General features: G+C 38.4%; 6 protein-coding genes and 1 long non-coding RNA gene across 18 annotated transcripts in view; 3 read left to right on the plus strand and 4 right to left on the minus strand.

Annotated features, from left to right (window-relative positions):
* The window catches only part of LOC110926350 (protein DJ-1 homolog B), a 3562-nt gene extending 2404 nt beyond the window's left edge, over positions 1–1158 (plus strand). Inside the window, exons 6-8 of the mRNA XM_022170100.2 lie at positions 218–418; positions 508–648; positions 721–1158. Coding sequence (XP_022025792.1) covers positions 218–418; positions 508–648; positions 721–921 — 543 coding nt within the window. The 3' untranslated portion in view covers positions 922–1158. The remainder of the gene's footprint in view (positions 1–217; positions 419–507; positions 649–720) is intronic.
* A 1399-nt stretch (positions 1159–2557) lies between these two features.
* Positions 2558–5368, plus strand: LOC110922936. Of its 3 annotated transcripts, none has more exons than XM_022167128.2 (5): positions 2558–2704; positions 3412–3549; positions 3645–4596; positions 4802–4926; positions 5014–5368. In XM_022167128.2, the coding sequence occupies exons 2-5, from the start codon at positions 3463–3465 to the stop codon at positions 5173–5175; spliced, it is 1326 nt and encodes a 441-aa protein (XP_022022820.1). In that variant the 5' UTR covers positions 2558–2704; positions 3412–3462; the 3' UTR covers positions 5176–5368. The 3 variants fall into 3 exon arrangements, with proteins under 3 accessions (XP_022022820.1, XP_035844341.1, XP_022022821.1); XM_035988448.1 differs by having other exon boundaries at positions 2560–2704; positions 3409–3549; XM_022167129.2 differs by lacking the exon at positions 2558–2704 and adding an exon at positions 3147–3322.
* A 7281-nt stretch (positions 5369–12649) lies between these two features.
* On the minus strand, positions 12650–15878 carry LOC110921739. 2 transcript variants are annotated; one of them, XM_022166087.2, is made up of 5 exons: positions 15708–15878; positions 14462–14540; positions 13430–14360; positions 13100–13224; positions 12650–13012 (listed from the first exon to the last, which is right to left on the minus strand). In XM_022166087.2, the coding sequence occupies exons 2-5, from the start codon at positions 14513–14515 to the stop codon at positions 12851–12853; spliced, it is 1272 nt and encodes a 423-aa protein (XP_022021779.1). In that variant the 5' UTR covers positions 14516–14540; positions 15708–15878; the 3' UTR covers positions 12650–12850. The 2 variants fall into 2 exon arrangements, with proteins under 2 accessions (XP_022021779.1, XP_035844342.1); XM_035988449.1 differs by having other exon boundaries at positions 14462–14596.
* Positions 15879–21407: 5529 nt separating this feature from the next.
* Positions 21408–25125, minus strand: LOC110923585 (transcription factor GTE4). Of its 4 annotated transcripts, none has more exons than XM_022167657.2 (5): positions 22910–25124; positions 22786–22831; positions 22590–22688; positions 22424–22497; positions 21408–21894 (listed from the first exon to the last, which is right to left on the minus strand). In XM_022167657.2, exons 1-4 carry the CDS (start codon positions 24656–24658, stop codon positions 22454–22456), a joined length of 1938 nt encoding a protein of 645 aa, XP_022023349.1. In that variant the 5' UTR covers positions 24659–25124; the 3' UTR covers positions 21408–21894; positions 22424–22453. The 4 variants fall into 4 exon arrangements, with proteins under 4 accessions (XP_022023349.1, XP_022023351.1, XP_022023350.1 ...); XM_022167659.2 differs by having other exon boundaries at positions 22590–22685; positions 22910–25123; XM_022167658.2 differs by having other exon boundaries at positions 21415–22311; positions 22910–25125.
* Positions 25126–28684: 3559 nt separating this feature from the next.
* Positions 28685–55202, minus strand: LOC110927812. Of its 3 annotated transcripts, none has more exons than XR_004889830.1 (8): positions 54800–55202; positions 54198–54292; positions 53465–53536; positions 52948–53029; positions 52792–52861; positions 52303–52372; positions 29186–29351; positions 28685–28769 (listed from the first exon to the last, which is right to left on the minus strand). It is a non-coding gene; the product is annotated as an uncharacterized LOC110927812 (long non-coding RNA). The 3 variants fall into 3 exon arrangements; XR_004889828.1 differs by having other exon boundaries at positions 54198–54278; positions 54800–55197; XR_004889829.1 differs by having other exon boundaries at positions 28687–28787; positions 54198–54278; positions 54800–55197.
* Positions 55203–56885: 1683 nt separating this feature from the next.
* LOC110931725 (chitinase CLP-like) lies at positions 56886–57452 on the plus strand. Its single transcript, XM_022175108.1, has one exon. It carries the CDS (start codon positions 56886–56888, stop codon positions 57450–57452), a length of 567 nt encoding a protein of 188 aa, XP_022030800.1.
* A 4645-nt stretch (positions 57453–62097) lies between these two features.
* Positions 62098–66079, minus strand: LOC110929289 (protein IQ-DOMAIN 1). 4 transcript variants are annotated; one of them, XM_035988451.1, is made up of 7 exons: positions 65726–66079; positions 65330–65427; positions 63625–63725; positions 63355–63486; positions 62983–63213; positions 62675–62785; positions 62098–62552 (listed from the first exon to the last, which is right to left on the minus strand). In XM_035988451.1, exons 3-7 carry the CDS (start codon positions 63697–63699, stop codon positions 62337–62339), a joined length of 765 nt encoding a protein of 254 aa, XP_035844344.1. In that variant the 5' UTR covers positions 63700–63725; positions 65330–65427; positions 65726–66079; the 3' UTR covers positions 62098–62336. The 4 variants fall into 4 exon arrangements, with proteins under 4 accessions (XP_035844344.1, XP_035844345.1, XP_022028110.1 ...); XM_035988452.1 differs by having other exon boundaries at positions 63355–63474; positions 65726–66076; XM_022172418.2 differs by lacking the exon at positions 65330–65427 and having other exon boundaries at positions 65726–66076.
* Positions 66080–70652: the final 4573 nt, after the last annotated feature.

The raw sequence follows: 70652 nt of genomic DNA on the forward strand, positions 1-70652 counted from the left end.
TGGGTTCAATTCCGTTTCTTTTCTTTTGTAACCGCTATGCTTTAGATCGGATTCATCGAAACACACGTTTTCATATGATTAACGCATTACATAACGTGCTGCCAGCTATAAACAACTAAGATGTCGACGTCGCCGCCGCCACAACGCGCAACCTATTACAACAATCTAGTTTTCATGAAAATATATTATTGATATATTTGCTTCCACATCCTTTTAGATTCTAGTACCTGTTGCTGATGGATCGGAAGAAATGGAAGCTATTATAATAATCGATGTTCTTCGACGTGCCAAAGCCAACGTAGTGGTTGCATCAGTTGGTGATAAGCTCGAAATTTTGGCGTCTCGTAAAGTAAAGTTAGTTGCAGACATGCTTCTTGATGAGGCTGCTAAACAATCATATGATCTAATTGTGTTGCCGGTGAGTTCTAATTTTAATTAGTTTATTTAAACTGTTAGGTTAGCGGACTACTTTATCGTTGGATTAATGTCTTTAAAACGTACTTTTAGGGTGGACTTGGTGGGGCCCAGGCATTTACAAACTCGGAAACGATCGTAAATTTGCTTAAGAAACAGAGCGAGTCTGACAGATACTACGGAGCAATATGTGCATCCCCTGCTCTTGTACTGGAGCCCCATGGATTACTCAAGGTAATTCATCTTTATAAGTGATTTAACTTTGTTCGTTTGGATTTACGCTCTTTTTTTTATCTATGTAATTAGGGGAAAAAGGCGACTGCTTTCCCAGCAATGTGCGAAAAACTGTCGGATCGAAGTGAAGCTGAAAGCAGAGTGGTGGTTGATGGTAAACTTATCACTAGCAGAGGCCCAGGGACTACCTTTGAATTTTCATTGGCCATTGTAGAGAAGTTTCTGGGTCACGAGAAAGCGCTAGAGATTGCAAAGGCGATGCTTGTCGTTTAAAGTTGCGAAGTATCTTGCTAAGTATAGGCTAGTTGCGTGTTCTCTTTATGATAAACATGAAGTCTTGCTAATAAATGTTCCCATGGGATAGGATTGGCTCGGCTGGCATAGTCTATATACCCGTTGCCCGTCTGCTTTTGCAATGCAATTACAATCAGTGTAGTATGTATGAGTTTCCATTTTCGTTTCTAGAGTCGTTCTAGCTTCGATTGCAATGAATAAAGTTACCATTATATCGGAGCGCACAAAATTATCAACTGATATATGTAGTCTCATGCCACGCCTTCCTCATGTTTATAACAAAAGGTGAATGGCCGGTTCATTTGCTTGGAAATTGCAATGGCTGTTACGGTATGTTTATGATATGGATGCAACAAGACGAACAGAAAGACATATTTGACTGCATAAAGAGACTAACCAATGACGAACACAACGATGGTTAAATACCCAACAAAAAGGACAAAAATTATAATTCCACTAAAAAACACATTTATCCCTAAAATTTGTTCATCTTTTAAAAACTATATATGCAGCTAACCCTCAAATTCATCTCTATTTATTTAAATAGTATTTCTTTATAACTTTTTTACTTTCACTCACAAAATATATAAAATATATATTTATTTCTAAATATTAAATAAAAGACTCCAATTAATATCACATGACAATCTCTCTTTCAAACTCACAATTTTACTTTTAATTTATTTAAAAATAATTTTGTTATTATCATTATTTACAATAAGTTATCTCAATTTTAGTTTTTATGATCTCTCCCTCTAACTTTAACCAATATAATATATTAAAGCATCTTCCTAATAATATAAAATGATATTATGAAATTATGGTTTATTTAACCTCTTATAAATAAAACTACTAAAGCTTTTCACTAATTCATTGAAAGTCCTTTTGATGAATGGTGAATTTTGATTATATATGCTTACTCATGGTCAAGTATGGTTATGTTTGACAAATTTAAACTGTGTCTAATAAATTGAGACTATTACTGATCAAGTATCGTAACGTAACCAATTATAATTATTCAATAATATATAAAGATTAAGAAACAAGAAATCTTTATAAATATGTTACGTGAAGTATACATAATATATATTCTTTGCATAAAAAACAAAAGATGATATCATAGTGAAACTCATTAATGAAATATGTGCTCTAGCAAATATTAAGATTTAGACGTGCTAGTAGATTTATCATGTGTAGCTTTCCATTTCAGTTATTCACAATTCAAGTTGTCTAAATTGTAAGTTTTAACTTTTCCATATGTTGTTAAACAACAATAATTATCCATGATATATTAGCATCTTAAATTGTGTTAATTTATTTTGATTTTCTTCAAATTTCAAATAACTGACATTTTTCTGATTATGGGTGATCTTAAGCAATTTTTTACGATATTTATCATCTTTATTTCGTAAGATATCTTTTTTATTCAATCTGTATAACACACACAAGATCCACAACCTAGTGAATGAATAATATAATAATAATTCCATATATAAGATTCGCTATTAAATCTACATATCTTTATTTTAGGTAGGGAATTCGAAAGAACTCCAAAAATTAATGAAAACATTAACTTTAGGAATTGGGATTAAATAAGTTGTAACTATAGCTTATTTATACACATAAGCCATCATAGTCGCCTCAATTAAACCCAGTTGCCGCGGAGAGCTAACCACCGGGAGTTTCTTTACCTCCACCATCACATCACCCGATCACCACCTCACTTCACCGGTTTCTTCTTCTTCCTCTGTCATTCATTCCGGTAACTGTCCACCGCTACTTTTTTTTATTACTTCTTCCCCAATCAATCAAACTAACTACCTTTTTCCAGCCAAATTTTCCGGTTCCTGTTTTCAACTTGCTCTTGTTTAATAGTTAGCCTCGGTTTTAATTCTGTTAATATGTGTTGAATTTCGAACAAGAACAGCGAGTGATCGACTTGATTATTGAAGTTTCGAGAGTTGAGATTCCAGTTATTCGTAAATTGTATCGTATGCGTATAATCGGTTTGTACAGGATAACGAACTATCGTATTATATAAAGTTTGACTAGAAAAAGTACTTTTGACTGAACAACTTTATTCAGCAAAACCTGATGATTTTCAGATTATTCTGTGATTGATTAATGCTTATATCATATGAAAAGTATATAATTATATGAATCTGCTCAACTGTGGTTGAGAGTTTTGATTAAACTTTTAAACCTATGAGAGCGAATACAAAATTAGGTTGTAGATGATATTTGTAACAAGTTAAAACTCAAACGATTAATTAATTTAATTTGGAGATTGAATGTTTCTAGAAGATCATATCTACTGTTCTAATGCCTACATATGCCATTAGATATATGTATGTAATATGGAATGTGATTTTTGGTTTAGGTACATAGATTTTTCTATTAAATATGATGTATTTTTTGTTGACACGAATTTGTATAACTGGAACCTATGTTTTCGTTCTTTTGAAGCAGATTACAAGCTTTCGTGATTTCCATTCCAGCTGTAAGTAGTTAACATTCACAATGAATAGGAGCAGTAAAGCTTGGGTTACGAACATGTGCCAGAAGTTAGAAGATATACGTACGGATATTGATAAACTTGTATGCAAGGTATGCTTCTTGATGCTTTTATGTAATAGTTTTAGTTTCTTTTTCCAGTTGGTCTTCAAGATTATCATGTAATTTTCATGATTTGTTTTCTTCAGGAACCCGTTTCATTTGTGGGGAAACAAATGGAAACTGTAGGGAAACAAATGGAAACTGTGGGGAACCAAATGGAAACTGTCGGTGCGAACGTGAAGAACTTTTTCTCTGGTATTGTGGATGAGTTTGGTCTTACTCGCGTGGTGGAACCTGGACATGTAGCAAAAGTAATACCTTCAAAAGGTATTAATTTGGCTGAAACTTCTACAAATTCAGTTGCCGAAGTCAAAGACACTACTGTTGATAGTAACACAAATAACCCGAAAGAAGCTCCTTTGACTCATGAAGAGTTATGTCACAAACCATCATCTACTGGTTTGCCCCATTCAGAGCAAATCATCTCTGAAATCAGTCAACATCTTAATGGTGAACCGGACAGTCTACCAATAAACGAGACTTCGGATAACGGCACTCAAGTTAATCTAGACTCTTCTTCTACCAATAGTCAAAATCCTGAAAACAGATTTGAAGAGGAAGTAGTTTATGATGAAAGTTCACATAGTGATGCTCTAGCATTTGAGTATTCAGATTGGGGTCTAGAAAATATTATCGATCTGAATTTGGAAACCGACGATATTATTGAAGGGGATCAATTGATGAATTTGGAAGAAAAGAAAACACTTCTGAACAGCCCCGTCGATGAACTTGAATGCGATTTAAATACTTTAACCACTCATGAATCATCTGAACCGGAAAGTTCAGTTACTTGCAATGAGAATCAAGAAGAGAATTCTAAGCATATTATTGCTGGCGGGTTATCATCCAAAAGTTTATGCGAGTCGTTAAACTCATCAGTCGGAAACTTCATTGTAGAACCATATACAATTGACTGCAAGCCAATGGAAACCATGGATTATCTCTCTGTGTCATCAGATATTCTCTCATCTTGTGGATCTTTCGCAACTGTTGACTATGATACCAATGATGATGCTTATGCGTCTTGCTCTGGAACCGGTATGCTTCTCTTTTACATTATTAAAAAGAATTTTACTTTAATTTTTACTTCATTTTCTTTCTAACCTTGTTATGGAAAACCATTTAATCCGTTTCATTATTATTAAAAAAATCTTATTTTGGCTATAAGTCCTAATTGCTGATGTCAGAATATATGAATTTAAAGCTCTGTTAGGCTAATTTCTGATAAAGGAAACTTTAACAGGATTAACAGATTTCTCAACCGTTGACTTTGAAGACGTTAAATACGAAAAGTTTGAAAGTGGTGCCGTTTACAAAGGTGGAACACTGTCTTTGTTTCCCAAGACGTCGAGAAGCAAGTCTTACAAGGTAAAACCCGTCTCGTTAAACCAAAAGTTATTCTTAGTCTTTGTTTTCGGTTATCTGTTTCTAACAGTTAATAATTGTATCTGGCAGAAAATGATAAAAGATGCTTTCATGTCAAGAAAAAGGATAACAAAGGAGTACAAGCAGCTGGCGATTCGGTATGCAGATATTGACAAAGAACTATGCCAACCGATACAGAGCAGCAAACCACCGGCCCAAGATCTACCGGACTCTGAATGGGAGCTCTTGTAGATGATAATTTTGGTACCTCTGAAATATTATCCTTGCAAACAAGTAATGCACAATTCTGCAGATGTAGGTGAGATAAATTGTGTTTATGATGCTTCGCCTAAAAATACAAAACTCTTATTACTTTTCAAGCTTTCATTTTGACTTTTAGGAGTAAATTTTTTTAATTTGAGTGAAAAAGTGTATAGATTCTTTCTTTTTTGGTGCATATTTTCTTACTAGCGAAAGCCGTCTAAAATTTATATTCGATTAAGTTTGTCGAAACCGACATCATTAAAAGTTATATTGGTGTACATGAATGAAACAAAAATTCACTTTGACATGGTGTATACACAACTTATAGCGATCTGAATGTTATTATATCATTATAGAATAATTTTGAAACTGAAAATTAAAATATCGGAGTAACAAAATTTGTAAATAAATAACAACATAAATGAGTTTTAAATATATTGAAATTAGGGCTGTAATCGTATCGTTAAAGAAATTAACATGTTCATGAACGCATACCGAACATAAGTTTATGTCCGTGTTCATTCGTTAAGGAAATTCAGTTGTTTGTGAACATTGGTCTCGAACGCAAACGGATAAAAATGAACATTTAACTTGAAAATAAAAAATAAAAACATTGTTAACCTTAAACATTGGACACACGTAGTTAAATAAAACCATCAAATGAAAAATCAAAACACAAAAGTCTACTACAACCATCAAACGATAAATCAAGTTTAACTAACTCAGATGTAATTATCCAGAATTACTTTAGACATAATTATTCAAAGTTTAACAAACTTAGACATAATTATCTCAAAAAATGTATTGAATGTCAAATTTTAGCCAACTTAGAAAAAATAGGGTTTCAAGTAAACTTTAGGATTTTCAATTTTTTTTAACAAAACTTTGATTTTTTGCACCCCCTTGTGCATTAGATTAAAGACAAATGCAAGCTTCTTCTTCATGCTTGGTATTTTGACGATGGGACTGTCATTGGAGATTCAGAAGAGGTGGCTAAAGTGTTGGACATCATTAAGGTGACAGGTCCAACATTGGGTCTTGAACTAAATATTAAGAAAACTGCACTCTTTTGGCCTTCTTGTGATTGTAGCAAGTTTCGTGAGGGGTTATTTCTTACATCGGGAGGCCATTAGTGGGGGTGAAGCTTCTGGGGGGGGGGGCTGTTAGTAGAGACACAAGCTTTATTAGTAGGTTGGCAAAGAAAAGAGCTGGTAAGGCGGTAGATTTGATGCCTCTTCTACCCAAACTAGGTGACCCGTAGAGTGAACTACTCTTGCTTCGATCATGTATGGGCATTGCAAACTTTTCTTCGGCTTAAGGACATGCCAACCTGTACACAGGGAAGATGTAGCGTTGGTCTTTAACAAAGGTTTGTGTGAGGCGATTGAGGAATTGGTGGTTTGTGGAGGTCCTTTCTTTGGAGACTTTCAGTGGCGACTTGCTTGCTTACGTATTATAAAATATTCCGGATATTACAATAACTTTATTTTAAAAGAATTTGTGTTTTAGTTATACTTTATATAAAAAGTAATTTATCTTGTCATTATTATTTACTTTATAAAAATACTAAAATCAGATTTTTATAAAATAATTTAAAGCTAACTTTTTATATATATAAATATTTAATTACTAACAAATAATAATTTTTTTTTCGAAAAAAAATTATTTTACTATATATATAATAACATTTTGCACAAATCAACCTTTATGTTATAAATAATCTTTTTGCACCAATCAACCTTTATGTTATATAAGAGAGTAAAATGCACGGATAGTCCCTGTGGTTTTGCAAAGTTTCAGCTATAGTCCCCAGATTTTGAAAATTACACTCATAGTCCCTGTGGTTTGACAGTTTGTTACGCTGATAGTCCCTGGAGTGGATGTGGGTTAGTTTTCTCAGTTAAGTCCATATGAAATTACAAAATTACCCTTGCTTTTATTATATTCATCAACATCATCATCATTCAACAGACTCATTCATCAGTTCACCCATCTTAGCAAGAACACATTAATCATTCATCCAAAAATCCAATTCTAAGAACACATCTTCAAAATTCACCAACCGTATATCGAAACAACAATCTGAATCAAAACAACAAATCACTCCTTCGAGCAAAAACAAACGTATATCGATTCAGATACAACCTCATCGATCAAACAACAACATTCAGATCTGTTTACAAATCCAAACAAATCCATCGCACAAATCCATTTGTACAAATCCAAACAAAATTCCAGATCTGTTTATGATCATGTGTTGCTTTAGGCCACTCCGGTACAAACTCCAGATCTGTGTTGTTTGATTCATGCCCAAAACAACAACCGTAACTTCGGCACCACCCCCACCACAGTCGCACCATGTAACGAAGACGACAGGGGTGGGAGGCGGCTGTAGAGGGTGACGGTGTAGAGAAGATGACAGGGTGGTGGGGTTGGTGAAGGCGACAGGGTGAGGTGGATAGGGGTGGTGGGGTTGGTGAAGGCGACATGGTGATGTGGATAGGGGTGGTTGACCTGGGATGGGTGGTTGATGGTGGAGGCGGGTATGGGTTTAGGAGGCGGAGGTGTAGTGGTGGAAGGGGATGGCGGTGGTGGGGAGTGGTGATGGCGGCAGGGGAGGTGACGGTGGTGGTGGTTTTTAGTGAGAGAGAGTAGAAAGAGAGATACATATTGTTCAGTAAGTGTGTGTATATACATACATAGGGGGCTGCTAGAATGAGAACCACCTCGAGTTGTAAGAACCGCGAGAACTACACCCCACGGAGCGCCGTTCGCCATGATTTTTTTTTTTACAAGTAGATGTGTATATTATAAACACAGCCGTAAAAAAATCATGGCGAACGGCGCTCCGTGGGGTGTAGTTTTTTACACCACAAGTTTGGTGTTTTTAATTTTTTTTTCTTTTTTCTTTTTTTTTTTCACCAAACTTGTGGTGTAAAAAACTACACCCCACGGAGCGCCGTTCGCCATGATTTTTTACGGCTGTGTTTATAATATACACATCTACTTGTAAAAAAAAATCATGGCGAACGGCGCTCCGTGGGGTGTAGTTCTCGCGGTTCTTACAACTCGAGGTGGTTCTCATTCTAGCGGCTCCCTACATACATATATGTTTTATATATTTAAATACTTGATTTGTTTATTTTATTTTATATTAAGGGTATTATAGTCATTTCACATGGACTTAACTGAGAAAACTAACCCACATCCACTCCAGGGACTATCAGCGTAATAAACTGTCAAACCACAGGGACTATGAGTGTAATTTCCAATATCTGGGGACTATAGCTGAAACTTTGCAAAACCACAGGGATTATCCGTGCATTTTACTCTATATAAGACCATAGTACTCTCACATGCAAAGCATGTGAGGTAACTTAACTGAGTTTTTGGACGACGTTAGTTGTAAAGGTTATAGAGTGTTACAAAACATGAACATAAAGGTTGGGTTTTATCGATTTCATAGTGAAAGGTATGAAGTGCAGTTTAACTATAACATAAAGGTTGATTTATGCAATTTTATCTATATTTTATGACTGATTATTGTTTTCGTATTGGTTTGTTATCCGGTTCTAAGGAGAGGGACTTTTCCGATGGATTCTCCAATGTAAGTTTTGTAAAAAGCTCTCGACTTTGTTTTCTTGAATTCTCTCGGTTATTATTCATGTGATTGAATGTTATCAGCATGTGTTAAACTAATGCTTCAACTTACTAAGGCCCTGTCTGTTTGCATCTTAATAGCCTCTTAATACCCCATGTCTGACTATGTCAGATTTCAGATTGTTTGTTTCATCCCTCTTAAAACTTACTCAGCCTCTTATTTTTCTCTGACCGAGTCATACATGGTAAGGAGTCTGACTAAAAACTTTCCACCAAATACCCTAAAAACCCCATGCCACTTTTTCTCCCCTCTTCTACTCATAAGGAAATGGAATATTCATGATCAGTTGTTTGTGGAGTACAATGAGAACACTTTTTTTTTTGGAGAAATACAACAGGAGGAAAGTGATGGCCAGTCTATTCACGCCATGGAATGGGGCTCACAAGGCATTGAATATATGACTACTTTGCGTGACGAGATAGCTACTCAATTAATGTCAAATGCTTAAAACCAAAATTGTACGCGAGCTATTAATTTCTGCTTGGATTAGTATGTTTTCATGAAGGATTTATGTGTAATTTGGATTTTCTATGATGGTTTGTATTTTTTTCTTCAATAATTATTCATTATTAGGAGTTATGACCAAACAGATACATTATACTCAACAAGAAATAATTCAGAAGGGTAAAATCGTCATTGTACACAGTCATTCAGAGATCCAACCAAACAGACTTAAACTGGTTCAGCACTTACTGGTTCAGACCTCTTACTGGTTCAGACCTCTTATTCTTTCAGCACTTATTCATTCAGAAGTTGTCAAACAGCCCCTAACACAATCCACATTAACGTTATAAATGAGCCGCCGGCGCTGCTGGATCGCGGAACAGCACAGAATTTATTAAACAAACTCCGTAATTTCGCAAGTGGCAAAATGTGGAGCTTTTTGCTTCATTATTGTTGAATAGGGAAATACTGGAGGGTTATCAACAACTTGATCAAGCACATGCACACGCCCTGAAGGAGTTAAACTTATAATGACGTGTTAGATTTCGTGATGTTAGATTTCCACCCCAGTCTCACTAAGGAGTAAGGAACTGATTTAACCAGTGATAGGGTGCTATTCGCTATCGAATATCGATAACTATGGTTTTTGGTTTTTTAGCATCGTTGAGTTGGATTGTGTGGTGTTTGGGATGTTAAGCTAGGTTTCTAAATTTCAATCGTTTAAATAGTTTACCCGGGGTTAGAATCCGAAGATTGTTCCTATTCCTACTTCTCGCTAACTACCCGTCTGAGTGGACGCAGGGGCGCGGGATTGAAGGGGTGGGGAGGGGCACCCGACCCCCCGAACTTTTCGCGCAGTAGTGTTACGTATGTAATTTTCGTATAAATTTTTTTAGGTGTATACGTTTTCGACCCCCCGGTTTTAAAAAAGGATTTAGGTATGTTTTCGACCCCCGGTTTTATAAAAAAAAATTATTTATATAGGCCAAATAAAATATTTAATAAAAAAACCCCAATATCATTAGGAGTGTATCAAATAAAGTTTGATTAGTATAAGCCTCGAGGTCCAAAGAACAATCTTCGTAGATTTAAATATGCTTAGTTAAACAATGTTTACGTTTTAATGTTTGAGAACGTTTTTTATTTGATATTAATGTTTGACCCGACCTGAATCGAATCACCGACGTCCGACCCGAACATACACCTTGAAACTACGCGATAGAAATTTTTTTTAGGTCCGTTACCTTCCGACCGACCGAACTTTTTTTCAAGCTTCGCCACTGATAAGTATTTTGTTGTTTGTAGTATAAACAAAAACATTATTTGTTTAAACCAACCAAAATGTGCAGAATGCCCCAAACACATTTGGGCTCACATCTACGGATGGCAATGGGTCGGGTTTGGGACGGGTTTAGGTAATCCCAAACCCAAACCCGGTTAGATAAGCTTGTCCCAAACCCGTCCCGAAACCCGTCGGGTTTTCTAGCGGGTAAATACCCATCGGGTATACCCACGGGTTTCGGGTAAACCCGTTAATTTAAAAAGATCACTTGTTGTGTATACTCATCTCAAAACCCATTGGGTATCTTTTGAGTAACTACTAACCGGTTACATTTTGTATTGCCATTATAAAAATATATATCAAATAACTACAACGTATACAGAATAGAATACCCATATGTGTAAAAAATGGATGTATCATATATATATACATATTTAATAATATAAAAGAAATTATATCGGGTATACAATCGGGTAAACGGGTATACAATCGGGTAAATGGGTACACTTTATCGGGTAATTGGGTCGGGTAAATGGGTATATCACTAAATCCCAAACCCGTCCCAAACCCGCGAAAAAAATAAAAACTATTTGTCCCAAACCCAATTAACCGACCCCAAACCCGTCCCAAATGTGTCGGGTTTCGGGTTTACCCAGCGGGTTCGGATTTACCCAGCGGGTTCGGGTTTGATTGCCATCCCTACTCACATCCCCATCCACAAGTGGATTGACAAAATGCAGATACAAAACTTGACCTTTCTGCAGTCCTAAGAGAACTTCTTACACATCTTGCGATGTTCAAGTATTTGGTTACTGGGTTACCTTAAACAGACTGGAAGTTCCAGAAATCTATGGTCTGCATGAAAACACCATAGAAACTTTACTAACATTCTAAATAATTCTGGTGTTAAGAGGTGGAAACTTACCATTTATAGACGAATGGGTTAGTTTCAGGTTATGTTCTATCTCTAACGGGTAAAACCTATAACGTTAGCTAGAAAGGAAACAATCCAAAGATGCCCGCCCAAAGTGAGTTTTCAGTGAATCATTTTAGTCAACAAAGTTGGATTATTATAGAAATAATTATAATTTGGTTATCGTATATGACATACTAATTATTTATCCAAACGCTCTTTCTACCTTTGGTTTGGCTTGGTACCATTAACTATTAGTAAGTTCATACAGTGGCATTTCTTTTAAAAAGTAATTAAAAGAAAATAAAAAACAAAGATGTCTTTCTATGTATTTCTTGTGGTTTATGATGACAAGCCATTAACAAAGGTTTTGCTCATGATAATATGCAGCAACGGACATAATGTCAACAATTACAATAGTTTTCAACTAAAATGTCTATATGCTTAGCAATAAGGGTATACGGGGTGGGTACGGTGAATGATGCGGTGAGTGTATTTACCGACGTGGAACACCACCGCCAATGATGAGTTTACCGCGCGGTGAGTTAGAAATCGGTGATCACCGCTCATGAGAATATGACCGTTGTCTTCTTTTTGGACCGTTGGAGGAGGCAACGGCTCCTTTATAGCCGTTACTAATATTTAAAAAAAAATAATTTACATATTTACACTATAGAGTAAACTTCAATTTTCGTCCCCGTGGCTTGTTGATTTTAACACTTTCAGTCCAATAGTTTATAAATTCATTTATCATCCATTAGTTTCCTGATTTTAACAGTTTCAGTCCATTAGTTTCCTGATTTTAACAGTTTCAGTCCATTAGTAAACTAATGGATGATAAATGTAATTTATAAACTATTGGACTGGAACTGTTAAAATCAGCAAACCACAGGGACGAAAATTGAAGTTTACTCTACACTATATAAACCCAACCCAACCCAAATCACGAGAAATGTGTTTTTTTGCCCCAGTGGTTGATAAGGCGGGAAGAAATTTCTTTATAACACTCAATAACACTGTTATCTAATTATCTACAAGTTCCGTAACTCCATTTTTTTGTTTCATACTTGAATAATTACTCTACAATGGTATGATACTATTTAGATCGCTATATGTTTCATTCATGTTCATGGTACACCAAGTTAAACTTTTCAAGATAAACTTTAATCGAATTTAAATTTTAAAGAGCTTTCGATAGTGGGAAAATATGCACCAACAAGGAAGAATCTGTATACAATTTTTACTCAAGTTAGAAACTTTTTACTTGAAAAAAATCGAAATGAAGAAGCATCATAACCACAATTTATCTCAACTATGTGCAGAATTGTGCATTATTTGTTTGCATGGATAACGTTTCAGAGGTCTACACGAGCTCCCATTCAGAGTCCGGTAGATCTTGGGCCGGCGGTTTGTAGCTCTGTGTCGGTTGGCATAGTTCTTTGTCAATATCTGCATACTGAATCGCCAGCTGCTTGTACTCCTTCGTTATCCTTTTTCTTGACATGAAAGCATCTTTTATCATTTTCTGCCAGATATAATTATTAACTGTTAGAAACAGATAACCGAAAACAAAGACTAAGAATAACTTTTGGTTTAAAGAGACGGGTTTTACCTTGTAAGACTTGCTTCTCGACGTCTTGGGAAACAAAGAAAGTTTTCCACCTTCGTAAACGGCACCGCTTTCAACCTTGTCGTATTTAACGTCTTCAAAGTCAACGGTTGAGAAATCTGTTAATCCTGTTAAAGTTTCCTTCATCAGAAATTAGCCTAACAGAGCTTTAAATTCATATATTCTGACATCAGCAATTAGGACTTCTAGCCAAAATAGGAATTTTTTAACAATTATGAAACGGATTAAATGGTTTTTCATTACAAGGTTAGAAAGAAAATGAACTAAAAATTAAAGTAAAATTCTTTTTAATAATGTAAAAGAGAAGCATACCGGTTCCAGAGCAAGACGCATAAGCATCATTATTGGGATCATAGTCAACAGTTGCGAAAGACCCACAAGATGAGAGAATATCTGATGACACAGAGAGATAATCCATGGTTTCCATTGGCTTGCAGTCAATTGTATCTGGTTCTACAATGAAGTTTCCGAATGATGAGTTTAACGACTCGCATAAGCTTTCGGACGATAACCCGCCAGCAATAATATGCTTAGAATTCTCTTCTTGATTCTCACTGCAAGTAACTTGACTTTCCGGTTCAGATGATTCATGAGTGGTTAAAGTATTTAAATCGCATTCAAGTTCATCGACGTGGTTGTTCAGAAGTGTTTTCTTTTCTTCCAAATTCATCAATTGATCCCCTTCAATAATATTGTCGGTTTCCAAATTCAGATCGATAATATTTTCTAGACCCCAATCTGAATACTCAAATGCTAGAGCATCACTATGTGAACTTCCATCATAAACTACTTCCTCTTCAAATCTGTTATCAGGATTTTGACTATTGGTAGAAGAAGAGTCTAGATTAATTTGAGTGGCGTTATCCGAAGTCTCGTTTATTGGTAGACTGTCCGTTTCACCAATAAGATGTTGACTGATTTCAGAGATGATTCGCTCTGAATGGGGCAAACCAGTAGATGATGGTTTGTGACATAATTCTTCATGAGTCGAAGGAGCTTCTTTCGGGTTATTCGTGTTACTATCAACAGTAGTTTCTTTGACTTCGGCAACTGAATTTGTGGAAGTTTCAGCCAAATTAATACCTTTTGAAGGTATTACTTTTACTACATGTCCAGGTTCCACCATGTGAGTAAGACCAAAGTCATCCACAATACCAGAGAAAAAGTTCTTCACGTTCGCACCGACACTTTCCATTTGGTTCCCCACAGTTTCCATTTGTTTCCCCACAAATGAAACGGGTTCCTGAAAAAAAAAAAACAAAAACATGAAAATTACATGATAATCTTGAAGACCAAGTGGAAAAAGAAACTAAAACTATTACATAGAAGCATGAAAAGGCATACCTTGCCTACAAATTTATCAATATCGGTGCATATATCTTCTAGCGTCTGGCACATGTTGGTAACCCAAGTTGTATTGCTCCTGTTCATCATGAATGTTAACTACTTACAGGAATGGAAATCAAGAAAGCTTGTAATCTGCTTCAAAAGAAGGAAAACACAGGATTCAGTTGTGGTAACAAAAAATCATATCGAGACGAAATTTCATAGAAAAATCTATATACCACATGTATTCAAAGGTATATGCATGCATTAGAAGATGACTATACATAAAACATGTTTCCTTACAATTCCACTACTTTATAGAAGAGATATATACATAAGGCCATCCGTAGTCATAAAGCCCCTTGTGGGGCGTTATGCGACACGTGTCGTGCCACGTCACACAAGGGCTTTATGGGGCGTTATAACACTAGAGCCCGTAGTCATAAAGCCCTCGCCTAATCATTACCTATTTAATAATTTTCTATTTTATTAATTAATATAAAAAAACATTGCTTAAATTTGATTGGGGGAAAACCAGAAAAAAAAAAAAAAAAATTCAAACAAACCACACATCACGCCGCTATCCATATCGCGCCGGATCTTCTTTTTTGGCCCATAACGCCGTGCGTTTCGGTGTTCACCGGCGCTATGCGGCGCTATGGAGCATACCGCCCTCACATGCCGCCCCATAACGTTTGCTCTAAACACACACCATTCAGTCAACACATAATAATAATAATATTATTATCAATGGTGATTAAAGAAAAACCAAAACAGCAGATATGATCTTCTAGAAACATCTCATAGGTTTAACCAAAATTCAGCACATTCATATAATTATATAAACATTAATCACAGAATAATCTTCAGTCAAACGTACTTTTTCTAGTCAAACTTCACATAGGTTATCCTATACAAACCGATTATACGCATCCGTTAGTGATAATAAACAAAATTATTAGGTTTTAGTGGATGAACATCAAGTGCGTGAATTATAAGCGATGTAATTTACGAAAAACTGGATTCTCAACTCTGGAAACATGTTCCGATTTCAACACAGGCTATTGCTAACTAATAATTATTCAAGTCGATCACTCACTTCTCGTGTTCCGATTTCAACACAGGCTAACTAATAATTATTTATATGGAAAAATACAAAAGTTGAAAACAGGAAGCGGAAAATTCGGTTAAATAAAAGTAGTTAGTTTGATTGTTTGGGGAAGAAGTAATTAAAAAAGTAGCGATGCGCAGTTAGAAACCCTACCGGAATGAGAGACGAAGAAGAAGAAGCAGTAACACCGGTGAAGTGAGGTGGTGATCGGGTAAGAAACTCTCGGTCGTTAGCTCTCCTCCCCGGCAAGTGGGTTTAATTAAGGCGACTATGATGGCTATGTATACAAGTTGGATTTCCTTGTATAATCCCAATTCCTATTCCTAACCATATAATTTATCAAAAAAATTAAGGTATTTATTAATTTTTGGACTTCATCCTATTAGGCTATTACCTAAAATAAAGGATACATATAGATTTATTTATTATTATTATTTTTTTAAATGGTGAACATCATATTTTAGGTTACCACACTCTTTAAATAGGAGATTTTTATTTTGCCGGTTGACTTTAGAGTTTGGCTTTTACGGGCGTTCCTTTGAGAAACCATACCATTGATAGTCGTTGTGCCACCACAAGAGCAAAACTCTCTGGTGTAACACACCGTGGGACAAAAACGCAGGTGGGTTCGGGAATCGAACTGACAACCTTGCATAAGGCCTAGTTCAAATCCTTCATTGTCTATATACATCGTAAAATGACATAAGTGAGATTTGAACTTGAGTCTCCATTAGAAAACTCAAACCTCCTACCACTAGGCCACAAGTGAGGGGACAAGATTTTTTTATTTGTATTATTTATATCTTTTTAGTGAACTATATATTTTATTTATATTTTTTAGTGAACTATTGAAATTATATCTGTATATTTTATATATTTTTAGTGAAAGAAAGAAAATAAAAAAAAGTTATTTATAAATAAATAAAGACAAGTTTGAGGAATTAAATATATGTGGCTTTTAAAAGATGAATAAGTTTAGGGATAAAGGATTTCAATATAAGTAATCTTGTTACCCACAAATTCCTTAATTATCATTTTTTAGGTTATTGAATTTTAATAATTCTAAGTTTGAACAGTTGGCCAATAATAATTCTAATTTTAGAAATTCCCTGTAATGATCCTAATTTGTAAGAATTTGGCTTCATTGATCCTTTATAACATATAAGATTTTGGTCTCCTCAATAGATTCATGTGCACTTGCAGCCTCCTTAATTGAATTAAGTGCACCTGTAGTTTGAAAAGGATCGATGTGGGCCAAATTCTTACAAGTTGCGATCGTTGGAGGGAATTTTTAGAGTTGGGATTATTATCAGCCAACAGATGAAACTTAGGATTATTAAAAGGGGGAGACTATTTGCACACTTGGTGTGTAGATAGTCAGCCCAAAAAGGACTTTTTTGTCCTATATGCACACCCTGCAGTGTCGAGCTGTGGCCAAAGCGTGGCGTTTTGGTCCCGTTAACTAGACAAAGACTGACGGGTGTCTGACGAGTCTGTTGACCGGACCAAAAAGCCGAGCTTTGGCCGCGTTTTGGTCTTGTCAACCAGACACCCGGTCAGTCTTTTGTCTGGTTGACAGGCCTAAAACGCGGCCAAAGCTCGGTGTTTTGATCTGGTCAACAGACCCGTCAGTCTTTTGTCTGGTTGACTGGACCAAAACGCCGCGCTTTGGCCACAGCTCGACACTGTAGGGTGTGCATATAGGACAAAAAAGCTCTTTTTGGTGTGCATATAGGCATTTGGGTGTACCAATAGGTACACCCTATTAAAATCCAATAACCAGTTTTTTAACATTCAACTAAACAAAAGCTCGGTTACCTAGAGTAACCCAATGACAAAAGGAGCCCCTATATGCATGCGACCACAGACAGTGTTGGGTAACTCAAGCACACCATCTCCAATTCTGAGGAAAACCCTCGCCCAACAGCCCACTACGTTAAAACCCGATTGGGATCAGATTCAAATTTGAGACGTATGCCCTCAAAATCAAATTTTCACTTCCCCTCAAATACCAATTGAGATGTATAGCTCATTGGCTTATTATCATATGGCCACCGGTATTTTGCATAACATATATTTTGGTACCATCTCACTTTTTAACTTTATTTTTAATTTACGAATAAATTGTTTCTTTACTTTATAATTACTTTAGTATGCTAGATTCACTCAGCTCGACTCAGTCGGTTTGACCCATTATTATATACTGAATTTGGTAATAGACCAAATGGATGGGTTTGGTGGCTAAATCTACACGGAGTGTCCACCAACTGAATCTTTGCTGGTGAACACAATTTAATCTGTTGAAAAATCATCCTTCGAAGTCTATATACATTGCATTGTTGTTTATTATAGATACGTTGTTATAGCCCTCTAGTGAGCTCAAGTTCGGCTAAACTCTTGTACTAACATTGTTAAAGTGAAGAAAATGATAAGATGACACCCGACACCGTATTAGCAATATATTTAACTAGCACAAAGTTAAAATATTAAAAATATTTTATCTATGATATTAGATTTCGATCATTGTGTTTAAAAGTAAAGTGACCAGCCTCTACTACTTCAAATTGAAATGTGCTGACCAGGCCCAAATTTCAAAAACTCCATTTCACCAAAACAAGAGTATGAGTTTAGGGGTGAAAATCAAAAGCTCATGGGTTTCATGGTTCATACTCATAGCTTCCTGTTTTCCAACACTGGCTTCCCTTATGTTGACTCCATTCATCGTATACAAGATATTCCCACCTGAGATCAAGCACACTGCGGATGCTCCCGTCTTGGAGAAAAACAAACTCAAGGAAATGGGTCATGTAATCCCGTCTTGGAGAAAAACAAACTCAAGGAAATGGGTCATGTAAAGAGGGACGAGAGTATCATGTTGGGAACTATGCTTGTCACTGTTGTGTTATGGATTGCCGGGTAATTTAACCACCTTGAATGATTGGTATTCTGTTCTTATAAGTTTACAAATTTTAGCAAAGATTTATGATCATTCCTTATAATTGATTCAACTTGACTTTTGATAAACAATTAGCTTATATATACTATAATCTGAGGACCTTAAGTGGATATGCATTCTACCAATACATACAAGTAACACACTTATAGTTAACTAATATCATTTGAGTTTGTTAACTTTAGTAAACTGACATAATTGAGGTATACTTTTTGTTGTAGTACTGTTGACCGGAATTTTGAACAATTGGCAACAAAATAAGTATTTTAGACTTAAGTTGTATTTAGTGTAAATATGATATATTTTGTTTTCATTAGTTATTTTAAACGGTTTTTGATGACATGTTATGTCATGGTGTCAAGTTTAGTGTAAATATGATATATATTGTTTCGGTTTTTTATGCCATGTTATGTCATGGTGATTCGTTGTTTAATAAAATTTAGTATGTAAATTTTCTAAAGACTACTCGTGTTTTTACACGGGTTTTACATCTAGATGAGATATATAGCTCATTGGCTTATTATCATATGGCCACCTGTATTTTGCAAAACATATATTTTGTTACCATCTAGATGAGATATATAGCTCCTTGGCTTATTATCATTGGCTTATTATCTAGATGAGATATATAGCTCATTCTTGGGCCGCTTTTAGACCGAGAAACAAGAACCGGAAGCCATTGTGTACTTTAGAGATGGGCATAAAAACCGGTTCCTACCCGATTCCAGTAGACCCGACCCGGACCCGGTTCCGGTTCCTACCCGATGCTCAGAGGAACCGGTCCCAGGTTTAAAAAACCCGACGGGTATTACTCGGTTCCCATTTTTCCTAAAAAAAGTCAACCGTACCCGGTTCCTACCAGTACTCGGTTCCTACCCGTAACCGGTTCCTATCTGTACCCGGTATGTTACCGTTGGAACCGATTCTTATATGGATCTGACCGTTGGAACCGAATCTTGCTATATGGTAACTCATTAAATGCAAAATCTGACCGTTGGAACCGGTTCCTTTATGACCGTTGGAACCGGTTATACTATAAATATCACAATTTTTTTTATTTTTTTTCACAACTCATCTTCTTCTGGTATCTATTTCTTCAACTTCTTTACATATTTCTAATGGCTTCCAAGAACTCTAAAAGCAGAAACTCCCCATCCGTCAATAATGTTCCAAAAGGTTCAAATGCTCCATTTGTGGTGGGAACATTATCGCATAGCCGCAATATGGATGTATGGTGCAATTGGGATTTAGTCGAGATGAGCGATGGTTCGCAAAAGGCTCAATGCAAGCATTGTGGCTCCTTGTTAAGCAAGGATTCTAATTCTACTCTAACGGTACGATTTAAAAAAAAAACAGCTTTTCTGATCGGAACCGATTCCAAACAATAGTCGTCAGCCTTTTTCTGAAATACGCAGTGGAACCGGTTCCAAACAGTACCCGGACCCGGTTCCACACAGTACCCGGACCCGGTTCCACACAGTACCCGGACCCGGTTCTCTTGAACCCGAAACCGGTTCCACCGGTTATAAAATAAAGGATGTGTACCCGGGTTATACCCGGACCCGGTTCCACTAACAACCCGGTTCCATTCACTTGTATCCATACCCGGTTCCGGTTTGGAACCGGTTCCGGGTTTTAAAAATAACCGATTCTGCCCATCTCTAGTGTACTTGGTTTTAAAAAGTACCCAAATGAATGAAGAAATTATGAATCATCATATCAGTATATCTCACCAATAGCAAAGCAAAGGTAGGGTCTGAGGAGGGTAAAATGTAGACAGCCTTACCTCTCTACCCCGTAGGAATAGAGAGGCTGCTTCAAGTGAGATCCCCCTGCTTGATAGTAGTTTTGCATCAAGCCTTGGACATAAGGCACATAACACTCAGCAATCGGGACAAAGACCGATTAGTGCATGTACCCTTTTGTCTTTCAGCTATCAACGCCACCACATGATGCATGATTAACCGTCCTCCGCTTTTAACGTTATTTTTCACGAAATTAGTAAAATAACGTTAAAATTAGTGCACTTTCACTTTTGCCCCCCGATGAAGAAATTATGAAGGTTGATGTATATAACATATGAGAGATATGCAGAAGCCGTTGTGGCCTTGGTTTCATAAAGCAGCACCTTACGTATATGAAACTCCTGCTTCACATCTCGACTTATGTTGTGTTTCAGAGATCTACTTAACAAGGGGAGGGGAGGGGAGGGAAAATGAGGTTTTTTTTGCCTGATAATAGTCTTTCCAATTTGGAAAGACATGGAGGGGAGGGGAGGGATGGGGAGGGATTTTTAACTTGGGAACACACCCTTAGAGACGTAAACACCGCAAATCATCAAGTCTTGCGCATTTCAAAATTAAGTTCTTGAATAGGGATGGTAATGGGACGGATACTAGTATAATCATGTCTCATGCCCAACACGATACATATTGCATACCCATTAGTTTGCTAAAATTATTCATTAGTTTTCAAATACACATTTTAATTTTTACATACTTTTGTTACCCAAAAAATTAAAAAAAAAAACTATATATTAGTAGATTTTTCTTTCTCAAAAGAAAAAAAAAATATAATTTTCAAGTAATCGGGTAAAGTAGCACCTAGTACTGTACTCAGAGAAAAAAAAACTAAATACTTATGAGACAGTTTTGCATAGTCTTTTAAGGTTTTTGTACCTAAATTTTTATGAGGCAATAGTCTTGGTTTACAAAATACACATTGCATTTTGTACTCCGCGATGTAATTAGCAACTTTAGTGCTGAAACAAGTTTCTTAAATGTTATTTAAGAAATTAGATAACTAATTAGAATCCATAACATACAGAACATTTTACATGTTAACCTGCCCATTTTGGCACATTAAGATGAAGCATAAAGTTGCCAGAATGAAAACAAACAAGCACAATAACAAGAACTGGCAAAACAGATGAATAATCCAACATGCAATAACTGTACATGCTACCTATGTTTATCATCATGGGGCATGTGACATAAGCGTTACAAAGAATGGAACGACTTATAATGTTGGGCGAAAGAAACATCACCCATCCATCCAACTTATGAAAATAATCCTGCGTCGGGTCAAAACACAATTCAAAACCTAACATGGGTTCCTCATATCTAAAACAGGTAGCAAATTCTTGGCAACCGACATTCGCCACACCAAGGAAGGAGTCCCATATTCCTAAAAAAATTCTAATTCATACATCCTAATTTCTAACAGAAGCCATCACCTCAACATATACCAACCAACCAACATGTTCAACCAAAATTTCCAGATCAATACACATCTCAACAGTTTTGTGGTTTAGTCATCATGCATCTTATATGCCCTTTCACAAGCATTTTACGACTTTCACGGGATAGCATCGGTTTCTGCCAAAATCTGCAAATTATAAGACCATCATGCAATCAAATTAACTGTCAACAATTAGCAGAATATACAGATTGTATTCGACTTATATAACAATGAATATAATTGACTAACAAATGTCACTCAAAACCATCATATATTAAGAAATATAAAAAGATAAGTGATGTGCCAAACATATCTGGCAGAAGAAAAAAAAACTGAAGAAAAAAGAGAACATATGCCAAAGAGAATAATCGACCCTCTAAAGTCATCGAGCAAAAACGAGCATTGAACTTATCTTAGTTTCTTTATATCATTATTTTAATACCGAAATTCAAAATCTTCTTTAAAAACAAACTATACCAAAGGCGGTCGAAAAAGATGTACTATATAAAGGCAAAAGTTCTGCATACTATTTCATCAACTTGACCCCTTAAGATTCGTCCCATGCTATGCAAATACAATAAACACAATTTGTTTAGTTTCTCACTTAGATACATGCACACATTTTTACATAATATATTCACTTTTAAATGTAGATATCAGAAACTTTGTAAGTTACCTTAATCTGCTGCTCTTTTTAAGTCCTAGGTTATTGCCCGCCATCTGAACCAGAGGAACTGTCACTGTCTGAATCTGCAAGAAAAACAAAACAAAACCCTGAACATTTCAATCGATTTAACTAACAAAACACAAGCAAGTCTATTGGAAAAAAAAAAACAATTTACCACTTGAAGAGCTTCCGGAATCACTGCTTGAACTGCTTGAACTGCTGGCATTATCCCCACCTTGGTTCGGTGGACTAGCAGCACGATTCTGCTCATCTGCTTTACACGACACAAGCATTTGCATTATATTAGCACAATCGATCATATTCCTTCAAAAATCAAGCATGTGAAAAGTATAAAACTGTTGTAAAGTTACCAGCTCTCGTTTCCGGTGGTGCCACTGGAACAGATGCTGCCGGGTTCTGCAATAATAATCAAAATCATGAATCTTGATTGAAAACTTTTGACAAAAAGAAAAAAAAACTGTATGTGGTTCATACTTGTAGCATGGCTTGATTAGTATTTCCAGCTAACGCTCTTGCCTTTTCGGCTTTCCTTCTGTGCTTGCTCAAATTCTTCCTATAATTCATGACAAATCTATCGAGTTCCCATAGAGTTTCAGCATCAACACTATCGATATCAACTTCGATCTCATCGTCATTTTGAGAAAGCGAAGTATTACTCCTGTTTATGATCTGCACAATGCTGTCGAGTTTTTCAGACGGTAAACTCTGAAGATTTGCACTAAGCTTTTGCTTTTCTTCGAACGTCATGTCCCGCTTATTCGGATCCTTGGCTTTGGGTTTCTTCGGGGCCGGTGTTCGACTCACCGGTGCAAAGCTTGGCGGTTTCGGCCTAGCCATGAACGGCAAACCCATCGATTGAGACCTATCGAGAGTTCTAGGATTATTAACCTTTCTTGCAACTGGTGAATCATTAATGGGTCCGTACCTCCAGTCAGACTCAATCACCACCCATTTTTCTTCGAATATGTCCGACAACTGTTCAGCCATAACATGCACATCTTGACCTTTGGGATTATAAGTCATCGCGTTGTGAAACGTGAGCCGAACATCCTCTGCGAATTCGCCAGGTGTCTTGTAGAAATTCTGGGCTAACCGACTCTTAATTGTGCCCAAATCCATCGGATGTTTAATAATATCATGATAATCATGAAGCCCAAGAAGTTTCGCATTAACCGGTTCGTTAAACACCCAACCATGCTTGTGCTTCATTAACCTCTGCAGCAAACTACTACAGCTTCTAAACACCTGGTTCTTGTGCCTTTCAAGACCAACCGAATAATCCGACTTTCTACCACCATTCGATTTCAGTTTCTTGTTACTTTCAAGAGGCAACCGATCTTTTCCAAGAAGGAAATCTGAACCCCGATAATACTGATTCGCTTTCGGCGTCCGCTTCTCTTTCTCAACATACTCACCAACCGATACACTCAACTGTCTAAACCTCGACATATCATGATTCTCAAACGGACTCACTTCCGAACCAACTCTCATCAACGCTCTCCTATCAACCATATCCGAACCTATCTCCGAATAAACTCGCGTTAAGCCTCTCCTATCCATATAATCTGTTCCCATTCCCATTCCCATTCCCATTTCTGAATTAACCCTAACCAGTGACCTCCTATCTACCGTAACATTACCCGAATGATACTGCAACTGATCATAACCTCCATCGTTATCGTTATCGTTATCCGCGATTTCAATCGCGTTGGAATAATGACTAATTTCGGTTTCTTTATCTTCAAGCCTCTGAACTAAACTCCTAACTTGATCCAGCTCCAGTTCTAGCTTCTCCCTAAGCTCTTTAATGTCATCCTTAGACGTGGAAGCTTCCAGACGTATCCGAACCCGATCATCCACCAACGTAGCAATCGGTCCCGGTCTCACCACACCGTTTCCGGCAACCACCGGAACCATCGGTTCCTGCCGTGGGCTTTGACCGGAAAAATCATTTGACACATCGTTCGCTAGGGTTAGGGTTTGGTCGTTATTGGTGGTGTTAACTGGAGAACCTACGGCGGCTTCGGTGACCGGAGAAGCGACGGCTACGGTGGCTGGAGAAACGGTGGCTGGAGAAACGGTGACCGGAGCTACAGCGGCGGAAACGGCGGCGGAAGCGTGATTAATAACTCTTTTACGTCTTCTTGTATAAACTTTATTGTAGTCTCCCCACTTACTCTTCTCTTTTCTTATCTTATCAGCATCTAATGTTCCAGAATCCATACATGAACAAAGACGAACACTCAATTTCGAACAAACAATCAACAAAATCGATAAATTAGAAACCCTAATTTCACCGTTTCAAAGAAGAAACGAAACCCTAAGTGTACCAGAACAACAAAAAGCACTCCGATTTCTTCGAATTGAACGAAGAAATCGAATTGGTTAGGGTTTGGAAGGAGTGCGAAAATTGAAGAAATTAAACCCTAGAAAAGGTGTGAAATTGAGGGGTGGATTGAAATAGAGCCGTAGGATTGGAGGAATCGAACGGTTGGGATCAGATCTGGTGAGGAGAAAGGGTTAATTTGGGGGAAAATAGAGATCGAAATTGAGAGGGAACTAGGGTTTTGCAGGTTGTAACATGATCTTGATGAGTAACGAAAGAGGGAAAAAATGTAAAAATATAAAATAAAAAATAAAATAAAGAGGAGAAGAAGAAAAATAAAATGTAAAATTACTTTGGTGATGTGGTGGTCGAAAGGTTGAAATCAATAAAGGGGGTGTAATGAATCATCCCACTGAGATATAAATTGGTTTTTTTTAATTGATTGTTTACAAGAAAAAATATAATTAATTTATAATTGTCGTTATTATTTCACTTGATTTGTTACGACTAATACGATTTCAACAATCTTGGTTTAGTTAGATTGTATTTTATGGATGATCTTATCACCATAATTTCAAATCCATCTTAAAAACTCGCTTGAAGTTGAATATAAAGCGTTTCAAAATTCGAATTGAATTCGAAAAATTCGAAGTTTAACTCAATTTGAATTCGATTATCAAGGTTCGAATTTGATTATTAAAAATTCAAATTCGAGTCTAGTCATTCAAATCAAGTATCAATTCTGTGATTTTCAATTTGATTCAAATTCAGCTTACATATATGTATAAAGGTTAAAATACAAAGGATTTTTAATGTTACGAAGAATCAATATAAGATGCGTAATTATATTTACTTCATGTGTAATTAAATTAAGAAACTTCATGCGTAATTATATTTACTTCATCGCCACACCATGACACCATTTTCACAATTCACAGTTTATGTTTTGAATGCTAGACTATCTTTACTTTATTAACTTTCAATGTGAACTTGGCGGGCGGATTTGGACATAATTCAATGGTGCAATTGGGTTCCGCTTAAATGTAATATTTTTGCTTGGTGGGCGGATTTGGACAGAATTCCGACCGTGGAGGCCTTAGCTAGGAGGGGTGTTTCAGTTGAAGATGGTGACTGCAGTTTCTGTAATGATGGCCCCGATTCGGTATCGCACATCTTCACGGCTTGTCCTTTGGCGTTGGGGTTATGGGAAAAGATCAGTTTTTGGTGTCGTGTGATGAATTTCTTTGTGTTTTCTTTTAGAGACTTACTTGAGATCCATTTACTCGGAAGTAGAAGGAAGTCGGAGAAAGTGGCGCTACAAGGGATCATCCTCACCGCTTGTTGGCTTTTATGGAGGCTAGAAATAACCTTCGTTACAACGGGAAGCAGTGCAACGTGGAAGACATTTTCAGCGAAGTTAGGGCTCTCAGTTTTCTTTGGTTCAAACATAGAGCTAAAAACGGTTTGTTAGTATGGGTTGATTGGTGTAAATTTGTTAATATGTAGTTATTTGCGTTTGTTGTATGTCCCGGTTTTCGGGTTCGGCGTTTTCTAATGAAGTTCTCCTTTCAAAAAAAAAAAAAAAAGTTTCGATGTGGACTTCCTCGTTTTGAATATAATGTTACTAGGTTAGAACCTCGTGTATTACACAGGTTGAATAAATGTAATTTTATATACTAAACTAGATTATGGTCCCGTGTATTACACGATTTTATATAACAGACTGTGTTTAGAATTATATTATAACTTACAATATTTAAAAATTTACATTTAAAAATTTACATGACATACAACAATAAAAAAATGAAATTACAATTACAATGTACAAATCTTTAAACACTTCTTTATACATGACATTTGTTTTTTTTTTTTAATTTGACCATCTTTACTTACATTATAGACAATGATCTATGGTAAGTGGTAACTATATGTATTTTTTAAATTATTTTGAAAATATTAGAGTTACCAAACATAGCGGTTTTATATTTGATGTGAAAGTTTTAAAACTCAAATTAAAAAAAAAAATCTAAATTAGCGGGACTTTAATAGTGAGATTAAAATAGAATATGTCCCGTTATAATAATTGTAATCGTTTATTAGAAGTATGATACTGTTTAAAAAAGGAACAACAATTATCATTATATAATATTGTTTAAATAAAAAAATAACAATTATTATTATATACTTAATAATTTAATTGAATAACGTAAATAATACAAAATTTAATATTTATTTAATCTAAGTGATCAAATAAAGTGACATTAAAATTTATATATATACCAAGGTCAAAACTTTTAAAAGATTTTTTAAATACAATTCATTTTCTAATCAATACGTGAAGAAATTAGAAATCTTATAGTTATCTTCAAGAAAAGTATAACATTTTCCCCAATGTTAGTTTGGATAAACAGAATAAAAGATAAACTTTTAAGAATTGAGTATTTCTTTTTTAAATTATTTTTTTTAAAATTATAGTTTGAATGAGAGAATGCCACGTGACATTCTTTGTAGTCTTTTATTATAATAGAGATTAAAACAATTATAACAATTATTCTTTAAAAATCTCGTTTATTACAAGGGTTGAACAAATGTAATTTTATATATTAAATAATAAAAAATTATATTTCTAAGAACCCCATGTATTGTACTGAATAAATGTAATTTTATATAACAAATAATAAAAACTCGTGTATTGTACAGGTTGGATAAATCTAATTATATATACTACATGATAAAACAGTTATATTTTTAAAAACACTGTGTATTACACGTGTTAAATAAATGTAATTTTGTTACCTTGTATATTACACGGGTTGGATAAATGTAATTTTATAAACTAAATAATAAAAAATTATATATTTATAAACCCCGTGTATCATATAGGTTCAATAAATCCAATTATACATACTAAATCATTATCATCATCATCATACTCAGTAAATCCCACTAATATCAAAGCTAAGATAGGGTCTGAGAATGGTAAGATGTAGACAGCCTTACCTCTACCACGTAGAAATAGAGAGACTGCTTTCAGTGAGAGCCCCGACTCGATAGTAGTTTTGCATCAAGCCTTGGATATAAAGCACATAACACTCAACAATCGGGACAAAGACCGATTAGTGCATGGTCCCTTTTGTCTTTCTACTATCAACGCCACCACATGATGATGATGCATGATTAACCGTCCTCCGCTTATAACGTTATTTTCACGAACTTAGTAAAATAATGTTAAAATTAGTGCAATTTCACTTTTGCCCTCCGAGCGTCCACACATATATGCATTATATGCGCATACCGCAAGTGGGGCGAATCTATACTATATTGGATTCGTTTAAAAAAGCATAAATTTGGTTCGGTTTAATTGGAATCAAGTCATAAACTTGGTTAAGTTTAATTCGAATTGATTAGAACCCCAATTTTAAAAATCTAAAACAAAATTATATTATAAGCTTCTCTTACTAATTAGTGTTTTTTAAAGTTTGATCTAATGTCTAATAAGTTATTTTGTATATTTTGTTTGTACTTTAAATTTTTTATATGAGCGTATTATTGTTTTTTAAGTTTAAGATTATTGTTTTGTGCTATTATTTAAAAAATCTTTAATTTATAATTTAAATTTGATGATAATATATTATTAAATTAAATAGAATGATTCTATCCGACATTCAAAGTAAGATAAGATTTAATATTAATTGATTATTTCTTATTTAATTAATTGATATAAGATAAGTATGAAAATGCAGGAAATTAAAATGTAGACGCCTTTAATGAGTAACACGTGTCTCAAAGTTGGTTTCTTTTATTATATAGTATAGACTAGCCTAAGACCCCGCGAGCTTCGCGGGTGGCTTAACACACAAATATATAACTTAAAATTGTTGAAATAACAACCAAACTTACCTTTGCGGCAACCTATTCGATAACGACAGCCGGGTACACACCTCTATTGCCCGAACATTATGTTTGAAACCGCCGCCACTGGTAGAATTTAGCCACACTGCCATCATGCTGCAGCACCAATCCACACTAACCAAGAGTAATCGAATGATAAACAAAGCTAGTTTCTAAATGCGAGTAATCGAATGATAAACAATGATGGCTTTAGCATCGGAGCGGATATAATATTTAAATCATAATACTTTGAACCAAAGTTTAGCTATTGTAATTCCAAACGTACAATGCTCAACCATTATCTTCTACGTGCAACTCAATCTTTTTCCATTATTTTGCTTTAATAGCACTTGTGTTGGTATACTTTGGTAAATTGTAATAATCTTGTTTAAAAATTGTGTGGCAATATGGTATGGGCAGGGTAAGAACAAAAGGGCACTTTGGTCTAAGACTTCTTTTTTATTTAAAAATAGTGGACATATTAATATTCCTACAAAAGAAATCCTAAAATTAAAATAGAAGAAATTACCAACCCTGTATGCTTGCTATCTCTTGTAGTCTTGTTCCATGATCCAAGCATTGCTTGTATGACCATCAAGGCAATTGAATAAGGACCACTCCATTATACTTGACTGAATGCAATGGCAAAATGTGCAAGAGGTATATCATCATCCCTCATGCATCAAGAATCTAGTTTGACTGAAATGGTTTATGGATGAAGCAATTAGATTTTTTTTCCATCACTTTCAGTTATAATTTTTTTTCCATGCATTCTAAATCAATCTTTTTCCCCAAAAGTGTAATTGTCACACCCCAACCGATGGCGGAATCATCGGGGCGCGGCACTGAGCGAAACAGATTGTTCAGAAGTTTCCACAACAACTATCATACAATTCAGTTATATAACACGTCCCATACCGTGTCCCAAATAATAACAAGTTATCATAGAAATCAACTAAACAATATGGGAACTGTTCCGACAACTCAGATTCTTAATTATTACAGACCGAATTTAAATATTGTTTTAAGACTTCTAGGCGGTTAACGGTAGATCTTACTGACTACAGGTGCCAGTACAAGATCTACAGATAATTATGGCCCTGGAGCAGGTATGTGGACACTGTCCTAAGGTCACAGGCTCCTAGAAGCTTATTATTGCCTCGCTTCCCTAGCACGCTAGTAGCTTAAACACCTGTCACATACGTTAAAATAAAAGTCAATACATATAATGTAAAGGTGAGTACACAAGTTTGATATAGCATATAAAGTTCGAAAAGTTTACGCATAACCAAGCACGTACACAAGGGCAAACGATGCATGTAAATTATCAACATGGGACCATCGATACCAACGACTTCGAGTTGACTGTCCGAGACAGTTCGCAATACATGATTACCACTGTAATCCATGCAAGTAATTGTCCTTAGCAACCCCCGTGTAAACGGGTGCTGAGTCCAAACTATAGTACTACGTTGCTAAAGCAGACAGATAGCACTCCACGTGTAAACATAATAAACAGCAATCATTTAGACAAGTAATACATGCAAGTAGGTTAGCGTTCAAATAGTTTGTGTTGTTGTGAATTTGATAGATTACGTATGTAACACCCAAAAGTGCTGAAAGCAAAAAGGGATCGAGTATACTCACAGTGGTTGGTTGTGGATTGAGAGGAGCACTGAGAATAGGTTAGCCTGAATAGTTCGATGACAATACAATGAGTAATGCGGAAAAAGTGAACAGTGGAAACTGGATCGGATAGACCATTCGATCGGACAGCTGTTCGATCGAGTGGGCTGTTCGATTGGGTTAAAGTCCGTTCGAACGTCCCGTTCGATCGGCCGGCTGGCTCGATCGGCTGGTTCCTTCAAGTGGATTGTTTCTTCCTTTGATGTGAAGGATGTGTTTGTGTATGATGGTTTGTATTACCTTTCAAGTTGGCCGATCGAACAGTCCGTTCGATCGGTTGGTCCAACCGATCGGTTAGCAGCTGGGGTTTGGCAAAGTGTCACTCGATCGGGTGGCATGCTCGATCGGGTGACATTCCAATGTTTCGAAGAGGTTAAGTGTTGAAGTATAGTATCTCATGATTCGAGCAGTAATGTTCAATCGAGTGGCGTAGTCGATCGAACAGTACCTCGTCAATACTACACTTTGTGAGTTGGTGGGTCTAAGTGCTAGTCGATCGGTTAGCCTAGCCGATCAGCTGGCGTAGTCGTTCGGTTGGGCTGTTCGATCGAACAGCCTAGCCGTTCGGCCAGCTTCTCGATTCGGTTAACCTATCACTTAACACTTGGTTATACCCGTTAATTGTTGATGTTTTAGAGGTATTTTGACTACGAGTTGAACCACAAAGCTGAAGTCCCTACTTAGTCTACTGACTCGAGCAGGAATCACCCAAGCTCGGCCAGAGGCGGTTTGGAACTTAAGTTTAACGTTTAACCCGAAATCGGTATATCTCTCGGTAGAACCCGAATCTTGAACCATGTGTTTGTTTAGATTGATTTGTAAATCGGTTCAAGTCTCGTTTTCACCTTTTTGAGTGTAAAAGAGTTGAAAGATAGATGAAAAACCCATCTTCAAATCCTTTTCCACTGTGAAATGTTAAGATCTTTGGTAGATTTTAGGTTATTTATGTGGAAATCGGTTAGATCTAAGCTATTCATGGTGGAATGATGTCAAAACTTAGTGTTCTTGAAGAACACATGATGACATCACCCAAGAACACCTAGATCTTGGTGATTTCATGGATGAAATCCAAGTTTTGAAAGATAGAAAGATGGAGAATCGATTAATGAACAAAAACGTACAAGGATTAGAGTGAAATACTTACCGGTTCGAGAGAAATCTGAGATTTAGTGAGAATAGAAGGCTGGTCGGTCAGAGCTTTTCCAAAAGTGGAAAGCTTGACAAGGACAGCCCTATTTATAGGCTTCCAAAAGAGGAAAGGGGCAGCTGGTCGAACAGCATCCCTGATCGAGTGGGCTGCTCGATCGAACAGCCTGTTCGATCGGCTAGCCTGTTCGATCAGGTTGCCCTGTTCGATCGGCTTGTCCTGTTTTGAGTATTTCGCGACGATTTTTGATATTTCGACTTCGATGAACGATGATTTGAGGATGATAGAATTCCTAATCAAATTACTTTCAGTCCCAACTACTATATCTAACATACAAGCATCCTTACAACCTATTTTCAAAGTCGGTTTCGATTGAGTTTGATTCACCTTTGAGTCTTGATTGATTTGATTGATTCACCACACCTTTTAACATAAAATAAGCATGCACAAGTAACACGTAAGGCACACACACACGTATAAAAGCATTAAAATTATCCACACTTGAGTTCGATGATTGATTTGATTTGCTTGATTATTGATTGACTAGCTTTATTGCATTGTTACTTCCTATCATTCACAGTCGGTCGTTGATTCACAGTTCGATTATCGGCCGATTAGTTTGATTATACAACACTTACTCCAAATAATATGAAGATCAAAATGAAACTAAAATGAAATTAATCTTTATTGATCTTTAATTCCAATAACAGTCAACCCTTGACTTTGACTTTGACTTTTGGGAAAACACGGGGTGTTACAGTCTCCCCTCCTTTAGGGAATTTCGTCCCGAAATTAGGCCGAGAACCGTACATCGCCGTGTGATTTTACCAATTTGATGCTTCAGATCTATCTGAACAACTGCGGGTACTTGGCCTTCATGTCACTTTCGAGTTCCCAAGTGAACTCCGCGCCTCGTTTGCCTTCCCATCGTACTTTTACAATAGGAATGCGAGAGCGTCTGAGTTGCTTGGTCTGTCGGTCCATGATTTCGACAGGCTTTTCCACGAAGTGTAGCGTCTCATTGACCTGAAGATCATCGAGTGGTATTATTGCGTCGTGGTCGGCTACGCATTTTCGAAGGTTTGAAATATGGAAAGTCGGGTGGACATTGCTGAGTTCCTCCGGTAATTCGAGTTTGTAGGCAACTTTACCGATCCTTTCCAGAATCTTAAAAGGTCCAACAAATCGAGGCGCAAGTTTCCCTCTTTTGCCGAATCGGACTACTCCCTTCCAAGGTGATACCTTTAGGAGTACGTAGTCGCCAACTGCAAATTCGCGGGGCTTGCGTCGTTTATCGGCGTACATCTTTTGTCTGTCCCGGGCCTTCACCAAATTTTCCCTTATCTGGTGGATCTTGTCAGTCGTTTCTTGCAGAATCTCGGGCCCAGTCAATTGTGAATGACCGACCTCGTGCCATACAATAGGCGAGCGACATCTCCTACCATACAAGGCTTCGAAAGGTGCCATTTCGATGCTGGAGTGATAGCTATTATTGTACGAAAATTCGACCAACGGTAGGTGTTTGCTCCAACTACCACCAAAATCGATAACACACGCACGGAGCATGTCTTCAATAGTACGAATCGTTCTTTCAGTCTGCCCGTCGGTTTGCGGGTGGAATGCGGTACTCAAATTCAGCGTCGTACCAAGAGCTGCTTGAAAAGTTTCCCACAATCTCGATGTAAACCGAGCATCGCGATCAGAAATGATGTCTCGAGGCGTACCATGATTCTTAATGATCTCGTCGGTGTAGATTTGGGCTAACTTGGCCACCTTATAGTCTTCTCGTATTGGCAGAAAGTGGGCTGATTTGGTTAGACGGTCGACTATAACCCAAATACTGTCGTGACCTGATGGCGTGGTCGGAAGCTTAGTTATGAAATCCATAGCTATGCTTTCCCACTTCCATACGGGTATCGGCGGTTGTTCGAGTAAGCCTGAAGGTCTTTGGTGTTCAGCCTTGACTCTTGCACAAGTTAAACAGCTACCAAGATATAGAGCAATATCCCTTTTCATCCCAGGCCACCAGTACTTGTAGCGAAGGTCCTGGTACATTTTGTCCGCACCGGGATGAATGGAATATCGGGATTTGTGGGCTTCGTTCATGATGATCTTTCGCAAATCTGTCCTCCTCGGAACCCAGATTCGGTCCAGATAATAGAATATCCCGTTGGCTTTGCTCACGAGCTGAGTTCCATCGTGATAGATTCGTTCTTTCTTCAACGTACGCTCGTTAAAGCAAGCGTGTTGTGCTTCGCGGATGAGAGCTTCGAGGTTATACTGAGCCTGGATGTTTCGAACACCTATCACGTAATTCTTTCTGCTGAGAGCGTCTGCAACTACATTCGCCTTGCCTGGGTGATAACGGATCTCACAGTCGTAATCGTTGAGAAGTTCTACCCATCGGCGTTGACGCATGTTGAGTTCTCTCTGGTTAAAGATATGTTGTAGGCTCTTGTGATCGGTGAAGATCGTACACCTTGTACCATACAGGTAGTGTCGCCAAATCTTTAAGGCAAAGACAACTGCGCCTAGCTCAAGGTCATGGGTTGTATAGTTCCTCTCGTGGATTTTGAGCTGTCGAGATGCGTAAGCTATAACCTTGTCTCGTTGCATGAGAACACAGCCAAGTCCAAGGTTTGAAGCATCACAATAGACAACGAAGTCATCGCTTCCGTCCGGCAGTGTAAGAACTGGTGCATGGCACAGCATGTGTTTGAGGGTTTGGAAAGCAGTCTCCTGCGCGGTTCCCCACACAAAAGGCTTGTCTTTATGAGTAAGGGAGGTAAGCGGTACAGCAATCTTTGAGAACCCTTCGATGAATCGCCGGTAGTAACCGGCTAATCCGAGAAAAGAGCGAACTTCTGACGGATTCTTTGGCGTAACCCATCCCTTGACTGCCTCAATCTTTGCAGGATCAACGTGTATACCCCGACTATTCACAATGTGACCCAGAAATTGAACTTCCTCCAACCAGAACTCACACTTGGAGAACTTGGCGTAGAGTTGGTTTCCCTGAAGCAACTCGAGAACCAATCGCAAATGCTGCGCATGTTCGGCCCTCGACCTGGAATAGATCAGGACATCGTCGATAAATACAATGACGAAACGGTCTAAGAACGGTTTACACACGCGATTCATCAGATCCATGAAGACCGCGGGTGCGTTGGTCAAACCAAAAGGCATGACAACAAATTCGTAGTGGCCGTATCGGGTTCGAAAAGCGGTTTTGGGTATGTCTTCCTCTTGAATCCGCAACTGATGGTAGCCTGAACGTAGATCAATCTTGGAGAAACACTGAGCACCTTGTAGTTGGTCAAACAGATCATCGATTCTTGGTAAGGGGTATCGGTTCTTGATGGTCAGCTTGTTCAATTCCCGGTAATCGATGCACATTCGGAACGACCCGTCCTTCTTTTTGACGAAAAGGACTGGTGTGCCCCATGGAGAAGTGCTCGGGCGAATGAAGCCTTTTTCAAGTAACTCTTGGAGTTGGTTTGAGAGTTCTCGCATCTCAGATGGAGCGAGTCGATACGGAGCTTTGGCCACTGGGTTGGCTCCTGGAATAAGGTCGATTCGAAAGTCGATATCACGACTTGGAGGTAATCCAGGAAGATCATCAGGGAACACCTGATGAAATTCTCGGACAACAGGAACATCCTTGACTTCAACTTTCCTTTTCTTGTCCGTCTCTGCTACAACAATGTTGGCCAAGAAGGCTCGATATTCCTTGCGGAGATATTTGCGAGCTTGAAGACATGACATGAGCTTGAGATCTTTTGCAGTAGTTTCACCATAAACACATAGAATATCACCACTAGCTAGCACAAAACGAATCATCTTATCGGAACACACAACTTCAGCACGGTTTTCACGAAGAAAGTCCATGCCTACTATGACATCGAAACTTCCGAGCTGCATTGGAATGAGGTTAATCGGGAATATATGATTGTTGAGCTCGAGAGTACAATCACGGAGCACAGAATTGACAGCAATGGTTCTTCCGGTAGCGACTTCTACTTCGAAGGGTGACGAAAGATAAGAGCGCTTACGTCTAAGAAGCTTCTCAAATTCAAATGACACAAAGCAGTTATCGGCTCCAGTATCAAACAAACATGATGCATATATACCATTCACAAGGAACGTACCATTGACCACGTTGTTATCAGCTTGAGCCTGGCGTGCGTTGATGTTGAAAGTTCTGGCGTGAGCGGCTTGTTGTTGAGGCTGTTGCTGTTGTTGCTGGGGTTGTTGAGCTTCTTGTTTCACCACTCTGTTCGGGCACCGGTTTGCGAAGTGGTTAGGGTCACCACATGCAAAGCAGGTCCAAACATTGTTTGCCGGGGCCTGTGCAGCTTGAGGAGCTTGAGGAGCTTGAGGAGCTGGTAGCAGGGCTTGGTTAACAGCGGCTTGAGCTTGCGTTTGACGAGGACCGTAGCGGCAATTCGCAGTGAAATGCCCGTAAACGTTGCAGTGGGCACAGTAACGGCAGGCCACACCCACCGGGTGATGATAAGAACATGTAGCACAGAGTGGGTGGGGGCCGGTGTACGCACGCTTAGCCGGCGGCGCATTGATCACTGGCGCAGTGCGCTGTGGTTGTTGCTGTTGTGGCGGTACTGACTGAAGAGGAGCAGCATTGGTTGCGGCTGCGCAACTCTTGTTCTTCTTTCTTCTTCTCGAGGACTTGGAGGCTTGGGTAGCAGGGTTGTCGGTTGATGCGGCAGTAACTTGATGCAACGACTTGGATGGCTTATCCCAGACACCAGCCTTAACTCGTTTGTCGTTAATCTCGGCAGCGAGTAGGTAAGTTTCCTCGATTGATGCGGGTTTGGCGGCGAACACAAAATCTGCAACACAATCCGGAAGAGCACGGATGTATTTCTTGATGGTCATCTCGGGAGTCTTGACCTGGTCTGGACAGATAATGCTCAGTTGTTTGAAACGGGCGGTGAGACCAGCGTTGTCGCCCTCCTTCTGCTTGATGGTCCAGAACTCATCCTCCAACTTTTGGCGTTCGTGGGGAGGACAGAACTCGTCCAGCATGATAGCCTTCAGTTCCTCCCACGTCAGCTCGTAGGCAGCGTCGTTCCCGCGCTTATTCCTTTCGGCTGTCCACCAGTCCAATGCCCGCGACTGGAAGACACCGGTAGCATTGAGAGTTCGAAGATGATCCGGGCATCCGCTTTGACGAAGGGTAACTTCCACAGAGTCAAACCAGTGAAATAAGCCTGTAGGGCCCTCTTCACCGGTGAACTCCTTTGGTCCACACGCCTTAAATTGCTTGAAACTGAACGGAGCTTTGCTGGATTCAGTGAGGGTTCGGGATTCTTCCGACGACTTGCTGGTGTTTTCGTACACCTCACTGACAGCTTTCGCTACAGACCTTGAGATGAGCTTGGCGAGACGTCGGTCTCTCTTTTCCTGACGGGAAAGGTTTTGGCGAGTTCTTGATGATGACGACATGGTCTGCAATAGACATCGCCATAGGGCTCAACACAACGAATTCGAATCTCGCACGTCTTAGTTTACTAAAGCTTAGAATCACGTCGCATCTCACGTCACGTAACACATATAAACACATAAGCACATAATCATAGAGGCACATAAGCACAGAAGCAATTAGAGCACATAAGCAATTAAACAAATAGAGCACTTAATTTCCTAAACACGTACGAAATTTTATCACAGAGGCTGTCAGAAAACAGAAACCTATAACCACAAGTCGAGTGTCGTTCGTTTTGCATATCGGATAGCATCACATGGTATCGTCTAACTTAGTCGTATAGCGTAGCATAGCACACTGGTTTCGTTTAGATCACATCAACAGGGGTTTGAATCGAGATAGGATAGCAACAAAAGTCACGCAGATTGATAGCAAATGGAGCAATCAACGAATCTTAAAACACGTAAACAGGTAAATCATATAAAATCAACAAAGCAACACTCAAAATCGGAAAATGGATTGTCTGCGGCTACTAGACTTTGACTAACCATGGCAATTTAACTATTCACAGTTGACTTGTCGTCACTTTCGACTCTAGGGGACATGTTTCTGCCTCGATTCTTGGGCGTTATGCATGCGCATTCTAGGCCATACTTGTGAGTTCAGGTCGTTGGAGTCCGTCAATTGCCTTGGCGAGATAAAATAAAGTTGGAATAACTGCCAAGGTTAGGGTTTCACCCCTAGCTCAGCAGTTTCTTCCTTGTTTTTAAGAAAATTTAGAGGAAAGTTTTCATCAAATTATGGGTTTCAGCCCTAATTTGGTATAATTCTCCCCCGTTTGTTGATAGAAATTTGCACAAAGTAATTGGCAAAAATTTGTAATTTAGGCAGGAATTCGCGGGTTTCACTCCTAATCCCGTCCAAACTACAAAATTTGGCTCGGAGTTCGGATGTAATGATAGAATAGAAGGGAACAACATAAAATAAGCACATAAACTTGGTCTCTTGGTTCCTAACTATAGTCTAGGTCTCTAAGACAGCGATCCGGACTAGATCGTGTCTAACCTAATTCCCTATAGTTATGGCTCTGATACCAATCTGTCACACCCCAACCGATGGCGGAATCATCGGGGCGCGGCACTGAGCGAAACAGATTGTTCAGAAGTTTCCACAACAACTATCATACAATTCAGTTATATAACACGTCCCATACCGTGTCCCAAATAATAACAAGTTATCATAGAAATCAACTAAACAATATGGGAACTGTTCCGACAACTCAGATTCTTAATTATTACAGACCGAATTTAAATATTGTTTTAAGACTTCTAGGCGGCTAACGGTAGATCTTACTGACTACAGGTGCCAGTACAAGATCTACAGATAATTATGGCCCTGGAGCAGGTATGTGGACACTGTCCTAAGGTCACAGGCTCCTAGAAGCTTATTATTGCCTCGCTTCCCTAGCACGCTAGTAGCTTAAACACCTGTCACATACGTTAAAATAAAAGTCAATACATATAATGTAAAGGTGAGTACACAAGTTTGATATAGCATATAAAGTTCGAAAAGTTTACGCATAACCAAGCACGTACACAAGGGCAAACGATGCATGTAAATTATCAACATGGGACCATCGATACCAACGACTTCGAGTTGACTGTCCGAGACAGTTCGCAATACATGATTACCACTGTAATCCATGCAAGTAATTGTCCTTAGCAACCCCCGTGTAAACGGGTGCTGAGTCCAAACTATAGTGTAACACCCCGTGTTTTCCAAAAGTCAAAGTCAAAGTCAAGTGTTGACTGTTATTGGAATTAAAGATTAATAAAGATTAATTTCATTTTAGTTTCATTTTGATTTTCGTATTATTTGGAGTAAGTGTTGTATAATCAAACTAATCGACCGATAATCGAACGGTGAATCAACGACCGACTATGCATGATAGGAAGTAACAATGCAATAAAGCTAATCAATCAATAACCAAGGTGAATCAAATCAATCATCAAACTCAAGTGTGGGATTTTTAGTACTTTTTGTACGTGTGTGTGTGTGCTTTACGTGTTACTTGTGCATGTTTATTTTTATGTTAAAGTGTGTGGTGAACCAATCAAGACTCAAAGGTGAATCAAACTCAATGGAAATCGAACCCGAAATGGTTGTAAGGATGCTTGTATGTAGATATAGTAGTTGGAACTAAAAGTAATTTGATCAGGAATTCTATCATTCTCAAATCATCGCTCATCGAACTCGAAATATCAGAAATCGTCGCAAAACACTCAAAACAAGGCAAGCCGATCGAACAGGGCAACCTGATCGAACAGGCTAGCCGATCGAACAGGCTGTTCGATCGGACAGCTGCTCGATCAGGGATGCTGTTCGATCAGCTGACCCTTTCCTCTTTTGGAAGCCTATAAATAGGGTTGTCTTTGTCAACCTTTCCACTTTTGGAAAAGCTCTGACCGGCCAGCCTCTTCTTCTCACTAAATCTCAGATTTCTCTCAAACCGGTAAGTATTTCACTCTAATTCTTGTACGTTTTTGTTCATTAATCGATTCTCCATCTTTCTATCTTTCAAAAATCTGAATTTCATCCATGAAATCACCAAGATCTAGGTGTTCTTGAGTGATGTCATCATGGTGTTCTTGGTGTTCATCAAGAACTTCATGTTCTTGACATCATTCAACCATGAATAAGCTAGATCTAACCGATTTCCATATAAATAACCTAAAATCTTCCAAAGATCTTAACATTTCACGGTGGAAAAGGATTGGAAGATGGGTTTTCATCTATCTTTCAACTCTTTTACACTCAAAAAGGTGAAAACGAGGCTTGAACCGATTTACAAATCAACCTAAACAAACACATGGTTCAAGATTCGGGTTCTACCGAGAGATATACCGATTCCGGGTTAAACGTTAAACTTGGGTTCCAAACCGTCTCTGACCGAGTTTGGGTGATTCCTGCTCGAGTCAGTAGGCTAAATGGGGACTTCAGTTTTGTGGTACAACTCGTAGTCAAAATATCTCTAAAATATCAACAATTAACGGGAATAACCAAGTGTTAAGTGAAAGGTTAACCAAATCGAGAAGCTGGCCGAACGGCTAGGCTGTTCGATCGAACAGCCCAACCGAACGACTATGCCAGCCGATCGGCTAGGCTAACCGATCGACTAGCACTTAGACCCACCAACTCACAAAAGTGTAGTATTGACGAGGTACTATTCGATCGACTACGCCACTCGATTGTAATCATTACTGCTCGAATCATGAGATACTATACTTTAAAACACTTAGACTTTTGAAACAATGGAGTGTCACCCGATCGAGCATGCTAACCGATCGAGTGACATCTTGCCAAGTCTGCAATGCTAACCGATCGGTTGGGCTAACCGATCGAACTGCTGTTCGATCGGCCAACTTGAAAGGTAGTACAAACCATCGTACACAAACACATCCTTCACATCAAAGGAAGAAACAATCCACTTGAAGGAACCAGCCGATCGAGCCAGCCGGCCGATCGAATGGATGTTCGAACGGACTTTCAAACCAATCGAACAGCCCACTCGATCGAACTGCTGTCCGATCGAATGGCCTACTCGATCCAAGTACATTGTTTACTTTTTCCGCGTTACTCATCGTTGTGTTATCGAACTATTCAGGCTAACCTATTCTCAGTGCTCCCTTCAATCCACAACCAATCACTGTGAGTATACTCGATCCCTTTTTGCTTTCAGCACTTTTGGGTGTTACATACGTTCTCTATCAAATTCACAAACAACACAAACTATTTGAACGCTAACCTATTTGCATGTATTACTTGTCTAAATGATTGCTGTTTATTATGTTTACACGTGGAGTGCTATCTACCTGCTTTAGCAACGTAGTACTATAGTTTGGACTCAGCACCCGTTCACACGGGGGTTGCTAAGGACAATTTCTTGCATGGATTACGGTGGTAATCATGTATTGCGAACTGTCTCGGACAGTCAACCCGCAGTCGTTGGTGTCGATGGTCCCATGTCGATAATTTACATGCATCGTTTGCCCTTGTGTACGTGCTTGGTTATGCGTAAACTATTCGAACTCTATATGCTATATCAAACTTGTGTGCTCACCTTTACATTATATGTATTGACTTTTATTTTAACGTATGTGACAGGTGTTTAAGCTACTAGCGTGCTAGGGAAGCGAGGCAATAATAAGCTTCTAGGTGTCTGTGATCTTAGGACAGTGTCCACGTACCTGTTCCAGGGCCATAATTATCTGTAGATCTTGTACTGGCACCTGTAGTCAGTAAGATTTACGGATAGCCGTCTAGAGGTCTTAAAACAATATTTACTTTCGGTCTGTAATAATTAAGAATTTGAGTTGTCGGAACAGTTCCCATATTGTTTAGTTGATTTCTATGATAACTTGTTATTGTTTGGGACACGGTATGGGACGTGTCATATAACTGAATTATATGATAGTTGTTGTGGAAACTTCTGAACAATCTGTTTCGCTCAGTGCCACGCCCCGATGATTCCGCCATCGGTTGGGGTGTGACAGATTGGTATCAGAGCCATAACTATAGGGAATTAGGTTAGACACGATCTAGTCCGGATCGCTGTCTTAGAAACCTAGACTATAGTTAGGAACCAAGAGACCAAGTTTATGTGCTTATTTTATGTTGTTTCCTTCTATTCTATCATTCCATCCGAACTCCGAGCCAAATTTTGTAATATTGGACGGGATTAGGAGTGAAACCCACAAATTCCTGCCTAAATTACAAATTTTTGCCAATTATTTTGTATCAACAAAACGGGGGAAAGTTATACCAAATCAGGGCTGAAACCCATAATTTGATGAAAACTTCCTCTAAGATTTTCTTAAAACAAGGAAGAAATTTCTGAGCTAGGGGTGAAACCCTAACCTTGGCAGTTATTCCGATTTTATTTCATCTCGCCAAGGCAATTGACGGACTCCAACGACCTGAACTCACGAGTATGGCCTAGAATGCGCATGCATAATGCCCAAGAATCGAGGCAGAAACATGTCCCCTAGAGTCGAAAGTGACGACAAGTCAACTGTGAATAGTTAAATTGCCATGGTTAGTCAAAGTCTAGTAGCCGCAGACAATCCATTTTCCGATTTTGAGTGTTGTTTTGTTGAATTTATATGATTTACCTGTTTACATGTTTTAAGATTCGTTGGTTACTCCATTTGTTATCAATCTGCGTGACCTTTGTTGCTATCCTATCTCGATTCAAATCCCTGTTGATGTGATCTAAACGAAACCAGTGTGCTATGCTACGCTATACGACTAAGTTAGACGATACAATGTGGTGCTATCCGATACGCAAAACGAACGATACTCGACTTGTGGTTATAGGTTTCTGTATTCTGACTACCTCTGTGATAAAATTTCGTACGTGTTTAGGAAATTAAGTGCTCTACTTGCTTAATTGCTTATGTGCTCTAATTGCTTCTGTGCTTATGTGCCCTAATTGCTTCTGTGCTTATGTGCCTCTATGATTATGTGCTTATGTGATTATATGTGTTACGTGACGAGAGGTGCGACGTGATTCTAAGCTTTAGAGGTCTAAGAAAGTGTGAGACTCGAATTCGTTGTGTTGAGCCTGTGACGATGTCTATTGCAGACCATGTCGTCATCTGGACAACCTAGATCACACTCGCGTCTTACCCGCCAGGAGAAAAGAGATCGACGTCTGGCTGCTATCATCTCTAAGACCGTGGCAAAAGCCGTCAGTGATGTGTTCGAGAACGCAAGCAAGTCATCTGAGGAATCCCGAACCCTCACGCCCAAAGACTCCAACAAAGCTACTTTTAGCTTCAAACAATTCAAGGCATGTGGGCCAAAAGAGTTTACCGGTGAAGATGGCCCTACGGCTCTGTTTCATTGGTTTGACTCGGTAGAAGTCACCCTTCGTCAAAGCGGATGCCCAGATCACCTCCGTACTCTCAATGCTACCGGTGTCTTCCAGTCGCGAGCTTTGGACTGGTGGACCGCAGAAAGGAACAAGCGCGGGAACGACGCTGCATACGAGCTGACGTGGAAGGAATTGAAAGCGATCATGATGGACGAGTTCTGTCCTCCCCACGAACGCCAAAAGTTGGAGGATGAGTTCTGGGGTATCAAGCAAAAGGAGGGAGACAATGCTGGTCTCACCGCCCGTTTCAAGCAGTTGAGTATCATATGTCCCGACCAGGTCAAGACTTCTGACATGACCATCAAGAAATACATCCGTGCTCTTCCGGATTGTGTCGCAGATTTTGTCCTAGCTTCAAAGCCCGCAACGATTGAAGAGACCTACCTGCTCGCCGCTGAGATTAATGACAAGCGAGTGAAGGCTGGTTTCTGGGATAAGCAAGTCAAGCCCCTGCACCAAGTTACTGCCGCATCAACCGATAACACCACTGCTCAAGCCTCCAAGTCTTCGAGAAGAAGAAAGAAGAACAAGAATTTCGCCGCCGCAACCAATGCTACTCCTCTTCAGTCAGTACCGCCACAACAGCAACCACAGCGCACTGCGCCAGTGATCAATGCGCCGCCGGCGAAGCGTGCGTACACCGGCCCCCACCCACTCTGTGCTACATGTTCTTATCATCACCCGGTGGGTGTGGCCTGCCGTTTCTGTGTCCACTGCAACGTTTACGGGCATTTCACTGCGAGTTGTCGCTATGGTCCCCGTCAAGCTCAAGCTCAAGCCGCTGTCAACCAGGCTCTACTCCCTGCTCCTCAAGCTCCTCAAGCTGCACAGGCCCCGGCAAACAATGTTCGGACCTGCTTTGCATGTGGTGACCCTAACCACTTCGCAAACCGGTGCCCGAACAGGGTGGTAAAACAAGAAGCCCAACAACCCCAGCAACAACAACAACAGCCTCAACAACAAGCCGCTCACGCCAGAACTTTCAACATCAACGCTCGCCAGGCTCAAGCTGATAACAACGTGGTCAATGGTACGTTCCTTGTGAATGGTATATATGCATCATGTTTGTTTGATACTGGAGCCGATAACTGCTTTGTGTCCTTTGAATTTGAGAAGCTTCTTAGACGTAAGCGCTCTTATCTTTCGACACCCTTCGAAGTAGAAATCGCTACCGGAAGAACCATTGCTGTCAATTCTGTGCTCCGTGATTGTACTCTCGAGCTCAACAATCATATATTCCCGATTAATCTCATTCCAATGCAACTCGGAAGTTTCGATGTCATAGTAGGCATGGACTTTCTTCGTGAAAACCATGCTGAAGTTGTGTGTGCCGATAAGATGATTCGTTTTGTGCTAGCTAGTGGTGATATTCTATGTGTTTATGGTGAAACTACTGCAAAAGACCTCAAGCTCATGTCCTGTCTTCAAGCTCGCAAATATCTCCGCAAGGAATATCGAGCCTTTTTGGCCAACATTGTTGTAGCAGAGACGGACAAGAAAAAGAAAGTTGAAGTCAAGGATGTCCCCGTTGTCCGAGAATTTCCTCAGGTGTTTCCTGATGAGCTTCCTGGATTACCTCCAAGTCGTGATATCGACTTTCGAATCGACCTTATTCCAGGAGCCAACCCAGTAGCCAAAGCTCCGTATCGACTCGCTCCATCTGAGATGCGAGAACTCTCAAACCAACTCCAAGAGTTACTTGAAAAAGGCTTCATTCGCCCGAGCACTTCTCCATGGGGCGCACCAGTCCTTTTCGTCAAAAAGAAGGACGGGTCGTTCCGAATGTGCATCGATTACCGGGAATTGAACAAGCTGACCATCAAGAACCGATACCCTTTACCCAGAATCGATGATCTGTTTGACCAACTACAAGGTGCTCAGTGTTTCTCCAAGATTGATCTACGTTCAGGCTACCATCAGTTGCGGATACAGGAGGAAGACATACCCAAAACCGCTTTTCGAACCCGATACGGCCACTACGAATTTGTTGTCATGCCTTTTGGTCTGACCAACGCACCCGCGGTCTTTATGGATCTGATGAATCGCGTGTGTAAACCGTTCTTAGACCGTTTTGTCATTGTATTTATCGACGATGTCCTGATCTATTCCAGATCGAGGGCCGAACATGCGCAGCATTTGCGACTGGTTCTCGAGTTGCTTCAGGGAAACCAACTCTACGCCAAATTCTCCAAGTGTGAGTTCTGGTTGGAGGAGGTTCAATTTCTGGGTCACATTGTGAACAGTCGGGGTATACACGTTGATCCTGCAAAGATTGAGGCGGTCAAGGGATGGGTTACGCCAAGGAATCCGTCAGAAGTTCGCTCTTTTCTCGGATTAGCTGGTTACTACCGGCGATTCATCGAAGGATTCTCAAAGATTGCTGTACCACTTACCTCCCTTACTCATAAAGACAAGCCTTTTGTGTGGGGAACCGCGCAGGAGACTGCTTTCCAAACCCTCAAACACATGCTGTGCCATGCACCAGTTCTTACACTGCCGGACGGAAGCGATGACTTCGTTGTCTATTGTGATGCTTCAAACCTTGGACTTGGCTGTGTTCTCATGCAACGAGACAAGGTTATAGCTTACGCATCTCGACAGCTCAAAATCCACGAGAAGAACTATACAACCCACGACCTCGAGCTAGGCGCAGTTGTCTTTGCCTTAAAGATTTGGCGACACTACCTGTATGGTACAAAGTGTACGATCTTCACCGATCACAAGAGCTTACAACATATCTTTAACCAGAGAGAACTCAATATGCGTCAACGCCGATGGGTAGAACTTCTCAACGATTACGACTGTGAGATCCGTTATCACCCAGGCAAGGCGAATGTAGTTGCAGACGCCCTCAGCAGAAAGAATTACGTGATAGGTGTTCGAAACATCCAGGCTCAGTATAACCTCGCAACTCTCATCCGCGAAGCACAACACGCATGCTTTAACGAGCGTACGTTGAAGAAAGAACGAATCTATCACGATGGAACTCAGCTCGTGAGCAAAGCCAACGGGATATTCTACTATCTGGACCGAATCTGGGTTCCGAGGAGGACAGATTTGCGAAAGATCATCATGAACGAAGCCCACAAATCCCGATATTCCATTCATCCCGGTGCGGACAAAATGTACCAGGACCTTCGCTACAAGTACTGGTGGCCTGGGATGAAAAGGGATATTGCTCTATATGTTGGTAGCTGTTTAACTTGTGCAAGAGTCAAGGCTGAACACCAAAGACCTTCAGGCTTACTCGAACAACCGCCGATACCCGTATGGAAGTGGGAAAGCATAGCTATGGATTTCATAACTAAGCTTCCGACCACGCCATCAGGTCACGACAGTATTTGGGTTATAGTCGACCGTCTAACCAAATCAGCCCACTTTTTGCCAATACGAGAAGACTATAAGGTGGCCAAGCTAGCCCAAATCTACACCGACGAGATCATTAAGAATCATGGTACGCCTCGAGACATCATTTCGGATCGCGACGCTCGGTTTACATCGAGATTGTGGGAAACTTTTCAAGCAGCTCTTGGTACGACGCTGAATTTGAGTACCGCATTCCACCCGCAAACCGACGGGCAGACTGAAAGAACGATTCGTACTATTGAAGACATGCTCCGTGCGTGTGTTATCGATTTTGGTGGTAGTTGGAACAAACACCTACCGTTAGTCGAGTTTTCGTACAATAATAGCTATCACTCCAGCATCGAAATGGCACCTTTCGAAGCCTTGTATGGTAGGAGATGTCGCTCGCCTATTGTATGGCACGAGGTCGGTCATTCACAATTGACTGGGCCCGAGATTCTGCAAGAAACGACTGACAAGATCCACCAGATAAGGGAAAATTTGGTAAAGGCCCGGGACAGACAAAAGATGTACGCCGATAAACGACGCAGGCCCCGCGAATTTGCAATTGGCGACTACGTGCTCCTAAAGATATCACCTTGGAAGGGAGTAGTCCGATTCGGCAAAAGAGGGAAACTTGCGCCTCGATTTGTTGGACCTTTTAAGATTCTGGAAAGGATCGGTAAAGTTGCCTACAAACTCGAATTACCGGAGGAACTCAGCAATGTCCACCCGACTTTCCATATTTCAAACCTTCGGAAATGCGTAGCCGACCACGACGCAATAATACCACTCGACGATCTTCAGGTCAATGAGACGCTACACTTCGTGGAAAAGCCTGTCGAAATCATGGACCGACAGACCAAGCAACTCAGACGCTCTCGCATTCCTATTGTAAAAGTGCGATGGGAAGGCAAACGAGGCGCGGAGTTCACTTGGGAACTCGAAAGTGACATGAAGGCCAAGTACCCGCAGTTGTTCAGATAGATCTGAAGCATCAAATTGGTAAAATCACACGGCGATGTACGGTTCTCGGCCTAATTTCGGGACGAAATTCCCTAAAGGAGGGGAGACTGTAACACCCCGTGTTTTCCAAAAGTCAAAGTCAAAGTCAAGTGTTGACTGTTATTGGAATTAAAGATTAATAAAGATTAATTTCATTTTAGTTTCATTTTGATTTTCGTATTATTTGGAGTAAGTGTTGTATAATCAAACTAATCGACCGATAATCGAACGGTGAATCAACGACCGACTATGCATGATAGGAAGTAACAATGCAATAAAGCTAATCAATCAATAACCAAGGTGAATCAAATCAATCATCAAACTCAAGTGTGGGATTTTTAGTACTTTTTGTACGTGTGTGTGTGTGCTTTACGTGTTACTTGTGCATGTTTATTTTTATGTTAAAGTGTGTGGTGAACCAATCAAACCAATCAAGACTCAAAGGTGAATCAAACTCAATGGAAATCGAACCCGAAATGGTTGTAAGGATGCTTGTATGTAGATATAGTAGTTGGAACTAAAAGTAATTTGATCAGGAATTCTATCATTCTCAAATCATCGCTCATCGAACTCGAAATATCAGAAATCGTCGCAAAACACTCAAAACAAGGCAAGCCGATCGAACAGGGCAACCTGATCGAACAGGCTAGCCGATCGAACAGGCTGTTCGATCGGACAGCTGCTCGATCAGGGATGCTGTTCGATCAGCTGACCCTTTCCTCTTTTGGAAGCCTATAAATAGGGCTGTCTTTGTCAACCTTTCCACTTTTGGAAAAGCTCTGACCGGCCAGCCTCTTCTTCTCACTAAATCTCAGATTTCTCTCAAACCGGTAAGTATTTCACTCTAATTCTTGTACGTTTTTGTTCATTAATCGATTCTCCATCTTTCTATCTTTCAAAAATCTGAATTTCATCCATGAAATCACCAAGATCTAGGTGTTCTTGAGTGATGTCATCATGGTGTTCTTGGTGTTCATCAAGAACTTCATGTTCTTGACATCATTCAACCATGAATAAGCTAGATCTAACCGATTTCCATATAAATAACCTAAAATCTTCCAAAGATCTTAACATTTCACGGTGGAAAAGGATTGGAAGATGGGTTTTCATCTATCTTTCAACTCTTTTACACTCAAAAAGGTGAAAACGAGGCTTGAACCGATTTACAAATCAACCTAAACAAACACATGGTTCAAGATTCGGGTTCTACCGAGAGATATACCGATTCCGGGTTAAACGTTAAACTTGGGTTCCAAACCGTCTCTGACCGAGTTTGGGTGATTCCTGCTCGAGTCAGTAGGCTAAATGGGGACTTCAGTTTTGTGGTACAACTCGTAGTCAAAATATCTCTAAAATATCAACAATTAACGGGAATAACCAAGTGTTAAGTGAAAGGTTAACCAAATCGAGAAGCTGGCCGAACGGCTAGGCTGTTCGATCGAACAGCCCAACCGAACGACTATGCCAGCCGATCGGCTAGGCTAACCGATCGACTAGCACTTAGACCCACCAACTCACAAAAGTGTAGTATTGACGAGGTACTATTCGATCGACTACGCCACTCGATTGTAATCATTACTGCTCGAATCATGAGATACTATACTTTAAAACACTTAGACTTTTGAAACAATGGAGTGTCACCCGATCGAGCATGCTAACCGATCGAGTGACATCTTGCCAAGTCTGCAATGCTAACCGATCGGTTGGGCTAACCGATCGAACTGCTGTTCGATCGGCCAACTTGAAAGGTAGTACAAACCATCGTACACAAACACATCCTTCACATCAAAGGAAGAAACAATCCACTTGAAGGAACCAGCCGATCGAGCCAGCCGGCCGATCGAATGGATGTTCGAACGGACTTTCAAACCAATCGAACAGCCCACTCGATCGAACTGCTGTCCGATCGAATGGCCTACTCGATCCAAGTACATTGTTTACTTTTTCCGCGTTACTCATCGTTGTGTTATCGAACTATTCAGGCTAACCTATTCTCAGTGCTCCCTTCAATCCACAACCAATCACTGTGAGTATACTCGATCCCTTTTTGCTTTCAGCACTTTTGGGTGTTACATACGTTCTCTATCAAATTCACAAACAACACAAACTATTTGAACGCTAACCTATTTGCATGTATTACTTGTCTAAATGATTGCTGTTTATTATGTTTACACGTGGAGTGCTATCTACCTGCTTTAGCAACGTAGTACTATAGTTTGGACTCAGCACCCGTTCACACGGGGGTTGCTAAGGACAATTTCTTGCATGGATTACGGTGGTAATCATGTATTGCGAACTGTCTCGGACAGTCAACCCGCAGTCGTTGGTGTCGATGGTCCCATGTCGATAATTTACATGCATCGTTTGCCCTTGTGTACGTGCTTGGTTATGCGTAAACTATTCGAACTCTATATGCTATATCAAACTTGTGTGCTCACCTTTACATTATATGTATTGACTTTTATTTTAACGTATGTGACAGGTGTTTAAGCTACTAGCGTGCTAGGGAAGCGAGGCAATAATAAGCTTCTAGGTGTCTGTGATCTTAGGACAGTGTCCACGTACCTGTTCCAGGGCCATAATTATCTGTAGATCTTGTACTGGCACCTGTAGTCAGTAAGATTTACGGATAGCCGTCTAGAGGTCTTAAAACAATATTTACTTTCGGTCTGTAATAATTAAGAATTTGAGTTGTCGGAACAGTTCCCATATTGTTTAGTTGATTTCTATGATAACTTGTTATTGTTTGGGACACGGTATGGGACGTGTCATATAACTGAATTATATGATAGTTGTTGTGGAAACTTCTGAACAATCTGTTTCGCTCAGTGCCACGCCCCGATGATTCCGCCATCGGTTGGGGTGTGACATATAGTACTACGTTGCTAAAGCAGGCAGATAACACTCCACGTGTAAACATAATAAACAGCAATCATTTAGACAAGTAATACATGCAAGTAGGTTAGCGTTCAAATAGTTTGTGTTGTTGTGAATTTGATAGATTACGTATGTAACACCCAAAAGTGCTGAAAGCAAAAAGGGATCGAGTATACTCACAGTGGTTGGTTGTGGATTGAGAGGAGCACTGAGAATAGGTTAGCCTGAATAGTTCGATGACAATACAATGAGTAATGCGGAAAAAGTGAACAGTGGAAACTGGATCGGATAGACCATTCGATCGGACAGCTGTTCGATCGAGTGGGCTGTTCGATTGGGTTAAAGTCCGTTCGAACGTCCCGTTCGATCGGCCGGCTGGCTCGATCGGCTGGTTCCTTCAAGTGGATTGTTTCTTCCTTTGATGTGAAGGATGTGTTTGTGTATGATGGTTTGTATTACCTTTCAAGTTGGCCGATCGAACAGTCCGTTCGATCGGTTGGTCCAACCGATCGGTTAGCAGCTGGGGTTTGGCAAAGTGTCACTCGATCGGGTGGCATGCTCGATCGGGTGACATTCCAATGTTTCGAAGAGGTTAAGTGTTGAAGTATAGTATCTCATGATTCGAGCAGTAATGTTCAATCGAGTGGCGTAGTCGATCGAACAGTACCTCGTCAATACTACACTTTGTGAGTTGGTGGGTCTAAGTGCTAGTCGATCGGTTAGCCTAGCCGATCGGCTGGCGTAGTCGTTCGGTTGGGCTGTTCGATCGAACAGCCTAGCCGTTCGGCCAGCTTCTCGATTCGGTTAACCTATCACTTAACACTTGGTTATACCCGTTAATTGTTGATGTTTTAGAGGTATTTTGACTACGAGTTGAACCACAAAGCTGAAGTCCCTACTTAGTCTACTGACTCGAGCAGGAATCACCCAAGCTCGGCCAGAGGCGGTTTGGAACTTAAGTTTAACGTTTAACCCGAAATCGGTATATCTCTCGGTAGAACCCGAATCTTGAACCATGTGTTTGTTTAGATTGATTTGTAAATCGGTTCAAGTCTCGTTTTCACCTTTTTGAGTGTAAAAGAGTTGAAAGATAGATGAAAAACCCATCTTCAAATCCTTTTCCACTGTGAAATGTTAAGATCTTTGGTAGATTTTAGGTTATTTATGTGGAAATCGGTTAGATCTAAGCTATTCATGGTGGAATGATGTCAAAACTTAGTGTTCTTGAAGAACACATGATGACATCACCCAAGAACACCTAGATCTTGGTGATTTCATGGATGAAATCCAAGTTTTGAAAGATAGAAAGATGGAGAATCGATTAATGAACAAAAACGTACAAGGATTAGAGTGAAATACTTACCGGTTCGAGAGAAATCTGAGATTTAGTGAGAATAGAAGGCTGGTCGGTCAGAGCTTTTCCAAAAGTGGAAAGCTTGACAAGGACAGCCCTATTTATAGGCTTCCAAAAGAGGAAAGGGGCAGCTGGTCGAACAGCATCCCTGATCGAGTGGGCTGCTCGATCGAACAGCCTGTTCGATCGGCTAGCCTGTTCGATCAGGTTGCCCTGTTCGATCGGCTTGTCCTGTTTTGAGTATTTCGCGACGATTTTTGATATTTCGACTTCGATGAACGATGATTTGAGGATGATAGAATTCCTAATCAAATTACTTTCAGTCCCAACTACTATATCTAACATACAAGCATCCTTACAACCTATTTTCAAAGTCGGTTTCGATTGAGTTTGATTCACCTTTGAGTCTTGGTTGATTTGATTGATTCACCACACCTTTTAACATAAAATAAGCATGCACAAGTAACACGTAAGGCACACACACACGTATAAAAGCATTAAAATTATCCACACTTGAGTTCGATGATTGATTTGATTTGCTTGATTATTGATTGACTAGCTTTATTGCATTGTTACTTCCTATCATTCACAGTCGGTCGTTGATTCACAGTTCGATTATCGGCCGATTAGTTTGATTATACAACACTTACTCCAAATAATATGAAGATCAAAATGAAACTAAAATGAAATTAATCTTTATTGATCTTTAATTCCAATAACAGTCAACCCTTGACTTTGACTTTGACTTTTGGGAAAACACGGGGTGTTACAGTAATAATAGGTAGAAATTGCTTCAATACATCTCGCAATTGTTAATAAAATCAATTTCCAGAGTTGCCAAGAGCAATTACATACCTGCTGGTCTAATCTTTGCCATGTATCAGACATATAAGACACCGAGTTTGAGCATATGGGACATCGGTATCTGCTAGACAAAGAAATTAGTCTCCATAAATTGCAATTATGTACCAGTAGAAAATTAACCATTTTAGAAAAACTGAAAATCAATATAAGGATCATGAATTAACTAATCATGGTCGATCAACTCCCTATAGCAATCAAGACGAATGGCATTGTCCACAAACCATGATCGTTGCGGCCTTGCTCTCATTAAAAAACTACCAAAAACATGTTTTTTTATCAAAAGTAGATGATATATCTTATAACTGGAATAATACACAATTATAACAATAAATGAAGGTAATATTTTGCCACCTTTAATGCAGAACCGTCGCATGACCTATACCAAATTTACTTTTCTTTTTGCCATAACCATCAAAATCCCTATAAAGATCAGCAACAAAAACAATATATATATATATATATACATATACAAAGAATTACTGTGAACGGAGAAGAGGCATCGGTTTTGAAATCGAGGCTTATCATAAACTCCCATGCATTGATGTTCAAGCTGTAAAATTTCAAAATTAACTCTCGGGTATTAAATAATTATATGTATATATTAATTTTTAAAAAGATAAAAAGTGAGGTGTGTACCATATGGAAAAGGCAAAACTGGCAATTTCTGCATTCGCCATGTATCCAGCAAGTAAGACCAGCACCGCGTTGTACCATAGCTCTAAGCTCACAAAAGGGAACAATGAAGAAAGATGGTGGTTATGTTTTTAGGTTTAAACAAAATTGAACTTTGGTGGTCAAACCGATTCGTTATAAGGATCAAAATATGTATTTGAAAGAAAAAGTTTTGACCACGAAAGTCAAAAGTATTTGTTCATCAGGTCTGTACTCAACATCATATAGAAATTGAATTTGATTTTTAGGGTCAAACTGTCTTCCTTTCAACATCAAATTGAGGCTTAAAAAAATAACTTTAAAAACATTGTGATGACTAACTCGACTCTCTAATGCAAATAATACAAAGATATATTTATTTTTCAGTTTTCATGTTTAAAAGAAGTATCAAAACTGAATTTCTGAAGCAAGAAGTTTGACTTCAAAGGCAATATGACAATTCAAATGGAATAATTAATCATCAATATTATTTACTACTTACCAGACTATAACACCAGATGATATTGAAAGCTTCACAACATGAACCAAATCTTTAAATGCAGCAACTGTAAACCTTTCCATGAATAAGGACACCAACCGCCAAAAATGTAAATAAATTATCCGATCACAAGAAACCAAGATGACGCCGACAACGCAATCATAGCACTTAGTGTAATCATATTTAACATATTAACTACTTATTTAAGTATCAAATTAAAAAAAAAGTGTATTCGTATTTAACATATTAACTACTTATTTTGGTACCAAATTAAAAAAAAAATGTTGGCGAGTCAACCGACTTGACTAACCTTTTTCAACCTGTATCTAAAAACTACTCGTTTTGCCATTACCCAACCCGCCTATTTTCCGGTCTTAACTTTTTTCAGGAGGTTCCAAAAATTCAAAGTTTTCTTTTAAACTACTTGTTTGACCTAACTAATTTTGCTACAAACCCATATTGAACCGAACTTAATTATTAAATTTTTAAATGAACCGAACTCATTTTGATCTGAACCAGTCTTAACCCGAACTAAACTTTTAATCCTAACCCATATTGGCCCGAACCCATTCTGACCCAAAGTAGCTTTAATCGATGACCCGCACCAGCCCGACCCGCCCACCTTGCTAGTTAGTTCAAATACTTTCCTTAAAAGCTACATGCCAAGTAATCTTTGTTGTGTGCACAGTTGAGATGTATCAATGATACGAAAACCACATGCCAATAAATGACTCACATCGACCTCATTGTATGTGCAAACTACATTCTCGTCATCTATTTTGATGATGATGTTTTCAAGCTCTTCGGAGTCCTCGTCCTAAAAAATAAAAACTATAAGAATTAAAGGTTTAGTGCATTATAACTTTTAACATCCATAAAATATTTCACATATATATACTCATCAATTTAATAATAACATTATCTTTGAAAATATACGTGAATTATTTGAAAAGTGGTGATTTCTTTTCCACAAGTAAGCCCATATACTTTAATATTTGGGTACCCATGATGAACTGTATGTTGCACGAATATATAGATCAACTATATGGACTATGGCAAAAGAATTTAAAACATCAAACACTCATATTTTAAAGTATCAATGATTTATGAGACCGAGTTCAGGGGTGTTTCCAGCAAGGATTTAAAAACAGGGCTTCCATCATGCAAACTAAAATTGTCTGTGGATCAAAGAGCCAACCCGTTATGGACTGTTTCAACCTATTCTAAAATAGTTACCCGTTTCAATTTAAAACTGTTGCACATAATGCTTCCTATAAGTAAAAATCTTATTTTTTTTCTTGCCAATCTACCATTTTAAATAACAACAACATTACATACCTGTGACATATCTACATAGTATTTGAAATCATCAAAGGTGATTAAATGTGGTTCAAATGGAATGATCATTCCTTTTCTTATTTTGCCTTCCTTCATATGTGGAATGGTTCATAAAAAATGCTCACGATTTGGAAGGCGAGAAACGAAGCAAAGCATAAATTTAAGACAAAAACAAATCCGAGTAAGACCACAGCTACAATCTAATACCAATATGAAATTGCCAGCAGAAAGTATGAGGTTAGGTGTGAGAATGATATTGGATACATTACAACTGTTGGTGCATCAGGTACAAATTATAATAGGACCATGAGGGTGTGTGAGCTATTTCTGGCTTTTGTGCTTTGTGTTGTTTGATTTAGTCCTATCGGATCAGGTAGATGGTAGTTTTAGCTCATAAATCGAATTATTATTATTTTTTTGTTATTTTGGTGATCAATAAGTTTAAAATAACAGCATGAACATGCGATTAAATGCGAGTTTAGACATTTGGAGACTACTAAAGTGGTTGAAGTTTGGGCAGTTAAGACATAATATTTTGAAGACAAGTATTAATCAAGTGTGTGAAGCCCATAATATTTTGCTAAACAGGTCTAAGGGGTTGTCTGAAGATATGTGATGTGATAATAGGCAGGGGCATTTTGGGATACTAAAGATTAACTGGCCGGTAACGTTTGGGGTCAAAATAATGGTGTTGACCAGTTTTTGAGTCAATATACATGTGTTCTACTGCTCTTATGGACATATCAAATCGTTCTAATGTTTATACAGAGCCAGGGGTATTTTTGGAATTTTGGAAGGAATATAGAGGGGAGGAAGCTGCAGTGTAACTGGTATGGTCTTAGGGATCAATTTTTGGTGTTCAAACTGGGGGGTTTTTGATTAATATATTGACAATTCTAACAACTAGCCGTGTTTTAGGTTTGGATGGATTTACTACAGGAGATGGTGATCAGGCTTCCTAATGTGTCTAAACTTGAATCATATCATGCATCCTGTAATGAAAATGCAGAGCAAGGTGTCTTCAACAATATGGTTCACTTACATGTTCATAGGCTAATACAGAAATAAATAATTATAGAGTTCTTTTTAGTATTTCTCTAAACATTTCATCGTGTATTTGGTTGAAATGAATTTTGGTTTTGAGGCTTTAGCATTAAAATGACATTTTGCTCTTTTAACTATTGCAATGGTTTACATGACATCTTTGTAGACTCATCATCTAAAACTTCGGTCTACCTATGAGTTTATGATTCCTTCTTTTTATCGGGGTTGTTTTTTTGATCAGTCCGTCTAATCCTGCTTTTATCCATGCAACTCCAAGTCTTCATTTGGTTCAAGGTGGTGATGTATTGGGCCAGCAGTATAACATCCTAAATTCTGTAAGTTTGAAAACTTTGACTTTCAAAGTCAATGGTTGACTTTTTAAATTTTTAGAATTGATGACAAGTTAATCTTTGATTTTATGTAATTTTTGAAAGAGGCAGTGATATAGTCCTTGTGGGTCGTGGGATCATAAAGGCCAATTATCCAGCTGGTGTTGCATGGGAGTATCGTGCACAAGGTTGGAGGCGTATTTAGCTAATTGCAAGTGAGTTGAGATTCGTAAATAAGCCTTATCCTTTTCTTTGTAATGCCTTTAATATATTTTATAAATCAAATAAAACAAAGCAGGTTATTTAAAATTGAAATACAATTGGATTTTCTCGGCATGATGTGTTGTTTCATTAATTCACAAATTAGGGACTCTTTGGATGGCAAGGGCATAATTTGGGTCTCTATGATCTATTTTATTTGCATGATGTTACCTTTTCATTAATGCTTCATCAATGCTTTATGTTACCTTTTCATTCTAACGTTTTGTTTGGTGCTTTAATATTTGGTCCAGAATGTATCTATCCGGCGACCCTTAGACGTGACGCCTAAGTTTGGAAAGGCCTAGAACAAAAATGATGATCTACCTGGGGATTCAATGCCAGTAGATATTATATATTTGTGTTAAGCCACCCGCGAAAATCGCGGGATCTTAGGCTAGTGTCTATATATACCACCTTCATTATTTGTTTTTGGCAACAACAAGAAATCAAATATGCATCTCCTAAACTTACTTTTCTTCACGTTAGCCTTCTTTTCTCATAACGTATACTCAAGTTTCAACACCTCCGTTATACCCATAACAAAAGATGACCAAACATCACTTCACAAAATCACTTGGGGGTACAAGGTACGACAATGGGACGGAGAACCGTATCTCCTCCTCGACCTCGAGGCTCCCTTTACCTGGAAAGACATCAAGATCACACACTCAGAAGTTGCTTGTGGCCTAGAAGAAGGTTGCCGGTTTCCGGTTCGATGCGACACCGTTTTATGCAAAGAAGCAAAATCTTACATCAACCCTATTTGCCCTTCACTCAACGTCACCAACAAATACGGGTGCAACATATGTTCAGTCACCCCGCACAATCCCGTTTCAAACGTTTGCAAAGTGTCGCAACTAACAACCGATTTAGCGGAGTTGTACTCCACTAATGGTCGAAACCCGAGCCAGGGTCCAAGATGGCCGTTTGGAACCGAGTTTGTGTTGTCATGCGCACCGCAATCTTTAACACAATCTTCTCCTAAAGATGTTAGAGGTGTTGCGGGGTTTTCAAAGTAAGATAAGATTTAATATTAATTGATTATTTCTTATTTAATTAATTGATATAAGATAAGTATGAAAATGCAGGAAATTAAAATGTAGACGCCTTTAATGAGTAACACGTGTCTCAAAGTTGGTTTCTTTTATTATATAGTATAGATTCGTACTTTATTGTGAACTTTTTATGAGATAGTATGATGGCTACTTTAAGTTTGTATTTAGGTGATATAATTTTTTTTTTCTTTTGACATGTTGATGGTTTATTATTTAAAAAAAAGAATTAGTTTGTAATGGTTTTAAAATTTTAAGTAAAATAAAAAAGAATTAGTTTGTAATGGTTTTAAAATTTTAAGTAAAATAATTTATTGCTTAGGGTGAATTTGAATTAAATCTAATCTATTGAATTCGACTTTGAGTTTCAAATGGGAATTGAACCGAATTTTGAATTAGGCATATAATTTGAATACGAATTCAAATTGTATAAATCAAATACGAATTCAAGTAAAATAAAAATAAAAATTCCTAAAAAATTGATCCGATTACTTCGAAAATCCGTTTTCAATTCGTTGAACATCTCTACTGTATACTCAAGTAGAGTTCTAACCGTTCTAAATTTTCTAATACTTTAAGTTTCTAACAATTTTAAGTGTTTTTTTTATTTTAGTGTTTTATAATAGATTAATATAATTTGTTTGGATACATGTAAACAAACATTAGCTTAACATAATGATCACCTAATATTACACATGTACATAGCTCCTGTAAAAATTCTTATAATTTATAAAAACCCTATCAAAATTTCAAACCTAGTTACAATTTGAAATCGGTTGTTAGAGCACCTCCAATGTAAGAAAGCGAACTAGGAGGTAGCAGTCAAGTGTGTCTTCGGATGAAGCCACTAAAGGTGCATTTGAATAGTGACATTTATTGAGCCATCTAGAATTCCAAACGTGACAACAAACGAAGGTGGTGGGTCCCTCTCTCACATCTCTATCTCTCCATCTCACACACACGCTGTAACACTCGAGTTGTGAAATCGCCCTTTTAACTTAATAAAATTACTAGAGATAGTAGCGGGAGCGTGCCGAAAATTTTCAATTAAAAGGATCCATAATTACAAACAAAAGTTGACATGTAACCTTTTATAACATAAACAAATTGACTGACAAAATGTAGTTAATGGTTCAACCATTTGTTTTACAAACAAAATATATGTCCATGGTTCGACCCTTCGTTCCAAGACTGATCTTCAATTCATCCATCCGACTTTGATGCTTAACCTGAAAGTATATGTAGTATCACTGGCTTTCGCTAAGTGAGTGTACATTCAAACATGTAAATTTTGCAACAATCCTTCCCATACATTTAATCACCCGACCACATAACACCCTTGTGATAACCTTACAAGTTATCACCTGACCACGTAACACCTTTGTGGTCTCAATCACATAACACCTTGTGATTTTTATACATAATTGTGTGATTAAATATAACCTTTACGCCCTGTGATCAATACATTTAACTGCTCATCCGATCCATGGGCGAACCGATTTTTCGCTTGTAGTGTTAATTTTACTGAAATTTTTTTTATTTTTTTTTGTGTAAAATATTGGATTTCTAAGAGTTCTGTCCTTACCGATTTGGATTTTGAGAGCTTAACCCCCACTCATTTTTTGCTCAAGCTCCACCACTGATCCGATTGTATATCATCCTTACGAACATTTAACCAGAGGTCGTAATTCATCAACTCCGCAACAAAGATTCAAAAGATCAGGTGATTCCAGCTTCACAACTTTTAAAATATAATCTTTATAAAATTTAAGTATATTGCGGGATGTGTATACTTCTATCTATGTCTAGATATAAATGTATAGCGAGTACTGGTATTGTGATGAATCGAGCCGATTGCGACCGAGCAACATCGATATCAATATTATCAAAACAGTATTGGTATTCTTTTTTATGGTTTAGATCGATGCAAAATGCACAAGTAACATAATGAACCAAACTGACAACCGATATTTGATTTTATGGTTTTCGAATTTCGTAAAACACGTGTAATTGTTCTTTTAGGAATATCACGGGTATATTTTTTTGTGTTACACGGGAAAAATTTCGTGTAATTAATTTTTTAATTTGTAATGCACATGTATTAGTATTAGTTTTTATTTCAATATAAGTCGGTTTCAATATTTTTTAAATCAATGTGATAAATTTAAGAGTAAAGTGCAATTTCCCACCTTGTGATTTGGTTCAAATTGTAATATGAAATCCTATCTTTCACTTTTTGCCCAATGAAACCCTGAGGTGGGCGTTACATCACACTAGGGATGAGCAATTGGTATAAAATACCGTCCCGATCCCGAAATCCCATCCCGAATTTTTTCGGTACCGGAAACGTTATCCACTTTTTGGCATTTTCGGTATTGGTACGGTACGGTATCGGTAAAATACCGAATTTTACCCTCAAAAATACCGATACCGTACCGTACCGACATATTTTGGTATCGGTATCAATACCAAGTTTACACAAAATTCGGGATCGGGAAGATATCGGTATTTGCTCATCCCTACATCACACCATGCCCCAGAAACATTAATAGCTGGTTTAAAATGATGTGAAAAGACTATTGTGCCCTTTTAACATTGCATTATGCCACCCGGTAGTTTTATCACTATAACAATTTGAAACCCCCTCCAAAATCAATATTTGTCACCCAATACTTGCAGGTTTGACTTTAAGAAGTCAGATTACTCAAAGCTAATTAACCTATTCTATTGTTTTGACCTTAATTAGTCAAACTAATTAAAACCCGTAGTGTAATTCAAAATAACTATTAGAATTAAACCAAAATTAAACTTTTTTTAAGTGGTCAAAGCTAACTAACCCAACATTTGACTTTAATTAGTCAAAGGGAACAATTTTAATTCGCTTGTTTTCAATAAACCATTGTGAAACAACCAACTGCCTTAATTAGCTTTATTTTTTTTTTTTTGAAATGTAAAACGAGACCGACCCAACTAGGCCGCCCCACAAACAAACCGATTACAACATGTACAACGGGAATTTATACCACTCGACCCACAGAATACTTCTATATTTTGATCTATTACTAAGCCAAAGAAAACCAAACGACTTAATTTCCCCCATAATATCTACGCTTCTTCCTGACCCGTTGGAGAAAATTTTATCGTTTCTCGCCCTCCAGATGCACCAACACCCAATCATGATAAGACCTTTGATCACTCCTTCTTCCTCCCTATTGAGATTGCAGCCCGAATGGAATTCGGACACGTCTTTGAAATCAAAAGCTAACATAGGAGGTAACCGAGCCCATGAGCAAAAACGCTGCCAAACCTGAGCCGACACTGAGCACCCCGAGAAAACATGATCCCGTACTTTCTTCGTAATCCCCACAAAAACAACAATTGGGATCGTTTATAAAACTATTACGCTTTATCAACTCGGTTTTCGTTGGAATCCTATTTTGGAGAGCTCTCCAAAAGAAAATACCACATTTTGCCGGAACCCATTTTACCCATTCCATGATTAGCTAAGCACTTTAATTACTAATGGCATGATGCACCTAATGACTAAATCTGGACTGAATATGTTTATGTTGAATGCACAAAATTCATTTCATGATCAACAAGAATGGACCAAACCAAACTTGTATCCTGCAACCAAATGGACCAAACCAAACCTTTGTCCAATTACACATACGATGGACCAATAGCTTATGCACATATCAAACCTGTGTCCAATTTCACTAGCTTCTGCATATATGATTAGAGGGGGCTATCTTGACCCAAAGTCTTCCAAGTGGGTCAGTTTGGGTTGCTTTTAAAATTATATGGGTTTGGTTTCGGTAAGATATTTTAACTAAATGGGTCACTTGAAATTCCATCTTGTTATTTTCGGGTCAAACTGTTTCGGCCCGAACCGTTTCAAATTAAACCGTTTTGACGCGAACCGTTTCGAACCGAACAAAATTGCCCCTTGATGTACAATCTCTTTAAAAAAAACATTTTTAACCAACCCGACCCGAAACCCGTTCCGACCCGAAACCCGTTCTGACCCGAACCCATTCTGACCCGAGCCCTTTTTGACCCGAACCAAAACAACCTCTTTTTTAATTGACCCGAACCCGTTTTGACCCATGACCCGGACCGACCCAACCCAACCCGTTTGCCAGGTCTGATAGACCAAACCTGCATTCTGCACAATCTAATGCCAACACCTAATGGATCAAATACACATACTGCGTACTGCAATCATGCTTACTGCCTACTATCTATTGACCAAATGGATCAAATGCACACTAATACACAGACACATAATCCTAAACCATCACTTTGTACATCATCAAACCAACTACCTAATAACCTTCACTAATACACAGACTCAGACACACAATCATCGACGTCAAACCTTCAATCTGTACACCATGATCGTCATCATCATCCAACTGTGAACAATCATGTGCCTAAACCAACCACCTAATAACCTTCACTCTGTACATCATCAAACCATGATGATGATCATCATCATCATCAAAGTGTGAACAATTATGTACATAATCATCATCAATTTACGCATTTTTACATATTGCAATATGGACCAAACCACAGGGTGACAAATTGCATTTTACTCTATAACTAATCATCCACAAAATTTGAATATAATTTATGACCAAAATATACATTACATTGATCATCAAACTTGATTAAATAAAACCAAAAATAAAAGAATAATAATAAAAAACATAAATAAACCAATTCCCACTATGTATACACAATAATTAATAAATTATTTGAGTACCGGAACCATTCTTCTTCTGATTTTCCATTCGTAAAGGAGCCATATTTTGTAAACAAATACTGTTTTCTTTTTTAGAATTTTCACTTACGAAAACCGACCCGTTTTGACATGTTACTCAACACGCCTACTCTTGGCTTCTCTCGTTTCCTGGCCCGTGGAGAAACAACAGGCCGGATCACAACATGACCCTCCAACCGATAAACCACAATCCATGGCTCGATCCAGTTCCAACCCCAGCTTTCTTTGCTTAAATCATAGTAAGCTTGACCAAAACATCTATTCGAATTTGCCCTCCACTTCACAAAAAAAAAAAAAAAAAAAAAAATTCATAACACTCACAATGACAATTTTGTTCATCTTAAAAAAGCACAAATTTATAGAAAAAAAAATGTAAAAGGTTGTTTGTATGTTAACATACTTGATGAGAGAATGCATATGCCAATGCGCGTTCATGCTTGTTAGTTGCTTTCTCTGTTTGTTCCGTCTTCAAACCGATCTCCTTTAGCATGGGCCTACTCCACCATTTCATCTGCGCCATATCGTTTATTAGGGCTCGATATTTTGTGTGTCCCATCTTCATGTAACATCATGGATGGGAGTATTGCTTCCAATTATATTTAATATTCAGATTCAGATTTGGTTCAGATATAGCATATTTGTACAAGATGGCACTAGTTTCTAGTGTAAAAATTTTATGTCATGAGGATATAACTATATAAGCAATACCTCAAGTTTATGAAGTTTGGATGCAACTTTCAACCGATGATCTTGAAGCTTCACTTGCTTCATCCGGCCTTCTGCCACCTTGCAGAGGCGGCGACCACTGATTTCCGCCTGAATTTTGCTCCAAAAATGTAATCTTTCAAGAGCAGTCGGAGCCCGCTTTGTAAAAGCATCCGCTGCGATAAATGCCTGAAATCTTGAAATCCTTTTGAGAAGACGTAGCGTTTTTCTTGCCTGTTAATTGTTCATGTACAAAACAGATGTATCTTCAACAATTGTTATTTTAGATGTCATGTCACCTACATTTGGTGGGTCCCATCTTCATTTCAAGTAAAAGGGACCCGCGGCATGAAAACAGAACACATAAAAACATACCTTATATGCTCGAAACGCAGTTTGGATTCGGGTGGCAGCGTATTCGTTATTAGAAGTAAGAAACTTTAATTTATTCACAGTAGGATCAGTGACCTTTGCACCTATTGAATCAATGGAATCCTGTTGCATATGCTACAAGGAGCATTAGCCTTAAAAGCTTTCTATAACAGAAGATATGCTTTGACTTTTAAAGTCAACCTGATCACTTTTAGCATTAGCAATCATTTTTGTAGCCTAAAGTTAAAATAAATATGCAAATAAGAGCATCACCTCGAACTTTAGACGCATGTTTTCCTTCTTTTTCTTATTGTTGTGTCTCCTCTTAAACCAATCACAAACACCCATTCGTGCTGAATAAACGATATGAAGACCTATAGCACAACTTAAGACATGTTGTTATTCAAGTTTGACCAAAAAGATGACCTAGGATAAACTTGTTTTCATATATTCTTATGATGAAATCAACGACATTGACAAGTCCGAGGGCGTCTAAATTAACAACATACATATCAATAAACTCAAGAATTTATGAAACATTTGACACACCCCAAAGATTATCAAGAAAGCAAGATTATGAAAGATTTTGGCATTCCCCCATGAAGCAATTAACAAATTAACATAATCAATCCTAAAAGCAACAAAGATAACCAAGAAAACAAAATTTGAATGATTTGGCACACCCCATGACCCAATATACAAAAATACCCACATAACTGACAAAGATAACCAAGGAAGCAAGATTATAAGGTTGTGTGTAATGGGTAACGCCCTGGTGATGTGGACGTTACCCCAACGCTGAACACCGCCCGGGGGTGGTGGGGCCCGTGGAACCAACCAATCAGATTCATTCATTAACCAAGGAAGCAAGATTATAAGGTTGTGTGTAATGGGTAACGCCCTGGTGATGTGGACGTTACCCCGACGCTGAACACCGCCGGGGGTGGTGGGGCCCGTGGAACCAACCAATCAGATTCATTCATTAACCAAGGAAGCAAGATTATAAGGTTGTGTGTAATGGGTAACGCCTTGGTGATGTGGACGTTACCCCAACGCTGAACACCGCCCGGTGGTGGTGGGGCCCGTGGAACCAACCAATCAGATTCATTCATTTTTTTATTTTTAATTTATTTCATATAATGCTATTCTAATTAGGGCTGTAAACGAGTCGAGTCGAGCCGAGCTAGACCCAGCCCGAGCTCGGCTCGAACTCGATTCGAGCTGGCTCGGCTCGAGCTCGAATTTCAAATCGAGCTGAGATTTGAGGCTCGAGCTCGACTCAATTAGAATTCGAGCTAGCTCGGCTCGGCTCGATCTAGATCAAACTAACAAAGAACCGCAAAATTTACTACTTAAAAAACCCTTAAAATGAATTTATTCATAGACTAAGGGCCATAATTGCCATTTAATTTTACAATATGGCTAAATATGCACGTATAAATAGTTAGTTAATTCACTTTAGACATTGTCTTTACTTTCTTTTATAAGGGAGATACTCTCTTAGTTTTTGTTTTCTAAGCGATGTGGGACAAAAAATGAAGGATGTAAACCTTATCGAGCTAGCTCACGAGTCGAGCTAGGCTAAGCTCGAGCTCGGCTCGTTTACAAACCGAGCCGAGCCGAGCTGGCTTGTTTACAACCGAGCCAATTTCGAGCCGAGCTTTCTTCGAGCTCTTTTCGAGCGAGTTTCGAGCGAGCTGCGAGCCACGAGTTTTTTAAACACCCCTAATTCTAATGCGTGTAGGTAGTGAAACTTGTGAAATCATTACACATTAAAAGTGAAAAAAAAATGAGTAAGGGCTCGTGCCTATGTGGCAGTGAAAAAAAATGAGTGAGGGCTCATGCCTATGTGGCAGTGAAAAAAAATGAGTGAAGGGTCATGCCTATGTGGCAGTGAAAACGAATGAACCCATTACACCATCCGGCACACCCCATGAAGCAAATAACAGAAGTAACCTTATAAAACAACAAAGATTACCTGATTTAATGAAACTTTTGACACACCCTCATAAAGCAATGAACAAAAGGGATTTATATGAAACAATTGACAACCCCCATGAACACCAAAAGTTAACCCTGCAAACAACAAAGACTATCAAGTAAAAACAACATGGGCACAAAGATTTTGACATGCCCCATGAAGCCATTAACATGATCAATCCTAAAACGAACAAAGATTATCAAGAATACAAGATTAAAAGAAAGATTTGACACACCCTCATGAAGCAAAGCAATGAACAAAGGTAGTATAAGCAACAAAGATTATCAAGTAAAAGAAGATTTCACAAACCCGTAAAGTGATTAACAGCAGAAGTAACAAAGATTAACAACTAATAAGTATTAATGAAGACCGTATGATGAGAGTTGTGGGTACCTGAATTGTAGTAATGAACAGAGAAGAAGAAGGGGAAATTGTTGTAATAGTAAGCAAGAAGATGGACGTGAGTGAGGAAGGAGAAACGTCATGATCCATGGCTAGTTTTGGAAAAAATGTTAAGGGAATAAAAAGAAGCTTTTTAAGGTGTGGATGAATTCTCAGAAACTGACAGACTGACTATAGTTGTAGGTGTAAAGAGTTTCATCTCCATGAACTTACTATATCTGCACTATTGGAAAATGATACCTCAACTCTTGCCTGACTATCAAAACTCAATCTATTATTAGATTTAAGTTTTATCTCTCTCTAAGGTTTAAGTTATATTTATTGATCATGCTTCTAATGTTTAGGCTTATGGAGGCGTGCTTCTAGGCCCGCTTTTCAGGTCTTGTACAACTTTCTTGCTTGGCGTTAAAAGCCTCATGTTGAGGCCCTCAAGCGCATTTTTCAAACCAAATTCTGACGAAATTGCTGCCAAAAATGGTGTGAACATGTCTAAAATGAGTATACCAACTCTAAACAAGCTTGGAGTCAACCTAGAACAACCCAAACTAGCCCAAAAGAAGCCTATAACATGTTTAAAACACCTAAAAATTGTATTTTAAAAGTTCTTGCTTTTTAAGCGCATTGTATTGGGACCTAAGGTTCACCTTTTGTGCCTGGAATGCGCCTTCGACAACGATGATAAAAAGTAAATTACATTTGGTCTTTGTGGTTAGGCTAAAGCATGAACTTGGTTAATGGGTCATGATTTTTATGAATTTGGTGTTTGGAGGCAATGTTTGTTTTCAAAGATGGTTAATTGGTTTATTGGTGTTAATTTGGACAGTTAATTTCGAGTGCTTTTTATTCATTTTAGAGTAAACTGTTATTTTTGTTTCTGAGGTTTGGTTATTTTTGCCACTTTAGTCTAAATTTGAAACATTTTGCATCTGGGTCCCTGTGGTTTCACTTTTATTGTCATTTTAGTCCAAAAATAAATCAGGTCATATTTCTCAAATTAAACCATGATATTTATCCTTTTCCTCAGGGGCAAAATGGTCATTTCTTTTTTATTTAATTTAAAGCTTTTATTAAAACAATAATATTTTGTGAGTCCCACCACACCGCCACTTAATTCTTACTTTTGTGTTTGCAGAAACTCAAATGCAGATGCGATGTGTTCTTCGCAATCTTCTTCTTCTTCTTCACAGTTGTTCTATTCACATACGCTTCATCACTAAAGGTCAGTTATAATAAATTTTTGAATCTCAATTGTGTGAGGAACTGATGATTGATGGTGCTGACGTGTATATTATCAATCTATCAGGAAGGACAAACGTGTGTAGATAACGGTAACTGTGACTTAGGGTTACATTGTGAAGCGTGTGTTGCAGCCGGCAATGTTCGCCCTAGGTGTACTCGTATTCAGCCTTTGAGTCGGTTTTCATATGAAAATGTGCATTTTGACGTATCTGATTTAACTCAATAGCATTACGGTCGAATTAAAATGTAAAATAATCGAATTTATACTGCACAATCATAACGTATTTATATGTGACCCGACTCATACATAGGAAACATACAAAAAAAGTATAATCAAGGGTTGAAATTTTACTCTAGCGCGTTGCGGCGGGTCGAAATGTGAAATAATTCGAATTTATACCGTCGGATGAGAACTTCATATTCGACCCATTCGATTCAAAAGTAAATTTATGGCGAAACGTAGACCAACTGGAAATGTACATAAAATAAGCACAAAACGTATTATATTTGACCTGACTTGTTTCCGAAAAAAAGTTTACGTCGAAACAGAGACCAACTCGAACTTATACCGACACAATGACAGTAAATAAATATACGCACGTAAAAGATAGTTTTTTAAGTAAAAAAACGAAACGGGTAAACTTGGAACTTTAGAAACACGAGTAGATCAAAATGATATTTTACCAACAACAAATTTGAGCATTTGATACCCATATACCATGTAATATTATACTTGTAAAGATTTAAAGTCACAATATAACCTAAGGACCGTCAAAACCCAACCATAAACACCCTAACGAAGATTGCAAATTAACAAACTAAGTAAAAACTTAACACAATGTTGACTAACTATTAGAGAAAACGATTTGTAATTAATAATTACAAATCGTTTCCTCTAATACTAGCCAACAATGGTTAACTTATTTAACATGTTATCCAGCTTCCAACACAACATCCGCTTAACCAACAATGGTTAACATATTTAACATGTTATCCAGCTTCCAACACAACATCAGCTACAGTGGTAGAGCTAGCCCACTAATTCAGGGTATCCCAAAAAAACGTGCAATCATACAATAAATAAAAAAACACGATAATAGATAAAGTAAAACAAATACCTAATATATTTGTCATCTTCGTGTTAACAAGAAAATTAGAAAAGTATAAGTTTATGTACAATATAACTTATCTAAACACTTAAACCGTAACAAACCTACAAACTACAATTCTACATAATAAATAACAACACAATTTTGTCAAAGGACAAAAAACACACACAAATCACCAAGGTCAAACGCAGGTCAACGGTGGTCAACAACGATCAAACTTGCAGTTTGCAGCAGGGGCGATATCGACAACATGCAACCCGTCTCCACCAGTTAAGTGACCATCCGTTTCCAAAATCTAATTGCCGCCTTGATCTAAACTTGGGTATTTTATTGTTTTGGACTTTGGGGCTTGAGCTAAGTTGGGACTCCTATCGATTAGACTCTATGCTTAATTTGTACTAACTTTATCATTTAGGCTTATTAATATACAAGTTAGGGTTATAAAATGTTTGTGCTTATAAAAACTTGGGATTTTAAGTATACTATTTTTTCCCAGTGGTATCCTCGTATTTGTTTAGAGGTATTCTTTGTATAAAACCGAAAAAAAATAAAAATATTACACTACGAAGACGAGATTGAGCCATAGCTCATGCTACCCCTAATAACACTATGCCTCCGCCCCTGATCCTCTACAAGATATCTTGAAACAAAAAAGTTCTTTCCAAACAAAATCTCATCAAAGACGCGTATTGAAACAAAAAAGTTCTTTCCAAACAAATAAATCTCATCAAAGACGCGTATGTAAGGCCGTGGGGTATGGGGCGGGACTTTTGGCGTGGATTGGGGTAAAACGCCTAAGTCACCCCCCCGGGAGGGCGGGAGTTTTGGCGTGGCCCCTTGGGGCTTGGGTTTCAAGCCGGGCGTGGGGCGGGGCAAAGAGGTGACATGGCGGTTTGTGAATGGCCCAAAGAAAATGGCGGTTTGTGAATGGCCAACGGCTATAAAAAAAAAAAAAATTCCCACAAATCGAAGATTCAATACCTACCCCGTTTTCATAATCGGGAATCGTATATATACAGGGTGACGAGTTAGAAATAGTCTTGGCGTTGAGAGAAGAGATAAAAAACAAATATAAAAGTTAGGAAATTTTTTTTTTTTTTGTAATCTTCTTTTTTCGTAATTTTCTTTATTTAAAATTATTAAAAAAAATAAATTTGTGTTATTGGGTTGCCCAGCGGGTCAGCCCAGCCGGTCAGCCCACAAGCCCACCAAACCCACGCCCCCAAACTCCCGCCCCACCATACCGTGTGTTGTAGTGGGTTTCCCATCTCTGCCACCCAGTTCCACATGTCAACCAATGCCCAACCCAAGTCCCAACCCCCGCCCACCATACCCCACTGCCTAACTTTTATGAAACAGAGAGAGAGATTGAGAGAATAATACTTATTTTAGTTACACAAGGGTGTTACTTGCAAAATCCTCCATAATAGAATAATAACCATATTCCATCATGATTGGTTGCTATCTCCGTTCTCCCCACATGTATGTTCCAATCCAGAATAGATTATCGCGTGCCATTTAAGTGAAACCTACGACTTATCTTTGTAAATCCGGTTAGTGCCCAATGTGGATTCATGATGAATTATGCAATTACTTACGGAAATAAAACCTTACTTACAAATTAAACTAGATTTATATAAAAATACATGAACTTTAAATGATTAAACGAATGAATATATGAACAATATATATCTATTTAAGTTAAAAAAAAAAATTTTGCTCGAAAGTGACTAGAGTCTATTTTTTAATATATTGTCTTATTAAGTTACATCAAAACAAAAGGCACCAATCCCCACCCCTAACACTACCTTTAACCACCATGCAGAATCAAATTCCCCATGTTTACAAATTGTATAGTGCATACAGTATATATGTGCACATTTACACAGTTGAAACTCATATAAATCCACATATTCGATATTTTAATATATATGGGGTAGGCGTTGGTGGTCCTTAAGAATTATCCTAGCTTTGTTTGATCCTTAATTAATGATTCTCTGTCATTCAGTGTCTAACATTTAGTGACTGAAGACAACGCTGAAAGCACACCTCTAAAATTAGTGGAGAAGATCAACTTTGGGCATGTTGTAGTTGTAAAGTATCGAATGCTTTCTTGATGCTTTCATTAAACAAATGAGAATATATACATCCAAGATTACAACCGAATCAAAAATATTCGGGGAAACAAGATCAAGCTAAACAATAAAATATACCACAAATAGTTACCAGGGAAGACTTATGTTGAGAAATATTGTGAGAAGCGTGGGAACGAATGTAAAAACCACGAGAACTAATGAAAAAACGCTTAATATTTTGTGTAGTTTAATGAAATATGAATATTAATTAAAAAAAGGTTATTGGATTTTATCACCTCAACTATTAGCTATTGGTCGCTGCCACCCCCAACTATCACTTTGACGTACGTCACCCCCAACTTAACACTTAGTATGTTCTGTTATCACGTCGTTAACTGATCACTAACTTTTGATCCTGTTACTATACTTTTGGGGGTGTCATAAGGATCTTAGGAAGGTTTTAGGGATCTTAGGACACCCCCAAAAGTATAGTAA

This window comes from Helianthus annuus, chromosome 3 (genome assembly GCF_002127325.2).
Source record: "Helianthus annuus cultivar XRQ/B chromosome 3, HanXRQr2.0-SUNRISE, whole genome shotgun sequence".
Taxonomy (NCBI): Eukaryota; Viridiplantae; Streptophyta; class Magnoliopsida; order Asterales; family Asteraceae; genus Helianthus; species Helianthus annuus.

Excerpts from the sequence above, each read along its gene's own strand:
- LOC110921739 (XM_035988449.1), bottom strand. The coding sequence starts at position 14,551 with ATGATGAACAGGAGCAATACAACTTGGGTTACCAACATGTGCCAGACG. Across the intron at positions 14,361-14,461 it reads TTGATAAATTTGTAGGCAAG|GAACCCGTTTCATTTGTGGG; the intron begins GTATGCCTTTTC and ends TTTTTTTTTCAG. Across the intron at positions 13,013-13,099 it reads CGAGAAGCAAGTCTTACAAG|AAAATGATAAAAGATGCTTT; the intron begins GTAAAACCCGTC and ends TATATCTGGCAG.
- LOC110929289 (XM_035988451.1), bottom strand. The coding sequence starts at position 63,699 with ATGGGTGTTTGTGATTGGTTTAAGAGGAGACACAACAATAAGAAAAAG. Across the intron at positions 63,487-63,624 it reads ACATGCGTCTAAAGTTCGAG|CATATGCAACAGGATTCCAT; the intron begins GTGATGCTCTTA and ends TGCTCCTTGTAG. Across the intron at positions 62,553-62,674 it reads CATATGCATTCTCTCATCAA|TGGAGGGCAAATTCGAATAG; the intron begins GTATGTTAACAT and ends TTTTTTGTGAAG.
- LOC110931725 (XM_022175108.1), top strand. The coding sequence starts at position 56,886 with ATGCATCTCCTAAACTTACTTTTCTTCACGTTAGCCTTCTTTTCTCAT.
- LOC110922936 (XM_022167128.2), top strand. The coding sequence starts at position 3,463 with ATGAATAGGAGCAGTAAAGCTTGGGTTACGAACATGTGCCAGAAGTTA. Across the intron at positions 4,597-4,801 it reads TGCGTCTTGCTCTGGAACCG|GATTAACAGATTTCTCAACC; the intron begins GTATGCTTCTCT and ends AAACTTTAACAG. Across the intron at positions 4,927-5,013 it reads CGAGAAGCAAGTCTTACAAG|AAAATGATAAAAGATGCTTT; the intron begins GTAAAACCCGTC and ends TGTATCTGGCAG.
- LOC110923585 (XM_022167657.2), bottom strand. The coding sequence starts at position 24,658 with ATGGATTCTGGAACATTAGATGCTGATAAGATAAGAAAAGAGAAGAGT. Across the intron at positions 22,832-22,909 it reads CTAATCAAGCCATGCTACAA|AACCCGGCAGCATCTGTTCC; the intron begins GTATGAACCACA and ends TTATTATTGCAG. Across the intron at positions 22,498-22,589 it reads TTCCGGAAGCTCTTCAAGTG|ATTCAGACAGTGACAGTTCC; the intron begins GTAAATTGTTTT and ends TTTTTCTTGCAG.